This window comes from Rana temporaria, chromosome 4 (assembly GCF_905171775.1).
Source record: "Rana temporaria chromosome 4, aRanTem1.1, whole genome shotgun sequence".
Classification (NCBI taxonomy): Eukaryota; Metazoa; Chordata; class Amphibia; order Anura; family Ranidae; genus Rana; species Rana temporaria.
In genome coordinates this window covers 25,405,980-25,478,068 of record NC_053492.1, presented here as the reverse complement: position 1 = coordinate 25,478,068, position 72,089 = coordinate 25,405,980, and the positions used below count along the sequence as shown (strand labels likewise).

The window sequence follows — 72,089 nt, the reverse complement described above, 5'->3', positions numbered from 1 at the left end:
TCTTGTCACTACGTTTTTTTCCCTGACGAGATTCTGGGCTGTGTGTACAGGGCTTGAGTCTTGGGTGAAAACTGTGTAAGACTTGGGTGAAAATTGCGTAAGTCTTGGGTGAAAATTTTGTAAATCTTGAGTGAAAATTGTGTAAAACATCGAACATCTGACGGAATTCCATTGGAGAAAAATAGAACATGTTCTATATCTAAACTCCGATGGAATTTATTTGAATTTCCAATGAAAAAATGGGGCTACACACGATCGAAAAATCAGATGGAAAAAGTCCATCTGACTTTTTCCATCGTAAAATCCGATCGTATGTACGGGGCATAAGTCTTGGGTGAAAAATGTGTAAGGCCTTGTACTCACGGCAGGACATGTCCGATGAAAACGGTCTGCAGACCGTTTCCATCGGACATGTCTGGCCGGGGACTGCCCGGGGACTTCTGTTCGATGGCTATACACACCATCGAACAGAAGCCCGCGCGTAAACATTACGCGGGGCGTGTCCGCGGTGTCGCCGCGTCGATGACGCGGTGTCGCCGCGACAATGACGCGGCGACGTGGGCGGGCCGCCTTAAATATGCTTCCACGCATGCGTCGAAGTCATTCGACGCATGCGAGGGATGCGGGCGGCAGGACATGTACGGTAGGTCTGTACAGACGACCGTACATGTCCGGGCGGACAGGTTTCCAGCGGACTGTTTTAAAACAAGTCCGGGAAACAGTTGTCCGCTGGAAACCTGTCCGATCCGTCCCAAAATGGTCCGCTCGGGCCAACACACGGCCAAACATGTCTGCTGAAACTGGTCTGCGGACCAGTTTCAGCAGACATGTTTGGTCGTGAGTACGGGGCCTCAGTCTTGGGTGAAAACTGTGTAAGTCTTGAGTGAAAAATGCGTAAGTCTTGGGTGAAAATTGTGTAAATCCTGAGTGAAAATTGTGTAAGTCTTGGGTGAAAATTGTGTAAGTCTTGGGTGAAAATTGTGTAAATCTTGAGTGAAAATTGTGTAATGCCTCGTACACACGATCGGGCTTTTGCCCGGCCATATCACATCGGAATTCCGACGGAATTCCATTGGAGAAAAATAGAACATGTTCTATATCTAAACTCCGATGGAATTTATTTGAATTTCCAATGAAAAAACTCAGATGGGGCTACATACGATCGAAAAATCCAATGGAAAAAGTCCATCTGACTTTTTCCATCAGAAAATCCGATGGTGTGTACGGGGCATAAGGCTTGGGTGAAAACTGTGAAAGTCTTGGGTGAAAACTGTGTAAGTCTTGAGTGAAAATTGCGTAAGTCTTGGGTGAAAATTGTGTAAATCTTGAGTGAAAATTGTGTAATGCCTCGTACACACGATCGGGCTTTTGCCCGGCCATATCACATCGGAATTCCGACGGAATTCCATTGGAAAAAAATAGAACATGTTCTATATCTAAACTCTGATGGAATTCATCGGAATTTCCGATAAAATAACTGAAAATCCGATCGTGTGTATGGGACATAAGGTCTTGGGTGAAAACTGTGTAAGTCATGGGGTGAAAATTGCGTAAATCTTGGGTGAAAATTCTCGAATTCTCTCATTTAAAATAGACCCCCACAGTATTTTAGCAAATTAAGTCTCATTACTTCCGGGTGTACATGTACTTTAAGACACTAGTAGCCAGATTCAAGTAGGTCGCCGCATCTTTAAGGCGGCGTAGCGTATCGTATTTACGCTACGCCGTCTTAAGTCAGAGAGGCAAGTACTGTATTCACAAAGTACTTGCCTCCTAACTTACAGAGGCGTAGCGTAAATGTGGCCGGCGTAAGCGTGCCTAATTCCAATGAGGATGGGGGGGGCGTGTTTTATGTTAATGTTTGGTGACCCGACGTGATTGACGTTTTTTACAAACGCTGCATGCGCCGTCCGTGTACATATCCCAGTGTGCATTGCTTCAAAGTACGCCACAAGGACGTATTGGTTTCGACGTGAACGTAAATTACGTCCAGCCCCATTCACGGACGACTTACGCAAACAACGTAAAATTTTCAAATTTCGACGTGGGAACGACCGCGATACTTAACACTGGCTATGCCATCAAGGGGGCAGCTTTATCTTTACGCGGCGTATCTCTTACGGAAACGGCGTATCTTTACTGCGACGGGCGCACGTACGTTCGTGAATCGGCGTATCTAGTCATTTACATATTCTACGCCGAACTCAACGGAAGTGCCACCTAGTCAGATTCAAGTAGGTCGCCGCATCTTTAAGGCGGCGTAGCGTATCGTATTTACGCTACGCCGTCTTAAGTCAGAGAGGCAAGTACTGTATTCACAAAGTACTTGCCTCCTAACTTACAGAGGCGTAGCGTAAATGCGGCCGGCGTAAGCGCGCCTAATTCAAATGAGGATGGGGCCAGCCTAAATATTGCACCCTAAGATACGACGGCGTAGGAGACTTGCGCCGCTCGTATCTTAGCCTAATTTAAGCGTATCTGGTTTCCAGAATACGCTTAAATTTAGGATGGCGCAGATTCAGAGTCACGTCGGCGTATCTACTGATACGTCGACGTATCTCTCTCTGAATCCAGCTATAGGAGGCCATCATCTCACCTGAATCCAACATATGAGTTTTGGGTGGAGTCGGCTTATTTTCAGAATTAATCGGAAGCGCTCCGGTCTTTATTGCGTCCTCGGATAATTATAGGCCGATGTGAGAAGCCGTCTCATATCTGGGCACCGAGCCCTGGCTGTATTTTGGGGAAATATGACATCACCTGCGATGAGCGAATGCAGAAAGCGATGTGTTAATAATATGCAGAGCTGAGCTCATGTTCTCCCCTCTCCGTGACCACCATGACTAATTATAGGCGGGGGTCCCTTTGTAAAGGGAGGGGGAGGGGGAGCAGCTGCAGGAGACAGCCATGATGTCATATACGTCTGATATATCCAGCACTGTCATATCACTACCTCTAAGCAGCACATCCTTAGAATGATGTCATGATCTGCTGCAGCAAAGTCAGGAGTGACAGTGGGCGTGCTCAAAGGAGGCTGCGTCCTGCAGCACGCATCCTGATTGGTCCTTCCTGGAAGCGATGATGTCACCGCAAGCCAATAGAGAAATTCTGTTTCATAGCAAGCCCGTGGTCTGCAGGTTAACTCTTCCTGTGCTTGGCGGAGGCTTGTTGTTTACAGTAAGCCCATTAGAGGAGCTGCCTTGGTGAACTCATTCTGAAAATGCTATTTTCTTGGGCAGTTTTTTGGCTTTTCGCTGAAAGGGGCGCTTGGGCAGAAAAAATAAAACGCTAAACGCATCAAAAGCATTCATTCCAATGCCCAGAAAAAATGATTATTCTGGCCAATGGAATGAATGAACAACAGAACGCTTGACTAGGGTGACCACGTGTCCCCGGATTGCCATTTTTCAGATCTGTCCCGGGCACATTTATTCCGGGACAATACAGTGTCCCCGAATGAAACTGACACAGCCACCCCCCCCCCCCCGGGCCAATCTGATGCCCCCAAAAAAGGCCGCCACATCACCACTTTACTCACTGACAGTACTTGTCTACTTGTCCTGGCTGGGAATGCCCGGAGCAGCACAATCCCCGCCCCCTGCTTGTGATTGGAGAAATCATAAATCCCGCCTCTTGTGTCCAATCACTGTGCTGTGATTCGTTACAGCACAAGCTGATTTTTGGGAAGGGAGGGTGTCCCTGAATGGCAGTTTGGAAATGTGGTCACCCTACGCTTGACGCGTCTAAATGCTGTTTAACCACTTCAATACCGGTCACTTACACCCCCCTTCCTGCCCAAGCCATTTTTTAGCTTTTTTCAGCGCTGTCGCACCTTGAATGGCAATTGAGCGGTCATGCTACACTGCACCCAAACAACTTTTTTATCATTTTGTTCCCAGAAATAGAGCTTTCTTTTGGTGGTATTTGGTCACTGCTGGGGGTTTTTATTTATTTTTTGCGCAACAAACAAAAAAATAAGACCGAAAATTTAGAACGAAAAAAAGTTTTTCTTTGTTTCTGTTTATAAAATTTTACAAACAAGTAAGTTTTCTTCTTCAATGATGGGCAATGATATAGCTGCACTAACGGGCACTGATGAAGTGGCACCAATGAGGTGGCACTGATAATGGTCACTGATAGGCAGCACTGATGGACACTGATAGGTGGCACTGGTATGCGGCATTAATGGGCACTCATAGAAGGCACTGATGGGCACTCATAGACGGCACTGATGGGCACTCATAGGCAGCACTGAGGGGCATTGAAAGGCTGCACTGATGGGTACTTATGGGTGGCACTGATGGGCACTCATAGACAGTACTGATGGGCACTCATAGGCGAGACTGAAAGGCTGCACTGATAGTCTGACACACCGCTACACTGATCTTGGTAAAGGCTCTTTACCACGTGATCAGCCGTGTCCAATCATGGCTGATCACAATGTAAACAGGAAAAGCCGCTGATCCGCAGAGTAGAGGAGAGACGATCGGCTGCTCTCCTGACAGGGGGGGTTTGTGCTGATAGTTTATCAGCGCAGCCCCCCCTCGGATCACTACACAGGACCACCAGCATGCCGCCCAGGACCACCAGGGATGGGCATCCACACTGGACCACCAGGTATGCCCCCTAGACCACTAAGGGAATGCCAATCTGTGCCAAGGCAGCTGCCAATCAATGCCCAGACAGCTGCCAACCAGTGCCCATTCAAAATCCCTGCCAGTGCCACCAGGGATACCCATCAGTTCTGTATATCAGTCCCGCATGTCAGTGCCCATCAGTGCCATGTATCGATGTCCATCAGTGCCCAACAAAGCCGCCTATCAGTGCCCAGCAGTGCCCAGAAGTGCTGCCTATAAATTCCACCCTTAAGTACCCACATTTTCCAGCCTTTCAGTGCCCATCAGTGTCGCCTATCAGTGCCCACCAGTGCCACCCATGAGTGCCCATCAGTGCTGCCTATCAATGCCCGTCAGTGCTGCATATCAGTGCCACCCAACAGTGCCGCCTACCAGTGCCCATCAGTGCCGCATAACAGTGCCCGTCAGTGCCACCTCATTGGCACCGCCTCTTCAGTGCTGCCTTATCAGTGCTCATCAGTGCCGCCTTATCAGTGCCCATCAGTGAAGGAGAAAACTTACTTATTTACAACATTTTATAACAGAAAAAAAATAAAAACTTGAATTTTTTTCAAAATATTGGGTCTTTTTTTATTTGTATAGCAAAAAATAAAAACCCCAGAGGCGATCAAATACCACCAAAAGAAATCTCTATTTGAGGGAACAAAATGATAAAAATTCTGTTTGGGTACAGTGTAGCATGACCGCGCAATTGTTATTTAAACAACGACAGCACAGAAAGTTGGAAATTGGCTTGGGCATAAAGGGGCGTAAGTGCCTGGTATTGAAGTGGTTAATGGCATCCCAGTCTTAGTCCGTAGGGTTCAATATTGAGTTGGCCCACACTTTGCAGCTATAACAGCTTCATCTCTTCTGGGAAGGCCGTCCACAAGGTTTAGGAGTGTGTCTATGGGAATGTTTGACCATTCTTCCAGAAGCGCGCTTGTGAGATCAGGCACTGATGTGGATGAGAAGGTCTGGCTCGCAGTCTCCTCTCTAATTCACCCCAAAGGTCTTCTATGGGGTTCATTTCGTAGTTACATAGTAGGTAAGGTTTAATAAAGACAATGGGGTAGATTCAGGTAGGGGCGCGCAATGATACGGCGGCGCAGCGTATCGTATTTACGCTACGCCGCCGTAACTTACAGGAGCAAGTGCTGTATTCACAAAGCACTTGCTCCGTAAGTCGCGGCGGCGTAGCGTAAATGGGGCCGGCGTAAGCGCGCATAATTCAAATGTGGAATGGGGGGCATGTTTTATGTAAATGTATGTTGACCTGACATGATTGACGTTTGCGCCGTCCGTGTACATATCCCAGTGTGCATTGCTTCCAAGTACGGCGCAACAACGTATTGGTTTCAACGTGAACGTAAATTACGTCCAGCCCTATTCGCGAACGACTTACGCAAACGACGTAAAAAATTCAAATTTCGAAGCGGGAACGACGTCCATACTTAACATTGGCTGCGCCTCCTAATAGCAGGAGCAACGTTACGCCGAAAAAGCCTTAACGCAAACGACGTAAAAAGCGAAACGCCGGGCGCACGTACGTTTGTGAATCGGTGTATCTATGAAATTAGCATATTCTACGCCGACAACAACGGAAGCGCCCCCATCGGCCAGCGTCAGAATGCACCCTAAGATACGACGGCGTAAGAGACTTATGCCAGTCGTATCTTAGGCTAAAGTCCGCGTATCTTGCTTTCTGAATACAGAAAGTAGATACGCCGGCGCAGATTTGAATTTACGCGGCGTATCTATGGATACGCCGGCGTAAATTCTCTGTGAATCTACCCCAATAGTCCATCCTGTGTAGGTGTATGTGTGTCAATGTCTATAATTATTTCCCATATCCCTGTTGTCTAGCCGACCGCTCGCCATCGTTATACGTCGGCTGTTTGAAGGGGAATACCATTGTTATGGTAACAGCTAGCTGCCATAACCCCGGTATCCTCTTCTTCGGCAGGCAGTTGGCTTTCAGATAACAGTGGTGTCAGTGACGGATTCGCCGCAAGATTATTATTATTAAAGTACTAACAAAACGCTGTCAATTTACGCAGCGCTTTTACATATACAATGGGGTAGATTCAGGTAACTGCGCTTGATGTTACGGCGGCGCAGCGTATCGTATTTACGCTACACCGCCGCAACTTACAGGAGCAAGTGCAGTATTCACAAAGCACTTGCTCCGTAAGTTGCGGCGGCGTAGCGTAAATGTGGCCGGCGTAAGCCCACGTAATTCAAATGTGGAAGGGGGGCGTGTTTTATGTTAATGTGTGATGACCTGACGTGATTGACGTTTTTTACGAACGGCGTCCGTGTACATATCCCAGTGTGCATTGCTCCCGAGTACGCCGCAACGACGTATTGGTTTCGACGTGAACGTAAATTACGTCCAGCCCTATTCGCGAACGACTTACGCAAACGACGTAAAAAATTAAAAAATCAAAGCGGGACGACGTCCATACTTAACAATGAGTGCGCCTCATAGAAGCAGGAGCAACGTTACGCCGAAAAAACCTTACGCAAACGACGTAAAAAACTACCGCCGGGCGCACGTACGTTTGTGAATCGGCGTAACAAAGTAGTTACGCCGAAAACGACGGAAACGCCACCTAGCGGCCAGCGTGAGAATGCACCCTAAGATATGACGGTGTAAGAGACTTACGCCAGTCGGATCTTAGGCTAATGTCGGCGTATCTTGCTTTCTGAATACAGAAAGAAGATATGCCGGCGCAGCTTTGAATTTACGCGGCGTACCTATGGATACGCCGGCGTAAATCATTGCTGAATCTAGCCCCATGTACATTCACATCAGTCCCTACCCTCAGGGAGCTTACAATCTAAGGTCCCTAACGCACACTCATATACTGGGGCCAATTTAGACAGAAGCCAATTAACCTACCAGCATGTTTTTGGAGTCTGGGAGGAAACCGGAGTACCCGGAGGAAACCCACACTGGCACAGTGAGAGAACATGCAAACTCCAGGCAGGTATTGTCATGGTTGGGGTTCAAACCAGTGGCCCTTTTTACTGCTAGGTGAGAGTGCTAACCACTACACCACTGTGCCACCCATTGGGGAGAGAGAGGGGCCACCCCCCTCACGCCGCGCTCCGGTGGTCTCCGTTGCTTACCGGACCCGCCGGTAGTAGCAGAGACGACCGGGTCCTCTTCCCTGACAGACATGGAGCCGAGTGAGGGAAAGATGGCCGCTGCTCGGCTCCACACCATTGGATGGCGGAAGCGACGTCAAACTTCACTCCCCCCCCTCCCCCATTGGTCTTAAAGGGGAATTATTATTATTTATTTTTTTATTAACCACTTCAGGACCTGAGCAGAACTATATACAGCTGCTGCCACAACCGAGATATCCATCTCTTCAGGCGCCGGTCCTGTAAAATGATAATGGTGGTCTGTGCGGTGGATTCGCCGCGAGATCACCGTTATCAGCGGCGGGAGAGGGGCCCCCCTCCCTCCACTCTCTTGCGCCCTCCGCCGCTTACCGGAGCCGTCGGCAGCGGCGGAGGCGATCGGGTCCTTCTTCCTGCTTGACATGGATACGAGTGAGGGCAAGATGGCCCCCACTCGTCTCCATAGTATAGCAGGGTGGACGCGGCGCCAAAACGTCACTTCCGCCCATACGTCTTAAAGGGCCCATTTGTTTTTGTCATTTTTTTTCAAATGACAATTTGTTTTTTGATTTATTTATTGCATTTTAGTGTAAATATGAAATGTGAGTGAGGTCTTTTTCACCCCGGATCTCATATTTAAGAGGAACTGTCATGCTTTTTTCTATTACAAGGGATGTTTATATTCCACCTGTGTGAAGTTGGCACCCCATGTTTGTAAAATCTGAATAAAAATATACCATTAGTTTGTGCCGCGTTTGTGCTGGTTTGTGCCGCAAAAAAAAACATTTGTGCTGCTTTGGTTCCGGAGATATTGAGCGTTATATTTTCTGTAACCCCGCCCACTTTGCACCCCATGTTGCTGAATTAAAAAAAAAAACGTGCCAAGTGATCCATTTTTTTTTTAAAAAAACTGTGTAAAAATAAATAAAATCAAGTAAAATAAATAAGAAACAATTTTTTTTTTAAAGCGCCCCTGTCCTGGCGAGCTTGCGCGCAGAAGCAAATGCATACGTGAGTAGCGCCCACATATGTAAACGGTGTTCAAACCGCACATGTGAGGTATCGCCGCCATCGTTAGAACGAGAGCAATAATTCTAGCCCTAGACCTCCTCTGTAACTTTAAACATGTAACCTGTAGATTTTTTTAAACGTCGCCTAGGGAGATTTTTAAGGGTAAAAGTGTGACTCCATCCCACGAGCGGACGCAATTTTGAAGCGTGACATGTTGGGTATCATTTTACTCGGCGTAACATTATCTTTCACAATATAAAAAAAATAATTGGGCTGACTTTACTGTTGTCTTAATTCACAAAAGTGTATTTTTTCCCCAAAAATGTAAGCCGCTAGCAAGGAGGGCTGTGACGTAGTATGTAGTACGTGAATAGGGCTGGGCGTAGGTTACGTTCACGCCGTAGGCAGTGATCCGTCGTATCTTAGGGAATAGACCCGACGTGATTCTGAGCATGCGCACTGGGATACGTCCACGGGACGGCGCATGCGCCGTTCATTATACGTATCTGTCTGAGCCTCAGCCCATCATTTGCATGGGGTCACGCCTCATTTGCATGGTTCACGCCCACTTCCACCTACGCCGGCTTACGCCTAGGAAACCAGCGCAGATTTGGCAGCACTGGCTTTGTGAATCCCATGCTTGCCTCCCTGCGCTGCGTCGGCGTAGCGTATATTAGATACGCGACGCCGGCATAAATATGCACCAATGTATGTGAATCCTGGCCTATAACTTTTGCACAAACCAATCAATAAATGCTTATTGCGATTTTTATTACCAAAAATATGTAGAAGAATACGTATCGGCCTAAACTTTTTTATAAATTGGGGATATTTATTATAGCAAAAAGTACAAAATATTGTGGGGTTTTTTTTTTTAATTTACGCTTTTTTTTTTTTTAAAGCGCAAAAAATAAAAACTGCAGAGGTGATCAAATAGCACCAAAAGAAATCTCTATTTGTGAGGAAAAAAGGACGTCAATTTTGTTTGAGAGCCACGTCGCACGACCGCACAATTGTCAGTTAATGCGGCGCTGTGCCGAATCTCAAAAAATGGCCTGGTCATTCAGCAGCCAATTCTTCCGGGACTAAAGTGGTTAAATACATAGAAGAAAACCGAGGTCACGGGATCACAAGACTTAACATAATCACAATTCCTTTTGAGAGGTTAAATCATTTCAACATATGTACTTATGTGTGTTTATTTTGTCTGTTAACCCGGAGTTCAGATTTACGATGCGAAAAAAAAAAAAAAGAGCCTTTCCCTTTAATTCAGACACTTTGATAAATGAAGACTGGAATTATCTCAGTAAAGAAGGATGTATTTTCAAGAAAAAGGCTCTCTACTGCCATCAGTGGAGATATGAGGCATAGCAGCTGCAGTGTTTAACAATTCATTGTCCGGCGGGTTTTGCAGTTGCTGGTGCTAAATTCTGAAATCTGGCCCGGTAATATACACAATGGGCCGGATTCAGGTAGATTTGCCCCTTATTTGCGGAGGCGCAGGGCAGCGTTTTTGCCCTGCGCCCTCGCAAATTTACTGCGCTACCCGCGATTCAACGGAGCAGTAGCTCCGTAAATTGCGTGTGCGCTGTGTAAACTTGCCCTGCGTAAGGGCGCCTAATGTAAATGATCCCGTAGGGGGAGGGAATCATTTAAATTAGGCGCGCTCCCGCGCCGAGCGTAGAGCGCATGCTCCGTCAGGAAACTTTCCCGACGTGCACTGCGGCAAATGACGTCGCAAGGACGTCATTTGCTTCAAAGTGAACGTCAATGGCGTCCAGCGCCATTCACGAATCACTTACGCAAATTACGTAAAATTCGAACGTCGCGACGCGGGAACGACGGGTATACTTTAGCATTGGCTGCCCCTGCTATTAGAAGAGGCAGCCTTACGCTAAACACGCCGTACGGAAACGACGTAAATTGCGTACGCAGGGCTCGCGCAACATGTAAATCGGTGTTAGTATGCAATTTGCATACTATACACTGAGCACAATGGGAGCGCCCCCTAGCGGTCATCGCAAGAATGCAGCCTAAGATATGCGTGGCATAAGAGCCTTATGCCGCGCATATCTTAGGCTGCAGTCGGCGTAACGAGGTTCCTGAATCAGGAGCATTCGTTACGCCGGGGCAAGTAAGCAATTGCGCTGTGTAACCTATGGTTACACAGGCGCAATTGCTTCTTGAATCCGGGCCAATATGACATGCTGGTCCTGAAAACACAGCGATAGCACCGGGTGATGTGCTGGGACTGTCCATGGTGCTGAATACTCACTTGCCCTCCGAAAGATTTACCCCCCCCCCTTTCATGACCAGGCCATTTTTTGCCATACGGCACAGCGTTACTTTAACTGACAATTGCGCCGCCATGCGACCCTGTACCCAAATTAAATTGATGTATTTTTTTCCCCCACAAATAGAGCTTTCTTTTGGTGGCATTTGATCACCACTGTGTTTTTTATTTTTTACGCTATAAACAAAAAAAGACAAATTAGAAAAAAATAATTCTGCTATAAAACATCCAATAATAATAAAAAAAATAATAATAATTCCTTCATCAATTTAGGCCAATATGTATTCTGTTACATGTTTTTGGTAAAAAAAAAACAAAAAAAACAATAAGGCCAATACGTGTATATTGATTGGTTTGCGCAAACGTTATCGCGTCTACAAACTATGGGATATATACTCGATTTTTTTATCTATATACACACACACAGTGGAACCTCGGATTGCGAGTAACGCGGTTAACAAGCGTTTTCGCAATACGAGCACTGTATTTTATAAAAATCCTAACTCGGTTTGCGAGTGTTGTCTCACAACACGAGCTGGATTCAGGCCAAAGCTGTGAGCAGTACCGAGTTTGGCCTGAGGTGGGTGCCGAACGGCGGAAATGGTCGGAAAGACACAGAAATACTCCGTCCCCGAGCCTTTCTGAGGTTTGCCGAGGTCAGCCGAGCTGTCTTTGGTCCTTTCCGGCTGTTTCTGAGGCTCTCCGGCGCCCCCCACTTCTGGCCGTGTGCGGTATTGCATGCCATTGAAGTTAAATGCGGAACAAATTATTTTTGTTTCCGTTGACTTCTATGGGGAAACTCGCTTTGATATGCGAGTGCTTTGGAGTACGATCATTCTCCTGGAACGGATTATGCTCGTGATCCGAGGTTCCACTGTACTTGTAATGGCGGTGATCAGCGACTTATAGCAAGACTGCGATATTTCGGCAGGCACTAACACTAACTGACGCTTTGTGGGAACCAGTGACACTAATACAGTGATCAGTGCTAAAAGTATGCACTGTCACTGTACTAATGACTCTGGCTGGGGGAGGTGGTTAAAATCCATGGTGATCAAAAGGTTAAATGTGTGCCTAGCCAGTGTTTGTGTTTACTACTGTATGTGTTCTGCTTTTACTAAGGGAAGTGATGAATTTTATTCCCTGCTTAGCAGGGACACACAATCCATCCATTCCCTTCTGTCAGAACAAAGCCCTGCCTTGTTTACATAGACTCAGCTCATCAGGTGCCGGTGGACATCTATTTGGCCAGCTCCAGCTGATTGGCTTGGGCTGTATCAAATCAGGGCACAGCTGCGAGCCGCCTCCCTACCCGGAAGTGCCGGATCATGTACTAGGTATGAGATCCAGAACAGAGCAGCCGCAGTATATGTACGGTGGGCGGTCCGCAAGCGGATACTTAGAACACATCTGTATTATCTAATACACAGGGACTGTCCATGGTGCTGAATACTTAGAACACATTTGTATTATCTAATACAGTGGAACCTCGGATTAGGAGCATATAGCCAGATTCACAAATAGTTACGCCGGCGAATCAGTAGATACGCCGACGTAACTCGGAATCTGCGCCGTCGTAAGTTTAAGTGTATTCTCAAACTGAGATACACTTAAACCTAGCTAAGATACGACAGCCTGCGCTGTCGTAACTTAGGGTGCAATTTTTCCGCTGGCCGCTAGGTGGCGCTTCCGTTGAGTTCGGCATAGAATATGTAAATGACTAGATTCACGAACGTACGTGCGCCCGTCGCAGTAAAGATACGCCGTTTACGTAAGGCGTTTTCCGGCGTAAAGTTATTCCAACAAATAGCTGGACTAGTAATGTTAAGTATGGCCGTCGTTCCCGTGTCGAAATTTGAAAATTTTACGTTGTTTGCGTAAGTCGTCCGTGAATGGGGCTGGACGTAATTTACGTTCACGTCGAAACCAATACGTCCTTGCGGCGTACTTTGGAGCAATGCACACTGGAATATGTACACGGACGGCGCATGCACCGTTCGTAAAAAACGTCAATCACGTCGGGTCACCTCCCATTAACATAAAACACGCCCCCTCATCCTCATTTGAATTAGGCGCGCTTACGCCGGCCCCATTTACGCTACGCCGCCGTAAGTTAGGAGGCAAGTACTTTGTGAATACAGTACTTGCCTCTCTGACTTAAGGCGGCGTAGCGTAAATACGCTACGCCGCCTTAAAGATGCTGCGCCCTACCTGAATCTGGCTAATAATCCGTTCCAGGAGAATGCTCGTAATCCAAAGCACTCGCATTTCAAAGCGAGTTTCCCCATTGAAGTCAATGGAAACTAAAATAATTTGTTCCGCATTAACTTCAATGACATGCAATACCGCATGCGGCCAGAGGTGGAGGGGGGGCACCGTAGAGCCTCGGAAATGGCCGAAAAAGGCCCGAGGACACCCTGTCTGACCTCAGCAAACCTCGGAAAGACTCCGTTCCCGAGATTTGCAGAGGTCAGACGTGCTGTCCTCGAGCCTTTCCCGTGCATTTCCGAAAGGCTCTGCTCGGCTCCAGCGCCCCCCACCTCAGGCCAAACGCGGTACTGCACACTGCTTTGGCCTGAATCATGTTAGTTTTGCGAGACAACACTCGCAAACCGGTGACAATTTTTAAAAATACAGTCCTTGTATTGCGAAACGCTCGTTAACCACATTACTCCGAGGTTCCACTGTACACAGGAACTGTCCATGGTGCTGAATGCTTAGAACACATCTGTATTATCTAATACACAGGGACTGTCCATGCTGCCTCCCCTCTCCCAATTCTCCAGCCAGCTGTAAATGCCCTAACCTCCCACCTCTCAGGACCCATAGCAGCCTCTAACCTCCCGTAATGACCCTTGAGAGCCCCAGCCTCCCCAATGGCCCCCATCTGCTGCAGAGCCTCCAGCCCTCTAAAGTGCCCCCAACCTCTAACAATGTCCCACAGTGCCCCCTTTTTTTTTAAATGTGGGGCCCTGGTCTCACGAAGGCTGAGGTCCAATGCTCTAGGCCAGGGGTCTCTAAACTTTTCAAACAAAGGGTCACTTTATTATCCTGCAGACTTTAGGAGGGCCGGATTGTGGCCAGCGGGGGCAGAAAATGTCCCGGGCTCAGCACCAGTGAGATTAAATGAGGCCTCAGGGTTGGTGGTCAGTAGGAGAAGGAGGAGTAGGGCCCCAATCAGTAGAAGGAATAGTATCCCATCATTGATATCAGTAGAAGAAATAGTGCCCCCTTGTTGGTGTCAGTGGAAGGAATAGTGCCTCATATCAGTTGGAGGAAAAGTGCCCCAAGGGCCGCATAAAGGCTGCAAAGGGCCGCATCTGGCCCTGGGGCCGCAGTTTGGAGACCCCTGCTCTAGGCAGAGGTCTTCAAATTTTCTACAGAAAGGGACAGTTTTCTGTCCTTCAGACTATAGGGGGGCCGAACTGTGCCCAATGGGGGTAAACAATGTATGATTTTTGGTACTCGGGGGAGAAATAGTTGGTGTCGATGGAAGGCATAGTGCCCCATTTTTATTGTCAGTGGAAGGAATTATGCCCCATCGTTAGTGTTGGTGGAAGGAATAGTGCCACATTGTCAGTGTCAGTACAAGGAATTATGCAACATTTTAGTGTCAGTGGCAGGAATAAAGCCTCTAGAGCCAGATAAAGGCAAGCAAAGGGCCCCAGTTTGGAGACCCCTGCTCTAGAGATGTGGCCCTTTGCTAGCCTTCACCTGGCCCTTGGGGCAGTATTGCTCCCAATGACATGAGGCACTTATCCCCCCAATGGCACCAACAATGTGGCACTATTTCTTAGACTAATAGCAATGATGGAGCACTATTCCTCCTCCTACTGCCCACCAACACTGGGGCCATGTTTATTCTCACTGATGCTCGGCCCTGGGGCATTTTCTACCCAACTGGTCAAAATCCGGCCCCCCTGAAGTCTGAAAGACCGTAAACTGGCCCTTTGCTTTAACCACTTAACCCCCGGACCATATTGCTGGTCAAAGACCAGAGTACTTTTTGCGATTCGGCACTGCGTCGCTTTAACTGACAATTGCGCGGTCGTGCGACGTGGCTCCCAAACAAAATTGGCGTCCTTCTTTCCCCACAAATAGAGCTTTCTTTTGGTGGTATTTGATCACCTCTGCGGTTTTTATTTTTTGCGCTGTAAACAAAAATAGAGCGACAATTTTGAAAAAAATGAATATTTTTTACTTTTTGCTGTAATAAATATCCCCCAAAAATATATAAAAAAACATTTTTTTTCCTCAGTTTAGGCTGATACGTATTCTTCTACATATTTTTCGTGAAAAAAATCACAATAAGCGTTTATTGATTGGTTTGCGCAAAAGTTATAGCGTTTACAAAATAGGGGGTATTTTTATGGCATTTTTATTAATATTTTTTTTTACTAGTACTAGCGGCGATCAGCGTTTTTTTTCGGTACTGCGACATTATGGCGGACACTTCGGACACTTTTGACACATTTTTGGGACCATTGGCATTTTTATAGCGATCAGTGCTATAAAAATGCATTGGATTACTATAAAAATGCCACTGGCAGTGAAGGGGTTAACACTAGGGGGCGGGAAGGGGTTAAGTATGTCCCTGGGTGTGTTCTTACTGTGGGGGGGGCGGCCTCACTAGGGGAAATCACTGATCTTCTGTTCATACATTGTATGAACAGAGGATTAGCATTTCCCCCCCTGACAGGACCAGGAGCTGCGCGCGCCCCTAGTTGCCTGCGAGAGAGCCGACGTAGGGCTACGGGCTCTCGCGCAGGAGAGCCAACCTGCCGCCGTAGAATGACGACGGCAGGTCGGCAAGTAGTTAAAAGTATGGAGACCTCTGCTCTAGAGCATTTATACTGTATTTCTTGGAATAAAGTCTACTTTTTACTCCCTGATTCCCCTTGAGAAAGTCACTGTGGACGAAACGCGTAGGGGGAGTAAAGCCTAATGCTGCAAACAACTCTGGATTGTGTCCATCTGACAGTTTTTTTGTGGTGTGAATGGTGAAAGTTTGAGCGGCTGGTTACCGGCGATGCACTCCAGGGAGGACTTGTAGGAGGAGAAAGCTGTGTTTAAAGGTAAAGCTCATCTTTATTGGGAACACCTTAGCTGTGTTTGCCTAATCTTTCATAAGATGAATGAATGGGGTGACTTATATAGTGCTACACATGCGAACTGAATCGCCTCTAGGTGCTTTTTGCAGCCAGTGGGGTGGATTCAGGTAGGGGCGCGCAATGAAACGGCGGCGCAGCGTATTGCATTTACGATACGCCGCCGTAACATGCAGGAGAAAGTGCTGTATTCACATAGCACTTGCTCCGTAAGTTGCGGCGGCGTAGCGTAAATGGGGCCGGCGTAAGCGCGCGTTATTCAAATGTGGAAGGGGGGCGTGTTTTATGTAAATGTATGATGACCTGACGTGATTGACGTTTTTTACGGATGGCGCATGTGCCGTCCGTGTACATATCCCAGTGTGCATTGCTTCCAAGTACGGCATAACGACGTATGGTTTCGACGTGAACGTAAATTACGTCCAGCCCTATTTGCGAACGACTTACGCAAACGACGTAAATAATTCAAATTTTGAAGCGGGAACGACGTCCATACTTAACATTGGCTGCGCCTCCTAATAGCAGGAGCAGCCTTACGCCGAAAAATCCTTAACGCAAACGACGTAAAAAACGAATGCCGGGCGCACATACGTTTGTGAATTGGCGTATCTAGGAAATTAGCATATTCTACGCCAACAACAACGGAAGCGCCCCTAACGGCCAATGTAATATTGCACACAATTATACGCCGCCGCATTCAAGTTACGTCGGCGGAAGAAGCCTATTTTTTAGACGCACCTGCCTTGGAGAATCGGCGTAACGATACGCCGACGCAGATTTGAAATTACGGCGGCGTATCTGGAGATACGCCGCCGTAACAGGTACCTGAATCTACCCCAGTGTCTTTCTGGCTGGTGCAGTCACTTACCCCATAGGATCTTGACATGCTTGGGACACACAGTCGTACACACATATATACAGGGCCAATTTGGATAGGATCCAATTAACCAACCAGCATGTCTTTGGAGTGTGGGAGGAAACCAGGAGGAAACCCATTCAGAAACATGGAGAACATGCAAACTCCAGGCAGATGGTGTCGTGGTCAGGATTCAAACCGGTGACCGTTTTGCTGCTAGGTGAAAGTGCTAACCACTACACCACTGTGCTGCCCCAGCAGCTGGGTGAAGATTCACCTATATTGGAAGATTCACATGGTGGCGGAAACTTTAAGGCTGGGTTCACACTATTGCCAATTGGATGTGGATTTCCCTGCATCCAATTCGCATTAGAGATGTGCTGAATGAAAACAAAAATTGTTTTGATCAGTTATTTCCATAAATTTGTTTAGTTAAATTTGTTTCATTGGTTTAATTCAGTTTCGGATTTGTTTTGTTTATTCGTTTTCGAATCGATTTAGAAAAGTTTTCGAATCGTTTTCGGGATTGAAAAGTTTTCGAATTCGAATAGTTTTCCCATTTCCAAAAAGAATAAAATAGAATAGAAAATAAAGGAATAGAATAGAAAAAAAAGTTATTTTTTCTATTCTATTCCCTTATTTTTTATTCTATTTTATTCTTTTTGGAAATGGGAAAACTATTCGAATTTGAAAACTATTTAAATTTCATTATTTCGGATTCGTTAAAATTCGGTACTACAGTGGAACCTCGGATTACGAGCATAATCCGTTCCAGGAGAATGCTTGACATCCAAAGTACTCGCCTATCAAAGTGAGTTTCCCCATTGAAGTCAATGGAAACAAAAATAATTCATTCTGCATTGACTTCAATGGCATGCAATACCGCATACGGCCAGAGGTGGGGGGCGCCGGAGAGCCTCGGAAATGGCCGAAAAGGCCCAGGGACTCCTGAGCAAACCTCGGATAGACTTTGGGGTAGATTCAGGTAGGGGCGCGCACTGATACGGCAGCGCAGCGTACCGTTTTTACGCTACGCCTCCGTAAATTACTGGAGCTACGCTTCATTCACGAAGCATTAGCTCTGTAATTTGCGGCGGCGTTTTGTAAAAGGGGCCGGCGTAAGCGCGCATAATATAAATGATCCCGTAGGGGGCGTGGATCATTTAAATTAGGCGCGTTCCCGCGCCGAACGTACTGCGCATGCTCCGTCGGGAAAAATTTCCCGACGTGCATTGCGGTAAATAACGTCGCAAGGACGTCATTGGCTTTGACGTGAACGTAAATGGCGTCCAGCGCCATTCACGAACGAGTTACGCAAATTACGCAAATTTTGAAAATCGCGACGCGGGAACGACGTCCATACTTAACATTGGCTGCGCCTCCTAATAGCAGGAGCAGCCTTACGGCGAAAACGTCGTACGCAAACAACGTAAAAAACGAGCGCCGGCCATGCGTACGTTTGTGAATCGGCGTTAGTATGCAATTTGCATACTCTACGCTGACAACTACGGGTGCGCCACCTAGCGGCCAGCGTCAGAATGCACCCTAAGATACGACGGCATAAGAGACTTATGCCAGTGGTATCTTAGGCTACATTCGGCGTATCTAGCTTTCTGAATACAGAAAGTAGATACGCCGGCGCTACTTAGCAATTATGCTGCGTATCTATGGATACGCAGGCGTAATTGCTTGCTGAATCTACCCCAGTGTTCCCGAGATTTGCCGAGGTCAGCCAAGCTGTCCTCGGGCCTTTCCGTGAATTTCCGAACGGCGACGTCCGCCTCAGGCCAAACGTGGTGCTGCAGAACGCTTTAGCCTGAATCCTGCTCGTTTTGCAATTTTTCTAAATACAGTGTTCGTATTGCAAAACGCTTGTTAACCGCGTTACTCGCAATCCGAGGTTCCACTGTATTCTAATTCGGAAATTCAGACCGAAACTAACTGCACTTGTCTAATTCGCATGTCAGGAGATTGTGACCGGCTCTCTATGGAGCCGATTCACACATATTCGGAGCGGGGGCCCGTGCGAATTGCACAGGAGTCCTGTGCGTCTTCTGGTACATTTCGGGCCTGAAATTCAGCCCAAAAATTCGGTCTGAAATCGGATTTTTTGGGGAAAATGTATTTTTAATAACCACTTGCAGCCACCCACCGTCAAATGATGGCTGGGTGGTGCGGCTCTCGTTCTGGGTGGAGGTCAGAAGGACTATTCTCACACGCCCCCTGGGGTGCGCAGCGCAGCGATCGTGGTCGTGCCGTGTTGCTAGGACATGGCGCGACCCCAATCTAGCAAGAAAACGTGTTTTTAACTTGTAAACAACACATCTGAAAAAGAGTGAACACACTGTGATATTGCAAATATTTTGGCCCATATTCCCGTAGAATCGCCTGTCTTTAGGCGGGTGTAGCGCATCTGAGATACACTACGCTGTCGTAACTTAGAGCGGCATGTCCCGTATTCTCAAAGAACTTGCGCTTTAAGTTACGCCGGCGTAGTGTAACTGGGCCGGCGTAAACCCGCCTAATTCAAATGTGGAAGTGGTGGGTGTGTTTTATGGAAATTAATCGTGACCCCACGTAAGTGACGCTTTTTTCGAACGGCGCATGCGCGCGCATGCTCAGTATCATGTCGAATTTTCTAATTAAATTGCGCCCGCTCAATGCCTAGTCGACGTGAATGTAACTTACGTCCAGCCCCATTCACGGACGACTTAAGCAAATGACTTAAAACGTGAAAAATTTGACGCTGTTCCGACGTCCATACCTAACATTGGTACGCCTCATCTACGCCTCATAGAGCAAGGGTAACTTTACGCCCAAAAAAGCCTAACGTAAACAACGTAAAAAAAGCGCCGGCCGCACGTACGTTTTGAGAATCGGCGTATCTAGCTCATTACCATATTTGACGCGTAAATCGACGGAAGCGCCGCCTAGCGGCCAGCGTAAATATGCAACTTAGATACGACGGCGTAAGAGACTTACGCCGGTCGGATCTAAGACAAATCTATGCGTAACTGATTCTAAGAATCAGGCGCATAGATACGACGCCTCACACTCAGAGTTACGACGGCATATCTGGAGATACCCCGGCGTAACTCCTACGAGAATCTGGGCCTTTGGGTTTATCAGCGCTGTAACGTGGTTAACTGTAAAGGGGAGATGTATATTTAGCAGCTGATTCACACATCTCAATGTCACGCGTTTTATATTTAGCGCGATTGATTTTATTTATAGCACAGAAGACATTTTGTATTTTTATTTATTTTCTTTCTTTCTTTTTATTCTACTTTTTATAGGATGCCCATGCATCTCCAGCAATGAAGATGATCTTACATCACAGATCGCGTTTATTTTTCTGTTGATACGTTAACCTTCCAACCATGTGATTGTCTCCCAACCCCCCCCCCCCCCCCCAGCGGGGAGACACTACATCCTGAGGATCCCTATTTTTGGAGGGACTTTTCTTGGTATTATGCATGATGCCGCGAACACACGACCGCTTTTCATGTCATGGAAAAAAACGAAGGGCTAGATTCAGGTAGGGGCGCGCAATCTAACGGCGGCACAGCGTATCGTATTTACGCTACGCCGCCGCAACTTACAGGAGCAAGTGCAGTATTCACAAAGCACTTGCTCCGTAAGTTGCGGCGGCGTATCGTAAATGGGGCCGGCGTAAGCGCGCGTAATTCAAATGTGTATGGGGGGCGTGTTTTATGTTAATGTGTGTATTTTTTTATTTTTTACGTTGTTTGTGTAAGTCGTTCGCGAATAGGGCTGGACGTAATTTACGTTCAAGTCGAAACCAATGACGTCCTTGCGACGTCATTTGGAGTCATCGATTCGTTTTCGAATTGATTGACGTTTTGTATGAACGGCGCATGCGCCGTCCGTGTACATATCCCAGTGTGCATTGCTCCAAATGACGTCGCAAGGACGTCATTGGTTTTGACTTGAACGTAAAGTACGTCCAGCCCTATTCGCGAACGACTTACGCAAACGACGTAAAAAATTCAAAAATCAAAGCGGGAACTACGTCCATACTTAACATTGCGTGCGCCTCATAGAAGCAGGCACAACGTTACGCCGAAAAAGCCTTACGCAAACGACGTAAAAAACTAACGCCTGGCGCACGTACGTTTGTGAATCGACGTAACTACGTAATTTGCATATTCTACGCCGAAAACAACAGAAGCGCAACCTAGCGGCCAGTGTGAGAATGCACCCTAAGATACGACGGCGTAATAGAATTACGCCAGTCGGATCTTAAGCTAATGTCGGCGTATCTAGCTTTCTGAATACAGAAAGTAGATACGCCGGCGCAGCTTTGAAGTTACGCGGCGTATCTATGGATACGCCGGCGTAATTCTTTGCTGAATCTAGCCCGAAGTTTTTCTCAACGTGATTCCTCTAAAGCCTGCCTTGCATACACACGTTCGCGATAAAAAACGCTCGAGCAAAGCGCGGCGACGTACAACACGTACGGCGGCACTATAAAGGGGAAGTTCCGTTCGAATGCCTCCACCCTTTGGGCTGATTATGCTAATTTTCCGTCTCATAACTTGCTTCCGAGCATGTGCATTTTTTTCCCCCGTCGTTAAAAGCGTACACACTGCCGTTTTTCACGACGAGAAAAACGACGAGAAAAAATAGAGCATGTTTTACATTTTCAATGCCCATTTTTCTCGACAAGAAAAATGCTTTGGAGCTTACACACGACCGTTTTTAACGACCGATTAAAAAAATGACATTTTTTTTTTTGTACGCAATTTACGGTCGTGTGTACGTGGCATTACTGTTTGATTTATTCATCATACTAACACTGGGCCAGATTCAAGAAGCAATTGCGCCTGTGTAACCATAGGTTACACAGCGCAATTGCTTACTTGCCCCGGCGTAACGAGTGCTCCTGATTCAGGAACCTCGTTACGCCGTCTGCAGCCTAAGATCTGCGCGGCATAAGGCTCTTATGCCCGCATATCTTAGGCTGCATTCTTGCGATGGCCGCTAGGTGGCGTTCCCGTTGTGCTCAGCGTATAGTATGCAAATTGCATACTAACACCGATTCACAACGTTGCGTGAGCCCTGCGTACGCAATTTACGTAGTTTCCGTACGGCGGTTTTTGCATAAGGCTGCCCCTGCTATTAGCAGGGGCAGCCAATGTTACGTATACCCGTCGTTCACGCGTCGCGAAATTTTAATTTTACGCAGTTTGCGTAAGTGATTCGTGAATGGCGCTGGATGCCATTCACGTTCACTTTGAAGCAAATGACGTCCTTGCGACGTCATTTGCCGCAATGCACGTCGGGAAAGTTTCCCGACGGAGCATGCGCTCTACGATCGGCGCGGGAACGCGCCTAGTTTAAATGATACCCGCCCCCTACGGGATCATTTAAATTGGGCGCGCTTGCGCCGGGCATTTTGCCGGCGCGCCCGCGCAATTTACGGAGCTTCTGCTCCGTGAATCGAGGGCAGCGCAAAAAAATTGCGGGGGCGCAGGGCAAAATCGTTGCCCTGCGCCTCCGTAATAAATGCGCAAATCTACTTGAATCCGGCCCAATGAGTTTGACCTCTGATATGAGATCATCTTCATTGCTTGAGCTGAAGGGGCATCCTTGGAAGAGTAGACTTTTTCCCAGGAAACACGTTGGATGCAAATCTGCATATGTAAGTGTTTTTGTGACATACAGTATGGAGCAGTGATACTGTAAGGCAGGGGTCTGCAAGATTTCATCCGGTCCTCTGAGGTAAGCAAGGACTTTGATAGGGACTCTAAAGTACAGGGAGACTCTGATGTCAGTGGTGCTCTGATTTAAGGGGAACTCTAATGTAAGGTGGACTTTGACGGGGACTTTGATGTAAAGGGAGACTCTATTGTAAAGGGGGGACCTTATTGTAAGGTGAACTCCGATAGCAACTCTGATGTAAAGGGAGACTCTGGTGGTCATCTCTTGTGTGAGCGGTAACTCTGATTAAAAGAGAACTCTGATGTAAGGGGGCTGAGGTGTAAGGGGGGCTTTAATGGGGACTCTGATGTAAGGGGAGACTCTGTGAGGACGTTCATGTAAGGGGACTCCAATGTAAGGTGGACTTTGATGTAAAGGGAGACTCTAATGGGGACTCTCATGTAAGAGGGGACTGTAATGTAAGGTGGACTTTGATAGGGACTCTGATGTAGGGGGAGACTCTGGTGGGCTCTCACATGTAAAGGGGATCTCTGGTATAAAGACAACTCGGATGTAAGGGGGTTCTAAGATGTAAGGTGGACTGTGACAGTGACTCTAGTGGGGACTCTCATGTAAGGGGAGAGGGACTGAGATGTAAGAGGGGACTTTGATGAAGACTCTGATGTCAGTGGTGCTCTGATTTAAGGGGAACTCTAATGTAAGGTGGACTTTTATGGGGACTTTGATGTAAAGGGAGACTCTATTGTAAAGGGGGGACCTTATTGTAAGATGAACTTCGATAGCGACTCTGATGTAAGGGGAGACTCTGGTGGTCATCTCTTGTATGAGCGGTAACTCTGATTAAAAGAGAACTCTGATATAAGGGGGATGAGGTGTAAGGGGGCTTTGATGGGGACTCTGATGTAAGGGGGCTCTGATGAGGACTCTGATGTAAGGGTAGACTCTGTGAGGACTTTCATGTAAGGGGACTCCAATGTAAGGTGGACTTTGATGGGGACTTTTATGTAAAGGGAGACTCTAGTGGGGACTCGCATGTAAGAGGGAACTGTAATGTAAGGTGGACTTTGATAGGGACTCTGATGTAGGGGGAGACTCTGGTGGGCTCTCTCATGTAAAGGAGATCTCGGGTATAAAGACAACTCTGATGTAAGGGGGTTCTAAGATGTAAGGTGGACTGTGATAGGGACACTAGTGGGGACTCTCATGTAAGGGGGGACTCTGATGTAATGGGAGCTCTGATGTAAGTGTGATTCCAATGTAAGAAGTACTTGGATGGGGACTTTAATGTAAGGGGAGACTCTGGTGGGCTGTCTCATGTAAAAACTGTGATATAAAGAGAACTCTAATGTAAGAGGGACTGAGATGAAGACTCTGATGTAAGGGGGCTCTGATGATGACTCTGATGTAGGGGAAGACTCTGGTGGGGGCACTCATGTAAGCGGACACTCTGATGTAAGGGGACTCCAATGTAAGGTGGGCTTTTACGGGGACTGTGATGTAAAGAGAGACTCTAGTGGGGACTCTCATGTAAGGGGGGGCTGTACTGTAAGAAGGACTTTGATAGGGACTCTAATGTAGGGGGAGACTCTGGTGGGTTGTCTCATTTAAGGGGGAACATTGATATAAGGAGAACTCTGATGGAGGGGATTGAGGTGTAAGGTGATCTTTTGTGGGGGGGGGGCTCTGATGTAAGGGAGCTCTGCCTCTGATGAGGACTCTGATGTAAAGGGAGACTCTGGTGGGGGCTCTCATGTAAGGGAAAACTCTGATGTAAGGCGACTCCAATGTAAGGTGGACTTTGATGGGGACTTTGATGTAAAGGGGTACTCTAGTGGGGACTCTCATGTAAGGGGGAGACTCTGATATAATGAGAGCTCTGATGTACAGTAAGTGTGATTCCAATGTAAGAAGGACTTGTATGGGGGCTTTAATGTAAGGGGAGACTCTGGTGGGCTGTCTCATGTAAAGGGGAACTCTGACATAAAGAGAACTCTAATGTAAGAGGGACTGAGATGTAAGAGGGGACTTTGATGAAGACTCTGATGTAAGGGGACTCTGATGAGGACTCTGATGTAGGGGAAGACTCTGGTGGGGGCACTCATGTAAGGGGACACTCTGATGTAAGGGGACTCCAATGTAAGGTGGGCTTTTACGGGGACTGTGATGTAAAGAGAGGCTCTAGTGGGGACTCTCATGTAAGGGGGGGCTGTACTGTAAGATGGACTTTGATAGGGACTCTGATGTAAGGGGAGACTCTGGTGGGTTGTCTCATTTAAGGGGGAACACTAATATAAAGAGAACTCTGATGGAGGGGATTGAGGTATAAGGTGGGCTTTTTTTGATGGGGACTCCAATGTAAGGTGGGCTTTTACGAGGGCTGTGATGTAAAGGGATACTCTAGTGGGGACCCTCATGTAAGGGGGGGCTGTAATATAAGGTGGATTTTGATAGTGACTCAGATGTAAGGGGAGACTCTGCTGTCTCATGTGGGGGGAACTCTGATATAAAGAGAACTCTGATGTAAAGGGGGATTAAGCTGTAAGGTGGGCTTTGACGTAAGGGGAGGTTCTGGTGGGGATTCTCATGTAAGGGGGGACTCTAATGTAAGGGGAGCTCTGAATTAAGGTGGGCTTTGATGGGGGACTTTGATGTAAAGGGAGACTCTAGTCAGGACTCTCATGCAAGGGGGGACTGAAATGTAAGGTGGCCTTTGACAGGGATTCTGATGTAAGGGGAGACGCTGATGGGCTCTCTTCTGTAAGGGTTAACTCTGATGTAAGAGGGACTCTGATGTAAGGGTGAACTCTGATATAAGAGGGACTGTAATGTAAGGGGGACATTGATGAAGACTCTGATGTAAGGGGAGACTCTGGTGGGCTCTCTCATGTAAGGGAGGACTCTGATGCAAGAGGGACGGGGATGTAAGAGGGACAGGGATGTAAGGGGAATGTTGATGAGGAATCTGATGTAAGGGGGGACTCTGATAGGCTCTCTCATGTAAGGGAGGACTCTGTTGTAAGAGGGACGGGGATGTAAGAGGGACAGGGATGTAAGGGGAACGTTGATGAGGACTCTGATGTAAGGGGGGACTCTGGTGGGCTCTTTGATGTAAGGGGGGACTCTGATGTAAGAGGGATTGGGATGTAAGAGGGACAGGGATGTAAGGGGAACGTTGATGAGGACTCTGATGTAAGGGGAGACTCTGGTGGGCTCTCTGATGTAAGGGGGGACTCTGATGTAAGAGGTACTGGGATGTAAGTGGAATGTTGTGAGGGGAGACTCCGATAGGCTCAAGTTATTTTGGAATTTCTTTGATTTATTGTATATACAGTACGATGTGCCCCTTGTACTAAAAAGTTTGGAGACCCCCTTTGCTCTAAAGAGTCTTTTATGATCTTTGATGGAAGGAAATATTTAATTACCACAATGATTGGCTTTATGTAAAAAATAAAAAAAAATATGAAATTTTCACGATTCAATTTTACAAATTCAATGTCAGAAATATCTCTGCCGTTCCGGGTATGTTGTGGGGCACCTGCCCCCTGTTGCTTGTGCTGCCCATGTGCGGCCCATGTGACTGCTAGCAGCTCCTGTAGATCCTTATAGATGTAGCAGACTGGAGGACTCTGTTACAGAGGAAGTCAGACATCTCTGAGCCCCAGAGCCTGAATCATGCAATGATCTCATCCCTGAATGTATAATAAGGGAACATTAACCAGACACTAATACACTTTGGTAAAGGATGTACATTTGGCACCTCTGACCCTGTTCTTGCTGCGCGGCTGCGCCATCTATCAGTGCCAGACATCTGTCAGTGCCACTTATCAATAACATCAATCAGCAACACCTATGAGTGCCAGCCACCTGTCAGGGCCATCTATCAGTGCCAGACACCTGTCAGTGCCATCTATCAGTGCCATCTATCAGTGCCAGACACCTATGAGTGCCAGCCACCTGTCAGGGCCATCTATCAGTGCCAGACACCTGTCAGTGCCATCTATCAGTGCCATCTATCAGTGCCAGACACCTATCAGTGCCAGCCACCTGCCAGTGCCACCTATCAGTGCCAGACACCTATCAGTGTTATCTATCAGTGCCAGACACCTATCAGTGTTATCTATCAGTGCCAGACACCTGTCAGTGCCACTTATTAATAACATCAATCAGCACCACCTATCAGTGCCAGCCACCTGTCAGGGCCATCTATCAGTGCCCGACACCTGTCAGTGACATCTATCAGTCTCATCTATCAGTGCCAGACACCTATCAGGGCCATCTATCAGTGCCAACCACCTGTCAGTGCCACCTATCAGTGCCATCTATAAGTGCCAGACACCTATCAGTGCCAGCCACCTGCCAGTGCCACCTATCAGTGCCAGACACCTATCAGTGTTATCTATCAGTGCCAGACACCTATCAGTGTTATCTATCAGTGCCAGACACCTATCAGTGTTATCTATCAGTGCCAGACACCTGTCAGTGGCACTTATCAATAACATCAATCAGCACCACCTATCAGTGCCAGACACCTGTCAGTACCACCTATCAGTGCCATCTATCAGTGCCAGACACCTATCAGTGCCATCTATCAGTGCCAGACACCTGTCGGGGCCATATATCAGTGCCAGACACCTGTCAGGACCATCTATCAGTGCCAGACACCTGCCAGTGTCACCTATCAGTGCCAGCCAACTGTCAGTGCCACCTATCAGTGCCATCTATTAGTGCCAGACACCTGTCAGGGCCACCTATCAGTGCCAGACACCTATCAGTGCCACCTATCAGTGCCAGACACCTATTAGTGCCAACTATCAGTGCCAGACACCTGCCAGTGCCACCTATCAGTGCCATCTATCAGTGCCAGACACCTGCCAGTGCCACCTATCAGTGCCATCTATCAGTGCCAGACACCTGTCAGTGCCATCTATCAGTACCAGATACCTGCCAGCTCCACCTATCAGTGTCATCTATCAGTGCCAGTGCCACCTGTCAATATCATCTATCAGTGCCATCTATCAGTGCCAGCCACCTGTCAGTGCCATCTTTCAGTGCCAGCCATCAGTCAGTGCTCATCAGTGCTAGAATTGTTTCTCTCTCTGTTTAGATACATACAGTGCTGACTCTGCTCTGCGCTGCACGTTTGAATGGGAGGGGGAGGGGGTGATGGGCGTGCTTTACAACATTGTTTTAATTCCTTGTATTATTTTATATATACATTTTAATTTTTATTAATTAAATTCATTTATTTGTATTAATTAATTCATTTATTACTATGGCAAGGGGGGGGGGGGGCTAACAAGTCTCCAATGTGATTGCATTGGGCAGGTAACAGGTCCTCTTAATAGACACATGGGGGGAGGGGGGGGGGGGCTGCAGCCCTCCTAAACAAATGATCTCAACCAAAGTTTATTATATGTGCATAATAAACAAAAATAATCGCCCTTGATTAAAAACTAGACATGTGCACAGAAATTTTTTTCTTTTTTTTTTGTTCTGTTTCGTATCGTTCCGTAGGTTCGTTTCCGTTCGTTTTTCGTAAGACACCCGTTTTCCTGTTAGTTCCCGTTCGTTTTTCGCACGACGAGATTTTTTCGTATTCCGATCGTTTCGTATTTTCGTTACCGTTTTATTTTCGTACATGCGGGATGGTTCGTTATTCTGTTTAAGTCATGTTCGTTACTTGTTAGACAATAATTTTCGTGAATTTTCGTCAATGATTTGCATTCTGGTGTTTTGGATTTCTTTTTCTGTTCGTGTTTTCGGTCGTGTGTTCGTGTGACATCTATGACAATTTGTTGTGGATGTCACGTGGGCATGCGACTGAAGATACGAACAGAAAAAGGATTTTCGTCATTTTGTACTTTCGTAAATATATCGCGGGATTCGCGGCACTTTCAACACGCGGCTCATCCATATTAACGATTGTTAAGCCCCATACACTTGGTCAGACTTTTTTAACAACAAAAAAAGTTTGTTCTCAGAAAATTTGTTTGTTTTTAAACTCCATCAGAAAACCATTTTTGGGTTCAAAACTCTGGCCAACTGATCTCCCTTCAGATGAAAATCCACAGAAAAGTTTATTTGGCTTTACTGTACTACTCAGCACAAAAGAGAAGCTGCTTTACTAACTACACTCACTGCCCATTCAAAAAAACGAAAATTACATCTATAATAAAAGATTTCCATTCTGCATTTTGGGTCCTTTTTCATTTGGTGTTTTCGGTCGTGTGTTCGTGTGACATCTGTGGCAAAAGATTTGCATTCTGTTGAATCCAAAATACGAACAGAAAAAAGGAATTCAAAATACAGGGTGCTGGTCTTTTGTTGTGGATGTCATGTGAGCATACGACTGAGGGTGCGAACAGAGAAGGGATTCAAACAGGATACAGAATGCAAATCTTTTGTTGTGGATGTCGTGTGAACATACGGCTGAGGATACGAACAGAGAGGGGATTCAAACAGGATACAGAATGCAAATCTTTTGTTGTGGATGTCGTGTGAACATACGGCTGAGGATACGAACAGAGAGGGGATTCAAACAGGATACAGAATGCAAATCTTTTGTTATAGATGTCATTTTTGTTCTTTTGCCGTTTTCATTTTGTCGTATTTTCGTCAGATCGTTCGTTCGTATTTGCGGTTGTTCGTTATGCGGCTCATTCGTAATCCTGTCGTTTTCGTATTTTGGTGCTTTATTTTTTTCGTATGTACACATTATTCTGCGGGTACGAAAATGAACATTTTCGTACGAAAATAACATTCGTACGAACGGGAATGCACATATCTATTAAAAACCAACAACTGGTCCAGAATTTCCCACATGTGCATTAGTAAACAGTGACTTGCATCATCAATGTGATATCATTAGTAAAGTGTGAAAATGTGTGCCAACCAAAATCCATTTCTGCCAGTATATAACATTAATCAAAAAGCTTCAATAAATAAAATGATGCTCTAGATAGGCAATGATGGGCAGCACTGATAGACGCCACTGATAGCCAGCAGTGACTGGCATCACTAATAAGCACTAATTGGTAGCACTTGTGGGTCCTGATTGTTGGCACTGGTGGGCAGTGATTGCTGGCACTGGTGGGCAGTGATTGCGGGCACTGGTAGGCACTGGTGGGCAGTGATTGCTGACACTGGTGGGCAGTGATTTCTGGCACTGGTGGGCAGTGATTGCTGGCACTGGTGGGCAGTGATTGCGGGCACTGGTAGGCACTGGTGGGCAGTGATTGCTGGCACTGGTGGGCAGTGATTGCGGGCACTGGTAGGCACTGGTGGGCAGTGATTGCTGACACTGGTGGGCAGTGATTTCTGGCACTGGTGGGCAGTGATTGCTGGCACTGGTGGTGCTTTATTGTAATCAGGGCACTGATGATCAGTGCCCTGATTACAGGTCTTGATGTCCCCTGTGAGGAGATGCCGCTGATCGCCTCTCCTCGCCACACACTGTCAGTGTGAGGCAAGGAGAGCCAATTACCGGCATTTCCTTGTTTACATGTGACCCGCTGTGAGTGGACACAGCCCATCACATGGTTATAGAGCCGCGGCTGCAGCTCTTTACAGAGATCGGAATCGCGCCGTGTCCTAGCAAAAGCTGGCACCACCACGCCACAACTGTGTGTTTCAGGGTGATTGTGGCGCAGCCCCATTTACTTTTATTCGTCATGCTCCGCAGCAAAAATACAGCCCACCAAGCACAGGGTTAGGGGTTAATATTAGGGTTAGGGGTTCATGTTAGGGTTAGGGGTTAATATTAGGGTTTGGGTTTAGGAATAGGTTTAGGGGTTAACATTAGTGTTAGGGGTTAATATTAGGGTTAGGGGGTTCAACTAGGGTTAGGGGTTAATATTAGGGTTCGGGTTTAGGAATAGGATTAGGGGTTAATTATAAGGTTATGGTTTAGGATTAGGGTTGGGGTTAATATTAAGGTTAGGGTTTAGGAATAGGGTTAGGGGTTAACATTAGTGTCAGGGGTTAATATTATTGTTACGGTTTAGGATTAGGGATAGGGATTCAATTTAAGGTTAGGGTTTAGGAATAGGGTTAAGGGGTTAATATTAAGATTAGGGTTTAGGGTTAATGGTTAATATTAGGGTTCGGGTTTAAGAATAGGGTTAAGGGATAACATTAGTGTTAGGGGTTAATTATAAGGCTATGGTTTAGGAATAGGGTTAGGGGTTACCATTAGTGTTAGGGGTTAATATTAACGTTTGGGTTTAGGACTAGGGTTAGGGGTTAATGTTAGTGTTTAATATTAGAGTTAGGGCTTAGCAATAGGCTTAGGGGTTAATATTAAGGTTAGGGTTTAGGAATAGGGTTAGGGGTTAATTATAGTGTTAAGGGTTAATATCATGGTTAGGGTTTAGGATTAGGGATAGGGATTCATTTTAAGGTTAGGGTTTAGGAATAGGGTTAAGGGGTTAATATTAAGATTAGGGTTTAGGGCAGGCATGTCCAAAGTCTGGCCCGGGGGCCAAATGCGGCCCCCCTGTTGATTGAATATGGCCCCCCTTGGGATTTGGATATATATATATTGTTTGTGGCCCCCAGGGCCACAAAAGATATATACTGTATTTATTGGCGTTGCCTTGGAGGGGACAGGGAGGGGGCAGGACGAGTGCCATCAGATTACATGAAGAGAATCTCCTGTTTACTCAGCAGCGTCTCTATTGGAAGTCCCGTCTCCTGGGATGCCATTGGACGACTGTTCTGTCTATCATAGGAGGCGGGACTTTGTATTAAAGAGGCCACAGGGTAAACAAGAGATTCTCCTGTTTGTAATCTGTCGGCACTTGTCCCGCCTTCCTCCCTCTGCCCTCCGAGGCTGCAGATGGGCATCATTCAGGCTGCACTGATGGAAATGGTAAGGCTTCATTCATGGCACATGTGAGGCTGCATTGGTTGCAATGGTGAGGCTGCATTGGTTGCAATGGTGAGGCTGCATTGGTTGCAATGGTGAGGCTGCATTGGTTGCAATGGTGAGGCTGCATTGGTTGCAATGGTGAGGCTGATGGTGAGGCTGCATTGGTTGCAATGGTGAGGCTGCATTTATGGCACATGTGAGGCTGCATTTATGGCACATGTGAGGCTGCATTGGTGAGGCTGCATTCAGGGCAATGGTAAGCCCATGCGTGTCATACGCCGGTAAATACAGTATATCCAAATAACACGCCAAAGCTCATCCTTAGTCCTGAGCAGCGCTCGGGATTCGTTGGGGCCACAAAATAAATATATACAGTATATCAAAATAACACGCCCGAGCTCATCTCTTCACCACACACAGCCACAAAGGCAAGAGAATTCTTGTTGGGCAGTGTATTGGTGCTCAGACGAACACACTTAGACCGAATTTTAATGGTTCAAAGAATGTCAGGCAAAATAGTCGGCCCTCACGCATGTTCACTTGGCCCTCTTTGAAAAAAGTTTGGACACCCCTGGTTTAGGGTTCATGGATAATATTAGGGTTAGGGTTTAGGAATAGGGTTAGGGGGTTAACATTAGTGTTAAGGGTTAATATTAAGGTTTAGGTTTAGGACTAGGGTTAGGGGTCAATGTTAGGGGTTAATATTAGGTTTTGGGTTCAGGAATAGGGTTAGGGGTTAAAATTTGTGTTAGGGGTAATATTAGGATTTAGGACTAGGGTTAGGGGTTAATGTTAGGAATAGGGTTAGGGGTTAACATTAGTGTTAGAGGTTAATATTAAGGTTTGTGTTTAGGAATAGGGTTAGGGGTTAACATTAGTGTTAGGGGTTAATATTAATGTTTAGGTTTAATATTAATGTTTAGGTTTAGGACTAGGGTTAGGGGTCAATGTTAGTGTTAGGGGTTAATATTAGGGTTAGGGTTTAGGACTAGGGTTAGGGGTTAACATTGGTGTTAGGGGTTAATATTAAGGTTTAGGTTTAGGACTAGGGTTAGGGGTCAATGTTAGTGTTAGGGGTTAATATTAGGATTCAGGTTTAGGAATAGGGTTAACATTAGTGTTAAGGGTTTTGACTAGGGTTAGGGGTTAATATTAGGGTCAGGGTTTAGGAATATGGTTAGGGGTTGATATTAGAGTTGGGGTTAATATTAAGGTTAGTGTTTAGTATTATGGCTAGGAGTTAATATTAAGGTTGAGGGTTAGAGGTTAATACTAAAGTTTAATGTTTAGGATTGGGGTTAAGGGTTAATATTAGGGTTGGGGTTAGGGTTATGGGTTAATATTAAGGTTAGGGGTTAATGCTAAGATTAGGGTTTAGGATTAGGGTTAGGGGTTAATATTAGGGTTGGAGTTAGGGTTAGGGGTAAATTATAGTGTTAGGGGTTAATATAAAGGTTGGGGGTTGTTTTTTTATTTTTATTTTAATTTATTATTATTTCTTTGCATTTAATCTTTGCATTTGAGCAGAGAAATGCTAAAAACACGTCACAATTTTTTTCCATGCATTTCTATGGAACAAAAAAAAAAACACTTAAAAAAACTCCCCCCCCCCCCCCCCCCTCGAAAGCAACAGGCTGTAAAAGTTTCGCTGTATGGCGTAGGCAGGCTGTATGTTGGTGTTCAGGGAGTCATTTGTATTTTTTAATCCATACAAAAGTAAGCCAACACAGCACGTGGTTTAGCATGCAAAGTGACGCCAATATGTCAAAAACGCATACAAAATGCATCAATAATGCATCTCAACATGATAGGTGCAAGAGGGCTCTTTTACACCGGCGTTGAATCCTACAGCAGCCTTATAGTGCTAACATGCGTTTTGGTTGCGTCGCACAGGCGTTCGTGTTGCGTCAGGCTGTGAGATGCGTTTTTTTTATTTTTTATTTGTACAAGTCTAACATGAGATGCACAGATACTGATACCGTCGATGCCAATAATGAGTATTTTCAGATACCAAAACCGGTACTTTGCGGTGCCATTTGCAACCATGCAAAAGGATTGGAGCGCAAATCACACGGCAAAGAATCGCATGCAATTTGAACAGGAATGCGGTGCGATTCCTGTCCAAATACTTTCCAGTGCGATTTGAATCCATGCCAAATGAATGGGCGCAAAGAGCACTGCAAAGAATCGCATGCCGTTTGAACAAAAAACTTGCCAAAAATAAATAAATATTTGCAAATAATAAATGAATATATCCAAATAATAAATGAAGATTTACAAAGAATAAATTAATATTTACAAATAATAAACAAACATTTACAAATAATAAATGAATTATAAACAACTTATAAATTAATATTTACAAATAATAAATTAACATTTACAAAGAATAAACAAATATTTACAAATAATAAATGAATAATTATTTGAATATTTACAAAGAATAAATTAGTATTTACAAAAAAATATATATATACAAATTATAAGTGAATATTTACAAATAATAAATATTTACAAATTATAATTTAATATTTTCAAATAATAAATGAATACATACAAATGATAAATGAATATTTACAAATGATAAATAAATAAATATATAAATACAAATAATAAATGAATATTTACAAATAATAAATGAATATATACAAAACATAAATGAATATATACAAATAATAAATGAATATATACAAATAATAAATGAAGATTTACAAAGAATAAATTAATATTTACAAAGAATAAATGAATAATTATTTGAATATTTACTAAGAATAAATGAGTATTTACAAATAATAAACAACATTTACAAATAATAAATGAATTATAAACAAATTATAAATGAATTATAAACAAATTATAAATGAATATTTACAAATTATAAATTAACATTTACAAAGAATAAATGAATATTTACAAATAATAAATGAATAATTATTTGAATATTTACAAAGAATAAATGAGTATTTACAAAAAATAAATATATACAAATTATAAGTGAATATTTACAAATAATAAATATTTACAAATTATAATTTAATATTTTCAAATAATAAATGAATACATACAAATTATAATTTAATATTTTCAAATAATAAATGAATACATACAAATTATAAATGAATATTTACAAATGATAAATAAATATATAAATACCAATAATAAATGAATATTTGCAAATAATTAATGAATATATACACATTATAAATGAATATTTACAAATAATAAATTAATATATACAAAACATAAATGAATATATACAAATTATAAAATAATATTTACAAATAATAAATTATTAAATATTTGAATATTTACAAAGAATAGATGGGTAATTACAAATAATAAACAAATATTTACAAATAATAAATGAATTAATACAAATTATAAATGAATATTTACAAATAATAAATTAATAATTATTTGAATATTTACAAAGAATAAATGAGTATTTACAAATAATAAATACATATATACAAATCATAAGTGAATATTTACAAATAATGAATATTTACAAATTATAATTTAATATTTTCAAATAATAAACTAATACATACAAAATATAAATTAATATTTACCAATAATAAATTACTTATTTACAAATAATAAATGAATATATACACATTATAGATGAATATATATACACAAATTAAAAATGTATATTTACAAATAATAAATTAAGATTTTCAAATTATAGCTTAATATTTACAAATAATAAATTAATATATACAAATAATAAATGAATATATACAAATTAAAATTTAATATTTACAAATGATAAATGAATATTTACGAATGATAAATGAAGATATACACATTATAAATGAATATTTATAAATAATAAGTGAATATATACAAATAATAAATGAATATTTACAAATAATAAATGAATATATACAAATAATAAGTGAATATATACAAATATTAAGTGAATATATACAAATAATAAATGAATATATACACATTATAAATGAATATATACAAATAATAGGTGAATATATACAAATAATAAATGAATATATACACATTATAAATGAATATATACAAATATTAAGTGAATATATACAAATAATAAATATATATATATACACACAAATTATAAATGAATAATAAATGAATATTTACAAATAATAAATGAATATATACAAATAATAAATGAATATATACAAATAATAAGTGAATATATACAAATAATAAATGAATATATACACATTATAAATGAATATATACAAATAATAGCTGAATATATACAAATAATAGATGAATATATACAAATAATAGGTGAATATATACAAATAATAGATGAATATATACAAATAATAGGTGAATATATACAAATAATAGGTGAATATATACAAATAATAAGTGAATATATACAAATAATAAATGAATATATACACATTATAAATGAATATATACAAATAATAGGTGAATATATACAAATAATAAATGAATATATACACATTATAAATGAATATATACACATTATAAATGAATATATACAAATAATAGGTGAATATATACAAATAATAAGTGAATATATACAAATAATAAATGAATATATACACATTATAAATGAATATATACAAATAATAAGTGAATATATACAAATAATAGATGAATATATACAAATAATAAATAATGGCAGTGTATTCCCAATGCTAGAGATCAGGTGTATTATTTCCTATGGACGTTCTCCTTTTATTTATTTATCTCCTGATCCCGGCTGATGGAGAGAGAAGGCTTCTCAGTGACATCATCCCCTTCCAATATGCAGCGTGTTACTCGGCAAGACTGAGTTTCCCCGGAAGATGCTGGCCAATGAGCGAGCGGGGAGACGCAGCCAATGGGAGAGCTTAGAAATGATGTCATGGGGAGAGCCTGGGTAGTGGTGCTGATGCTGAGCGCTGGTTGTAATATTCAGGGAGTACAGCTGGTACAAGCACAGTCTCCTAGCAGACAAAGGTGAGTGCATCGCGGTGAGCGTTGGAAGACGCGTGTATGGGGCGCAGACATTGGACTTTATATTACGCGTTTAACTTTATTTAGCACATTTTTTGCATTTATTTAGCATTTCCCCCGACGTCTCCGAGGCGCGCTTGTGATGGAATGTTTGCGGTCGGTGAACGCTCGGCATGGTTGTTGATCCATATGGTGCCCTGTACACATTGCAGTCTGACCATGTATGACCCACCTTAGATCTACTAAAACTACGCAACGTGGGGAGCCACCCAAACTATCCAATCAGACCGGCCCCTGAACCCACATACTTGTTGCTAGATCTAAAGGAGATTGAAATGTGTGTGGTGAGCTTTGGCAGCATGGAATGAGGTCACTGTGGGCATGGTGTGTGATCATGCCGGTATATGTGGGCACTGCTAGGTAGGGTTGGGTGTATCTTTGTGTGTATTGTAATGACCCCTCCCCTCTGTGAATGGCATGGGATCATGCCAGTACATGTGGGCACTGCTAGGTAGGGTTGAGTGTATCTTTGTGTGTATAGTAATTACCCCCTCCCCCACCTGTGAATGGCATAGGATCATACCGGCATGTGTGGGCACTGCTAGGTAGGGTTGGGTGTATATTTGTGTGTATTGTAATGACCCCTCCCCTATGTGAATGGCATGGGATCATGCCAGTACATGTGGGCACTGCTAGGTAGGGTTGGGTGTATCTTTGTGTGTATTATAATGAACCCCCTACGTGAATGGCATGGGATCATGCCAGTACATGTGGGCACTGCTAGGTAGGGTCGGGTGTATCTTTGTGTGTATTATAATGACCCCCCCTCTGTGAATGGTATGGGGTCATGTCAGTACATGTGGGCACTACTTGGTAGGATTGAGTGCATCTTTGTGTGCATTATAATGACCCCCCCTCTGTGAATGGTATGGGGTCATGCCAGTACATGTGGGCACTACTAGGTAGGGTTGAGTGTGTTTTTGTGTGTATTATAATGACCCACCCCCTATGTGAATGGCATGGGATCATGCCAGTACATGTGGGCACTGCTAGGTAGGGTCGGGTGTATCTTTGTGTATTATAATGACCCCCCCTCTGTAAATGGTATGGGGTCATGTCAGTACATGTGGGCACTACTTGGTAGGATTGAGTGTATCTTTGTGTGTATTATAATGACCCCCCCTCTGTGAATGGCATTGGATCATGCCAGTACATGTGGGCACTGCTAGGTAGGGTTGGGTGTATCTTTGTGTGTATTATAATGAACCCCCTACGTGAATGGCATGGGATCATGCCAGTACATGTGGGCACTGCTAGGTAGGGTCGGGTGTATCTTTGTGTGTATTATAATGACCCCCCCTCTGTGAATGGTATGGGGTCATGCCAGTACACGTGGGCACTACTAGGTAGAGTTGAGTGTATTTTTGTGTGTATTATAATGACCCACCCTTCTGTGAATGGCATGGGATCATGCCAGTAACTGTGGGCTCTGCTAGGTAGGGTTGAGTGTATCTTTGTGTATACCGTAATGACCGCCCCCTCTGTGAATGGCTTGGGATCATGCCGGCATGTGTGGGCACTGCCTACGTAGGGTTGGGTGTATCTTTGTGTGTATTGTAATGACCCCGCACCCCTCTGTGAATGGTATGCGATTATACTGCTATGTGTGGGCACTGCCTAGGTAGGGTCACATGTGTTGAATTATCCCCCCCCCCCCCCCCCGTGAATAGCATGGGATCATGCCGGCATGTGTGGGCACTGCTAGGTAGGGTTGGGTGTATCTTCATGTGTATTGTAATGATCCCCCCCCCCACAATCTCACCCCCTATAAATGGCATAGAATCATGCCAGTATGTGTGGGCACTGCTAGGTGTATCTTTGTGTGTATTAGTCTGCTGGTCACAAAACCTGGCTTTATGCAATACTTAGTGGCCTCCTGGACTAAAACCGGCCACCCAACTGAAAGAGTTACCTTCCTTCGGCTTTGTGAACCTACACCTAGGTAGGGTTAGGTGTGTCTTTCTTTGTCTTGGTCTGCTGGGCACCAAATGTGGCTTCGTCCAAGCAGATCTGGCCTAAAACCAGCCACCCAACTGAAAGGGTTAACTTCATACAGTTCTATATCTTTGCCACCAAGGTATGGGTTGGCATATCTTCATGCATATTGGCCTACTGGTCACCAAACGTGGCTTTGTCCAAACAGATAGTGGCCTCCTGGACGAAAACCAGCCACCCAACTGAAAGGGTTAATGTCATACAGTTCTATATCTTTGCCACCAAGGTAGGACTAGGTGTATCTTTGTATGTATTGGTCTGCTGGTCACCAAACGTGGCTTTGGTGGTATCCTGGACTTGTAAAGTCCAACGCTTGTAGAACTTTATTATTCCAGGAGGGGGATGCCCGAAGGCCCGCCTGGGAAACCCTGCCGCTGACGCGTTTCACCGACCAATGAGCTTCATCACAGATTGTCTATAAGAATGATGAAATGCGTCGGTGAGGATGTCCCAGCTCTTCGTGCGGATTGTCCTTGAATAGTAAAGTTTTACAAAGCGATGGGCTGTTTTCCTTTGGGTCTGCTCAAACCGTGCTTCACCCTGTAAGACCGAAATGTACGCCGTGCATTGCACCAATCTTTAGGCGTTTAATATAATATAAATTATATTATATAATAAAACATTGCATAATATTTAATCGCAACATGGTAAGCAAGCAGTTGTCTGAAAGGCAATCTATCCGAAAGCATAGGCCTGTGTGAGAAGCCTAGGATGGGCCTCCTAAAAAGCATAGGCCTGTGTGAGAAGACTAGGGTGGTCCTCCTACAAAGCATAGGCCTGTGTGAGAAGACTAGGGTGGTTCTCCTAAAAAGCAAAGGCCTGTGTGAGAAGACTAGGATGGTTCTCCTACAAAGCATAGGCCTGTGTGAGAAGACTAGGGTGGTCCTCCTACAAAGGATAGCCCTGTGTGAGAAGACTAGGGTGGTTCTCCTACAAAGCAAAGGCCTGTGTGAGAAGACTAGGGTGGTCCTCCTACAAAGCATAGGCCTGTGTGAGAAGACTAGGGTGGTTCTCCTACAAAGGATAGGCCTGTGTGAGAAGCCTAGGGTGGTTCTCCTAAAAAGCATAAGCCTGTGTGAGAAGACTAGGGTGGTCCTCCTACAAAGCATAAGCCTGTGTGAGAAGACTAGGGTGGTTCTCCTAAAAAAGCATAGGCCTGTGTGAGAAGACTAGGGTGGTCCTCCTACAAAGCATAAGCCTGTGTGAGAAGACTAGGGTGGCTCTCCTAAAAAGCATAGGCCTGTGTGAGAAGACTAGGATGGTCCTCCTACAAAGGATAGGCCTGTGTGAGAAGCCTAGGGTGGTCCTCCTACAAAGGATAGGCCTGTGTGAGAAGCCTAGGGTGGGCCTCCTACAAATCATAAGCCTGTGTGAGAAGACTAGGGTGGTCCTCGTACAAAGGATAGGCCTGTGTGAGAGGACTAGGGTGGTTCTCCTAAAAAGCATAGGCCTGTGTGAGAAGACTAGGGTGGTCCTCCTACAAAGCATAGGCCTGTGTAAAAAAGCCTAGGGTGGTCCTCCTAAAAAGCATAGGCCTGTGTGAGAAGACTAGGATGGTCCTCCTACAAAGGATAGGCCTGTGTGAGAAGCCTAGGGTGGTCCTCCTACAAAGGATAGGCCTGTGTGAGAAGCCTAGTGTGGTCCTCCTACAAAAGATAGGCCTGTGTGAGGAGCCTAGGGTGGTTCTCCTACAAAGCATAGGCCTGTGTGAGAAGCCTAGGGTGGTCCTCCTACAAAGGATAGGCCTGTGTGAGAAGCCTACGGTGGTCCTCCTAAAAAGCATAGGCCTGTGTGAGAAGACTAGGATGGTTCTCCTACAAAGCATAGGCCTGTGTGAGAAGCCTAGGGTGGTCCTCCTACAAAGGATAGGCCTGTGTGAGAAGCCTAGGGTGGTCCTCCTACAAAGCAAAGGCCTGTGTGAGAAGCCTAGGGTGGTCCTCCTACAAAGGATAGGCCTGTGTGAGAAGCCTACGGTGGTCCTCCTACAAAGCATAAGCCTGTGTGAGAAGACTAGGATGGTTCTCCTAAAAAGCATAGGCCTGTGTGAGAAGCCTAGGGTGGTCCTCCTACAAAGGATAGGCCTGTGTGAGAAGCCTAGAGTGGTCCTCCTACAAAGTATAGGCCTGTGTGAGAAGCCTAAGGTGGTCCTCCTACAAAAGATAGGCCTGTGTGAGAAGCCTAGGGTGGTCCTCCTACAAAGGATAGGCCTGTGTGAGAAGCCTAGGGTGGTCCTCCTACAAAGGATAGGCCTGTGTGAGAAGCCTAGGGTGGTCCTCCTACAAAGCATAGGCCTGTGTGAGAAGCCTAGGGTGGTCCTCTTAAAAAGCATAGGCCTGTGTGAGAAGACTAGGGTGGTCCTCCTATAAAGGATAGGCCTGTGTGAGAAGACTAGGGTGGTCCTCCTATAAAGGATAGGCCTGTGTGAGAAGACTAGGGTGGTTCTCCTAAAAAGCATATGCCTGTGTGAGAAGCCTAGGGTGGTCCTCTTAAAAAGCACAGGCCTGTGTGAGAAGACTAGGGTGGTCCTCCTATAAAGGATAGGCCTGTGTGAGAAGCCTACGGTGGTTCTCCTAAAAAGCATAGACCTGTGTGAGAAGCCTAGGGTGGTCCTCCTACAAAGGATAGGCCTGTGTGAGAAGACTAGGGTGGTCCTCCTACAAAGGATAGACCTATGTTAGAAGCCTAGGATGGTCCTCCTGCAAAGCATAGACCTGTGTGAGAAGCCTAGAGTGGTCCTCCTACAAAGCATAGGCCTGGGTGAGAAGCCTAGGGTGGTCCTCCTACAAAGGATAGGCCTGTGTGAGAAGCCTAGGGTGGTCCTCTTAAAAAGCATAGGCCTGTGTGAGAAGCCTAGGGTGGTCCTCCTACAAAGCATAGGCCTGTGTGAGAAGCCTAGGGTGGTCCTCCTAAAAAGCATAGGCCTGTGTGAGAAGACTAGGGTGGTCCTCCTACAAAACAAAGGCCTGTGTGAGAAGCCTAGGGTGGTCCTCCTACAAAGCAAAGGCCTGTGTGAGAAGCCTAGGGTGGTCCTCCTACAAAGGATAGGCCTGTGTGAGAAGCCTAGGGTGGTTCTCCTACAAAGGATAGGCCTGTATGAGGAGCCTAGGGTGGTCCTCCTAAAAAGCATAGTCCTGTGTAAGAAGCCTAGTGTGGTCCTCCTACAAAAGATAGGCCTGTGTAAGAAGCCTAGGGTGGTCCTCCTACAAAGCATAGGCCTGTGTGACAAGCCTAGGGTGGTCCTCCTACATTCCCAGGAGAGCTTTTTATTGGTTGGTTTTTATGTAAATCCAGATTTTATATATTTACCCCTCTTTTGGCCCTTTAAGGACTTCTCAAAACTGGAGTCGAAGGTGGCTACGGTGACTTGCTGGTACAGCGGTCATGTGATCAGAAGCCCCTCCCACCAGCTTCCCGATAGCCAGTGAGTACCCTTTCAGAATACAAGTGGTGCACCGAGGGCACATACGTGTGGCACATGGGCTTTAAGGACATGGCGTGGCGCCGCATGAAATCGCACACAAAAACGTAAATTAAAGGCAACCCCATGCATCTGATAAACGAACCTACATCTGCCTACAGTACCATGCTGTGCAGTGCAACGCGTTTCACATGTGTAGGGCAACCCTTCGAAAAATGAATGGTCTGACGAAACGCGTCGCACAGGAACACTTTTTTTTTTAAAGTGTGCACTCAGGGGCACCTGATGATGTAAATGAGTTATGAGGCTGTTCCCCCCTCTGCTGCTGCACATATGCATGCGCCCCCGTAATGCGGCGAAAAAGGCGGGGCCTTAACACCCACGCACCTCGCAAAGGCAACCATGGGCGGCTGAGGTTGAGATTGTGCTCTCCCAGCACAGTGACTGGTGGGACCGGCTTCTGAACATGTGACCGTGGTGACGACCAATGAAGTTACGCGCACATAGCGTGACGCAGAAACAAGCGTTCTCGCTTACGATATTCGTTGCACGATTTTCACATGACTCCACACGTTACGCATAAGGAAACCTATTCACGTCAAAGGGCTGCCCTAAGCGTGTTTGTCGCCCAGAAGAAGCACTAGTTCCTTTTTAGTGTGTTTTAGTGTGTAATGATGGGACACTATTCCTCCTACTGATACCAATGATGGGACACTATTCCTCCTACTGATACCAATGATGGGGCACTATTCCTCCTACTGATACCAATGATGGGACACTATTCCTCCCACTGATACCAATGATGGGACACTATTCCTCCCACTGATACCAATGATGGGACACTATTCCTCCCACTGATACCAAAGATGGGACACTATTCCTCCCACTGATACCAATGATGGGACACTATTCCTCCCACTGATACCAATGATGGGACACTATTCCACCCACTGATACCAATGATGGGACACTATTCCTCCCACTGATACCAATGATGGGGCACTATTCCTCCCACTGATACCAATGATGGGGCACTATTCCTCCTACTGATACCAATGATGGGACACTATTCCTCCCACTGATGCCAATGATGGGGCACTATTCCTCCCACTGATACCAATGATGGGACACTATTCCTCCCACTGATACCAATGATGGGACACTATTCCTCCCACTGATACCAATGATGGGACACTATTCCTCCTACTGATACCAATGACGGGACACTATTTCTCCCACTGATACCAAGAATGGGACACTATTCCTCCCACTGATACCAATGATGGGACACTATTCCTCCCACTGATACCAATGATGGGACACTATTCCTCCCACTGACACCAATGATGGTACACTATTCCTCCCACTGATACCAATGATGGGACACGATTCCTCCCACTGATACCAATGATGGGACACTATTCCTCCCACTGATACCAATGATGGGGACACTATTCCTCCCACTGATACCAAGAATGGGACACTATTCCTCCCACTGATATCAATGATGGAACACTATTCCTCCTACTGATACCAATGATGGGACACTATTCCTCCCACTGATACCAATGATGGGACACTATTCCTCCCACTGATACCAATGATGGGGCACTATTCCTCCCACTGACACCAATGATGGGACACTATTCCTCCTACTGATACCAATGATGGGGCACTATTCCTCCCACTGATACCAATGATGGGACACTATTCCTCCCACTGATACCAATGATGGGACACTATTCCTCCCACTGATACCAATGATGGGGCACTATTCCTTAGCAGGTCACAGCTCATTTCTATGCCCTTGGAGGACTGGAGCGACGTCATGAAGACACTTCCGGTTCTTGGGCCGTGTAAATATGTTTTTTTTTTTCTTAAAGCAAAAGGTCACTTTTTTTAGCTTTTGCTTTTAAGGTTAGAGGAGAGATTTGGTGTCTTTTAGATGATCTCTCCATAAAGAGGACCTGTCATGCTGTATTATTATCATCACAAGACATTAGTTGTGATAGCAATAAAAGTGATCAAATTTTTTTTTTAAAGGGACAGTGTAAAAATAATAAAAATATTAATAAAATAAAAAAAAATATATTTTTTTAAAGCATCCCTGTCCCTGCATGATCGAGCGCTGTGGTAGGTCACGCCCACATATGTAAACGGCGATCGCACCACACATGTGAGGTGTCGCCGCGAATGTCTGAGCGAGAGCAATAATTCTAGCGCTTTACCTCCTGTGTAACCCTAAACTGATATAGCTGGATTCAGGATGGCGGGCGCTTAGTTGCGGCGGCGTAGCGTATGGCATTTACACTACGCCGCCGTAAGTTGGCAAGGCAAGTACTGTATTCACAAAGTACTTGCCTGCTAAGTTACGGCGGCGTAGCGTAAATCGGGCGGGCGTAATGGCGCCTAATTCAAATTTAGCTGAGGGGGCGTGTTTTATGGTAATGGGGGGTGACCTTACGTGATTGACGTATTTTACGAGCGCCGTCCGCCTACATATCCCAGTGTGCATTGCGGCAAAGTACGCCGCACGGTCCTATCGGTTTTGACGTGGACGTAAATGACGTAAATCCCTATTCACGGACGACTTACGCAAATGACGTAAAATTTTCGAATTTCGACGCGGGAACGACGGCCGTACTTTAACATTACTATTCCAGCTATTTGATGGAATAACTTTAGGCCTGATAATGCATTACGTAAACGGTGTATCTGTACTGCGTCGGCCGGGCGTACGTTTGTGAATAGGTGTATCTAGTGATTTACATATTCTACGCCGACCGCAATGGAAGCGCCACCTAGCGGTCAGCCTAAAAATTACACTTTAGGATACGACGGTGTAAGACACTTACGCCGCTCGTATCTGAGCCTAATTTAAGCGTATCTGGTTACCAGAATACGCTTAAATTAGCACCGGCGCACATTCAGACTTAGGCTGGCGCATCTACTGATACGCCAGCCTAAGTCTTTCTGAATCCACCTAATAACCTGTAGAAAATTTTAAAAGCCTCGCCTATGGAGATTTTTAAATACCTTTGTTTGGCGCCATTCCGTGACCGTGACATGTTAAGGCATATATTGGGATATGTATTAAGGGGCAGATCCACAAAAGAATTACGCCGGCGTATCTCTTGATACGCCGCGTAATTTCAAATTTTGCGCGTCGTATCGTTGTTTTGTATCTACAAAACAAGATACGACGGCATCTCGGATGGATCCGACAGGCTTACGTCTTAGGCCGGGTACACACGAACATACATGTACGGTGAAAGCGGTCCGTCGGACCGTTTTCACCATACATGTCTGCCAGAGGGCTTCTGTACGATGGTTGTACGGACAGAAGTCCGCGCGTAAACAATACGCGGGGCGTGTCCGCGGTGTCGCCGCGTCGATGACGCGGTGTTGCCGCGACAATGACGCAGCGACGTGGGCGGCCCGCCTTTAAAATGCTTCCACGCATGCGTCAAAGTCATTCGACGCATGCGAGGGACGGCGGGCGCCTGGACATGTACGGTAGGTCTGTACTGACGACCGTACATGTCCGAGCGGGCAGGATTCCAGCGGACGGTTTTAAAACACGTCCAGGAATATTTGCCCGCTGGGAAAAGGCCCGGCGGGCAAATGTTTGCTGGAATTCGGCCCGCTCGCGCCCACACACGACCGAACATGTATGCTGAAACTGGCCCGCGGACCAGTTTCAGCATACATGTTTGGTCGTGTGTACGGGGCCTAAGTACGCCGTCGGATCTAAGATGCAATTTTTCGGCGGCCGATAGGTGGCGTTTCCGTCGAATTTCGCGTGGAGTATGCAAATTAGCTATTTACGGCGATCCACGAACGTACGTCCGGCCGGCGCATTTTTTTACGGCTTTTTCCGGTGTATAGTTACCCCTGCTATTATGAGGCGTACTCAATGTTAAGTATGGCCGTCGTTCCCGCGTAGAACTTTGAAATTTTTACATTGTTTGCGTAAATCCTTCGAGAATAGGGATTTGCGTAGAATGACGTCACCGTCGTGAGCATTGGCTTGTTCCGTGTTAATTTCGAGCATGCGCACTGGGATACCCCCACGGACGGCGCATGCGCAGTTAAGAAAAAAACGTTGTTTACGTCGGGTCACGACGTATTTACAAAAAAAAAAACGCCCCCATCACAGAGATTTGAATGGCGCGCCAAATTCTTTGAGGATTCAAAGTAAAAAAAGGTTACGGCGGCGTAGTGTATCTTAGGTACGATGTAGTGTATCTTAGGTACAAAATGTATTTGAACAAAATTCATTAAAAAAAAAAATAAAAAAAAACGCTGCGCAAAAACCCTGTGACGTAAAAAAAATTGCAACGACCGCCATTTTATTCTCTGGGGTCCCTGTTAAAATAGCTATAGATATAGATACAGTAGATATATTTCTATATATATATATATATATATATATAATGTTTTTTTTTATTTTATTAAAATGTATTTGAACAAAATTCATTAAAAAAAAAAAAAAAAAAAAAACGCTGCGCAAAAACCCTGTGACGTAAAAAAAATTGCAACGACCCGCCATTTTATTCTCTGGGGTCTCTGTTAAAATAGATATGTGTACCTTTATCTATATAAAGATATAGAAATCTATATATAGCTATAGATACAGTAGATATCTCTCTCTCTCTCTCTCTTTAAATATATATATATTTTTTTTATTAAAGTGTATTTAAAAAAAAATGTGTTTAAAAAAAAAAACGCTGCGCAAAAAACATGTGAAATAAAAAAAAATTGCAACGACCGCCATTTTATTCTCTGGGAACCTGTTAAAATAGCTATAGATATAGATATAGATAGATATAGATACAGTAGATATATTTCTATATATATATATATATATATATATATATATATATATATATATATATTATGTTTTTATTTTATTTTATTAAAATGTATTTGAACAAAATTCATTTAAAAAAAAAAAACGCTGCGCAAAAACACTGTGACGTAAAAAAAAAAATTTGCAACGACCGCCATTTTATTCTCTGGGGTCTCTGTTAGAAAATATATATGTATCTTTATCTATATAAAGATATAGAAATCTATATATAGATATAGATACAGTAGATATATCTCTCTCTCTCTCTTTAAATATATATATTATGTTTTTTTTTTATTAAAGTGTATTTAAAAAAACAATGCGTTAAAAAAAAAAACGCTGCGCAAAAACCCTGTGACGTAAAAAAAATTGCAACGACCGCCATTTTATTCTCTGGAAACCTGTTAAAATAGATATAGATATAGATATAGATACAGTAGATATATTTCTATATATATATATATATATATACCATAGGTTACACAGCGCAATTGCTTACTTGCTCCGGTGTAACGAGTGCTCCTGATTCAGGAACCTCGTTACGCCGACTGCAGCCTAAGATCTGCGCGGCATAAGGCTCTTATGCCCGCATATCTTAGGCTGCATTCTTGCGATGGCCGCTAGGTGGCGTTCCCGTTGTGCTCAGTGTACAGTATGCAAATTGCATACTAACACCGATTCACAACGTTGCGCGAGCCCTGCGTACGCAATTTACGTCGTTTCCGTACGTCGGTTTTCGCGCAAAGGCTGCCCCTGCTAGGGGCAGCCCATGTTACGTATACCCGCCGTTCCCGCGTCGCGAAATTTGAATTTTACGTAGTTTGCGTAAGTGAATCGTGAATGGCGCCGGACGCCATTCACGTTCACTTTGAAGGCAAATGACGTCCTTGCGACGTCATTTGCCGCAAATGCACGTCGGGAAAGTTTCCAGACGGAGCATGCGCTCTACGATCGCCTAATTTAAATGATTCCCGCCCCCTACGGGATCATTTAAATTGCGCGCTCTTGCGCCGGGCATTTTGCCGGCGCGCCCGCGCAATTTACGGAGCTTCCGCTCCGTGAATCGAGGGCAGCGCAAAAAAATTGCAGGGGGGCGCAGGGCAAAATCGTTGCCCTGCGCCTCCGTAATAAAAGCGCAAATCTACTTGAATCCGGCCCAGTATGTATATATATATATATATATATATATATATATATATATATATATATATATATATATATATATATAAAATAATGTATTTTTATTCATGAAAGTGTTTTTTCATTTTTCCCAAATAATTGCATTTAAAAAACCGCCGCGCAAAAACTTCCGTTTTTATTCTCTAGGACAGTGATGGTAAACCTCGGCACCACAGATGTTTTGGAACTACATTTCCCATGATGCTCAGCTACACTGCAGACTGCCTGAGCATCATGGGAAATGTAGTTCCAAAACATCTGGAGTGCCAAGGTTCACCATCACTGACCTAGGGTCTCTGCTTAAGAATATATATATATAATGTTTGGGGGTTCTCAGTAATTTTCTATCAGCCAATGAGATTGCGGGTGTGGAGTTTTGGGGGGGAGACTGTGATTGGTCGGTTGAGTTTCTGATGGTAGAATGCCTGCAGTGTGATGAATAATGGATTTCTCTCGCAGACACAATGCGTCTGTCACGGATGGCGGCGGAGCGCGTAGTGCGATAGATAATCCCTCGCCGCCTCCTTTGTTGTTTTTTTTATTTTTTTGCACAAACAACAGATGCCAACGCCTGGCACAGCCTGGCACTCCCGTCACCGATTCCTGCCCCCCAAGGGAAAGACAAGAGCGCCCCCCCCCTTCCATGAACACATCGCAGCGTCCAATATTAAATAAAGACGATTGCGCGTTGGAGGAAACGAGACGCCCTTTTTTTTCCCCATTTTTAAACCTCCACGTTGTGGCGGCTCCTCTGGATTTGCTGCACACTGTGAGCGTCTCGCGATGTGCATTAGAAGCAGCAGAAAGCCACATAGAGCCCACGCCTCGTTTTCCTGGTTGGAGGACGCCCAGCGTCATCTAGTCCTTTCCTCCACAGTTGGCCCCTCCCACACCATGGTCTGCCTCCATTGCCCGGAGAAGCACAGAGACCCAGTATATGATGATGTCACCGGGGCTAAAATAAAATATGGAATGGAAATGGAAAACGTTTTGTTCAGAAATAATATTAGTGTGATGATGAGGGGGAGGTGAGCCAGAGAAATATGGTAACTCTATGGGCTTGGGGTGGAGGGATAGGGATCAGGAAGGTGGAATAGGGATCAGGATTGCAGGATAGGGATCAGGGTGGCGGGATAGGGCTTATGATGGTGTGACATGGATCAGGGTGGCAGGATAGGGATCAGGATAGTGGGATAGGAAACAGGGGGGTGGGATAGGGATCAGAGTGGAGGGATAGGGATCAGAGTGGGAGGATAGGGATCAGGGTGGGAGGATAGGGATCAGGGTGGTGGGATAGGGATCAGGGTGGCAGGATAGTGATCAGGGTGGGAGGATAGGGATCGGGGTGGCAGGATTGGGATCAGGGTGGTGAGACATGGATCAGGAAGGCAGAATAGGGATCAGGATAGTGGGATAGGGATCAGGAAGGCAGGATAGGGATCAGGATAGTGGGATAGGGATCAGGGTGGCGGGATAGGAAACAGGGGGGTGGGATAGGGATCAGGGTGGCAGGATTGGGATCAGGGTGGTGGGATAGGGATTAGGGTGGTGGGATAGGAATCAGGAAGGCAGGATAGGGATCGGGGTGGGAGGATAGGGATCAGGGTGGTGGGATAGGGATCAGGGGGGTGGGATAGGGATCAGAGTGGAGGGATAGGGATCAGGGTGGGGGGATTGGGATCAGGGTGGCAGGATAGGGATCAGGGTGGGAGGATAGGGATCAGGGTGGTGGGATAGGGATCAGGGTGGGAGGATAGGGATCAGGGTGATGGGATAGGGTTTAGGGTGGCGGAATAGGGATCGGGGTGGTGGAATAGGGATCGGTAAGGCAGGATAAGGATCAGAGTGGGAGGATAGGGATCAGGGTGGCAGGATAGGGATCAGGGTGGCAGGATAGGGATCAGGTTGGGAGGATAGGGATCAGGGTGGTGGGATAGGGATCAGGGTGGGAGGATAGGGATCAGGGTGATGGGATAGGGTTTAGGGTGGCGGAATAGGGATCGGGGGGGTGGAATAGGGATCGGGAAGGCAGGATAAGGATCAGAGTGGGAGGATAGGGATCAGGGTGGCAGGATAGGGATCAGGGTGGTGGGATAGGGATCAGGGTGGGAGGATAGGGATCAGGGTGATGGGATAGGGTTTAGGGTGGCGGAATAGGGATCGGGGTGGTGGAATAGGGATCGGGAAGGCAGGATAAGGATCAGAGTGGGAGGATAGGGATCAGGGTGGCAGGATAGGGATCAGGGTGGTGGGATAGGGATCAGGGTGGGAGGATAGGGATCAGGGTGATGGGATAGGGTTTAGGGTGGCGGAATAGGGATCGGGGTGGTGGAATAGGGATCGGTAAGGCAGGATAAGGATCAGAGTGGGAGGATAGGGATCAGGGTGGCAGGATAGGGATCAGGGTGGCAGGATAGGGATCAGGGTGGCAGGATAGGGATCAGGGTGGCAGGATAGGGATCAGGGTGGCAGGATAGGGATCAGGGTGGCAGGATTGGGATTAGGGTGGCAGGATTGGGATCAGGGTGGCAGGATAGGGATCAGGGTGGCAGGATAGGGATCAGGGTGGCAGGATAGGGATCAGGGTGGCAGGATAGGGATCAGGGTGGCAGGATTGGGATTAGGGTGGCAGGATTGGGATCAGGGTGGCAGGATAGGGATCAGTCATAGCAGACAATACACCCAGTGTGTATATAACGGGCCATGTAGGTCACCCCTGGGGGGGAGGGGCTTGTACCCGTATGTATATCACACCATCCACCCAGCTAGCCTGTCATCAGTCAGAGAGGAAGAATGATGAGCGGAGGAGATCGGAGGAGATCGGAGGAGATCGGTCACCGTCTGTTATCCTCACTGAGAAATCTGCAGCTTCTTCATATTCAGCTGAACTCCCAGCAAATCTAACATGGGGTGTGATGAGTACAGGTGTCCTCACTTATGTACCTGTTATCCCTCACAACCATCACAGTGCTCCCCCTGACAATGCATTCATCTGCTTTTCTCTCCAAAAGGACGGTGCCATCTTTGTTTGGGCATCATCCAGGTTTATTATGAACTCACACGGTCATGTCAATTCTGATGCCTGTGCTGTTCTTAGCTGTGTTCACAAATGTCAGACACAGATCAGCCTCTGCTGCAATCTCCCACCTTATGACTTGCATACAATGTTGCCGTCTAATCACTGGGGGGGGGGGGGGGGGGGGGGGGAGAAAATGCTTCCTCCTGCCTCCTACACATCAGATAGGTTTACATTATGTCTACAGGTGACAGGTTCACTATAAAGATGGATCTACATCTACTTTATATTGCCAGATGTTGTTTATATAGATAAAATATTGTTAAATATTATTATTATTATTATTATTATTATTATTATTATTATTATTATTATTATTATTATTATTATTCATATATTAGTAAATATTATTATTATTATTATTATTATTATTATTATTATTATTATACATATATTATTAAATATTATTATTATTATTGTTTGTAGGTATTAGTAGTAGTATTCTTCACCTTATTATTATTATTATTGTATTAATTATAATTATTATTTTTATTGGTAGGAGTGTAAGTAGTAGCAGTCTTCTTTTTCTATATCTTCTTCTTATAATTATTATTATTTTTAATTATAATTCTTCTTCTTCTTATAATTATTATTAGTAGTAGTAGTAGTAGTCTTCTCCATCTTCTTCTTTTTCTTTATCTTCATCTTCTTATTTATTTGTATTAATATTAAAAAATAATAATGATAGTTATTGTTAGTAGTAGTAGTAGTAGTAGTAGTATTTTTTATTAATATTAGTGTAGTAATAGTAGATTGATTCTTCTTCTAATTAATATTACTATTATTATTAGTAGTAGTAGTAGTAGTAGTAGTAGTAGTAGTATTCTTCTTTTTTTTTTCTTCTTCATAATAATAATAATAATAATAATAATAATAATTAGTAGCAGTAGTAGTATTCTTTTTATTGTTAATATTAGTAGTAGTAGTAGAATTCTTCTTCTTATAATTATTATTATTAGTAGTAGTAGTCTTCTCCATCTTCATCTTCTTCTTTATCTTCTTCTTATTATTTATTTTTATTAATATTAATAAATAATAATGATAATTATTGTTAGTAGTAGTAGTAGTAATAGTAGTATTCTTTTTTTATTAATATTTGTGTAGTAGTAGTAGTAGATTTCTTCTTCTTCTAATTAATATGACTATTATTATTAGTAGTAGTAGTAGTAGTAGTAGTAGTATTCTTCTTTTTTTTTTCTTCATAATAATAATAATAATAATTAGTAGCAGTAGTAGTATTCTTTTTATTGTTAATATTAGTAGTAGTAGTAGTAGAACTCTTCTTCTTCTTATAATTATTATTAGTAGTAGTGGTAGTAGCAGTAGTAGTCTTCTCCATCATCTTCTTCTTCATCTTCTTCTTCTTTATCTTCTTCTTATTATTTATTTGTATTAATATTAATAAATAATAATGATAGTTATTGTTAGTAGTAGTAGTAGTAATAGTAGTATTCTTTTTTTTATTAATATTAGTGTAGTAGTAGTAGATTTGTTCTTCTTCTAATTAATATGACTATTATTATTATTAGTAGTAGTATTATTATTATTAGTAGTAGTAGTAGTAGTAGTAGTAGAATTCTCATCCTTCTTCTGATTATTATTATTATTATTATTATTATTATTATTATTAATAATAATAAATAATTTATCATGATTATTATTATTTTAAATGTTATTATAGTATTAGCTAATTATTATACATTTGATATAAATAGTAATGTGCACTCACAGGGAAAGTACAGCAGTTCTTTCTTCTTCTTCCCATGTGCCTGTAGTGAATTAAGATCTGATTGATTGATTGATTGATTGATTGGGATTATCATATGTTATCGTCGCACTTTGTCGTAGATCTAGTTGGTGTGAGGTAGCGCGGGGCCAATACAAAGAGTATTGAAATGTTTGTAAGCCCATTAGGTTACTTATCATTTGAGGGGAATAATCTAGACAGTGATTAGTGACCTTCCTGCGGTCTTAGGCTTCTGCGTCTCCGATGGCGGTGAATTGATCGCTCAACCGATGATTTGTTTTTGATTACAAAGTACATTTTTTGGTGTAAATATAAGAGCACATAGTACACATGGTGAAAAAAGCTTGATACTGATATGAAATGTTTACTGAATACAATATAACCAACACGTTTCGACACAAGGGTCGGCTTCATCAGGGCTTAGACTTGTGGTATCAGTCTATCCACATGGTGGGAATGGGAATATGCAGATACTATGGCTTTTTGATATATTTTTTTCCATTTTAATGGATCTTGTCCAGATTTAGTCACAATCTTATTGATTGAAGCCTGAAGAAGTGGGAGGCCCCTTTCCCGAAACGGGTTGGATATTTTCTAAGAGCTGTGTTCAGATTAAAGGAAAAATACAAATGCAGTCATTAACCAGAGTGTACCGTCTCTCTCTCTCTCCCCAGGTGACATACCTCATTCTGTAGACCTCGCAGAGAACCAATCAACAACCTCAGCAATATGACACTAGCAGGTATGTCCCCCCCCCCCCCAGTGTGATAAATGATTGAGGACTTTGGGTAAGGGGTCTTTAATGACCCAGCGCATAAATGCGCCTGTGTCCGTGACTTGGCATTAAAATGGTCTTCCAGTAGGAGGCGCTATTAGGGGAGGCAATAGTGAATTTGGCTCCGCCTACACACTTCACGCAGCATTGATTTCTGAACTCAGGAGCAGGCCCGTCGCTACAGGACAGGCAAAACAAACAATTGCTTGGGGCCCCTGAGCTGGTCTGGGGCCCCCAACTTCCCCTTCCCAGGATGTAGCGTGGCCAAGCTCCTCTTCCTTCCACCTGGAGTCCTGTCAGTTCGGCCGGGTACCGTGTGTGGTACAGGAGATTCAGTTTCCTGTTCCTGGCCGGACTGACAGGAAGTGCACACTGAGTGCTCACTTCCTTTCAGTCCGGCCGGGAAGACAGGAAACTGAATATCCTGTACCGCCCGGTACCCGGCCCGGCCCGGGCACTATCTGATAGGGGACTGGGGAAGAGGCAGGGGGAAGAGGAGCTCGGCCACACTACAGCGGCAGCCTACAGAAAAGAAGGGGAGGTAAGAATAGAAAAAAAATATTGTGTAGTGTTAACGTAGGCTTTGCATGCGGAGGGGGGTGCTTGGGGGCCCCCATTTTGCTTGGGGCCCCCAAATTCCTTCAAACGGCCCTGCTCAGGAGTCAGTTGTTGCTGCAATAGATACAAATGAGAAGGGCCGTGATTGGAGGTGAACTTGATCATGATTCCTATGTGACTGTACAGTACCAGCTTGGAGAAAGAAATACCCTAACGTTTCTGATTTCTCCCACAGCCTACAAAGAGAAGATGAAGGAGCTCCCCCTCGTGTCCCTCTTCTGCTCCTGTTTTTTATCTGATCCTTCAAAGAAACAGACTTACAAATATGATGGTAAGAACATCGTCTCTCCTTAATTCTGTGCCGATTTCTAAACATTTCTGTTAAACTTCCTGCCCCTTACTTCCTGTCCCTCATTTCATTTCCCTCACTTGAGAAGACCTGTCACACAACTGATGTTTTAATTCAACCCAAAGGTCTTCAGTAGGGTTGAGGTTGGGTACTAATATTAGATGAGAAGACCTGGCTCACAGTTGGTGTTCCAATTCATCTCAAAGGTCTTCAGTAGGGTTGAGGTTGGGTACCAATATTGGATTAGAAGACTTGGCTTACAATTGGTGTTCCAATTCATCCCAAAGGTCTTCGGTAGAGTTGAGGTTGGGTACCAATATTAGATGAGAAGACCTGGCTCACAATTGGTGTTCCAGTTCATCCCAAAGGTCTTCGGTAGAGTTGAGGTTGGGTACCAATATTAGATGAGAAGACCTGGCTCACAATTGGTGTTCCAGTTCATCCCAAAGGTCTTCGGTAGGGTTGAGGTTGGGTACCAATATTAGATGAGAAGACCTGGCTCACAATTGGTGTTCCAGTTCATCCCAAAGGTCTTCGGTAGGGTTGAGGTTGGGTACCAATATTAGATGAGAAGACCTGGCTCACAATTGGTGTTCCAGTTCATCCCAAAGGTCTTCGGTAAGGTTGAGGTTGGGTACCAATATTAGATGAGAAGACCTGGCTCACAATTGGTGTTCCAGTTCATCCCAAAGGTCTTCGGTAGGGTTGAGGTTGGGTACCAATATTAAATGGGAAGACCTGTCTCACAATTGGTGTTCCAGTTCATCCCAAAGGTCTTCGGTAGGGTTGAGGTTGGGTACCAATATTAGATGAGAAGACCTGGCTCACAATTGGTGTTCCAATTTATCCCAAAGGTCTTCAGTAGGGTTGAGGTTGGGTACCAATATTAAATGGGAAGACCTGTCTTACAATTGGTGTTCCAGTTCATCCCAAAGGTCTTCGGTAGGGTTGAGGTTGGGTACCAATATTAGATGAGAAGACCTGGCTCACAATTGGTGTTCCAATTCATCCCAAAGGTCTTCAGTAGGGTTGAGGTTGGGTACCAATATTAGATGAGAAGACCTGGCTCACAATTGGTGTTCCAGTTCATCCCAAAGGTCTTCAGTAGGGTTGAGGTTGGGTACCAATATTAGATGAGAAGACCTGGCTCACAATTGGTGTTCCAGTTCATCCCAAAGGTCTTCAGTAGGGTTGAGGTTGGGTACCAATATTAAATGGGAAGACCTGGCTCACAATTGGTGTTCCAGTTCATCCCAAACTTCTTCAGTGGGGTTGAGGTTGGGTACCAATATTGGATTAGAAGACTTGGCTTACAATTGGTGTTCCAATTCATCCCAAAGGTCTTCAGTAGGGTTGAGGTTGGGTACCAATATTAAATGGGAAGACCTGGCTCACAATTGGTGTTCCAGTTCATCCCAAAGGTCTTCGGTAGGGTTGAGGTTGGGTACCAATATTAGATGAGAAGACCTGGCTCACAATTGGTGTTCCAGTTCATCCCAAAGGTCTTCGGTAGGGTTGAGGTTGGGTACCAATATTAGATGAGAAGACCTGGCTCACAAATGGTGTTCCAGTTCATCCCAGAGGTCTTCAGTAGGGTTGAGGTTGGGTACCAATATTAAATGGGAAGACTTGACTCACAATTGGTGTTCCAGTTCATCCCAAAGGTCTTCGGTAGGGTTGAGGTTGGGTACCAATATTAGATGAGAAGACCTGGCTCACAATTGGTGTTCCAGTTCATCCCAAAGGTCTTCGGTAGGGTTGAGGTTGGGTACCAATATTAGATGAGAAGACCTGGCTCACAATTGGTGTTCCAGTTCATCCCAAAGGTCTTCAGTAGGGTTAAGGTTGGGTACCAATATTAAATGGGAAGACCTGGCTCACAATTGGTGTTCCAGTTCATCCCAAAGGTCTTCAGTGGGGTTGAGGTTGGGTACTAATATTGGATTAGAAGACTTGGCTTACAATTGGTGTTCCAGTTCATCCCAAAGGTCTTCAGTAGGGTTGAGGTTGGGTACCAATATTAGATGAGAAGACCTGGCTCACAATTGGTGTTCCAGTTCATCCCAAAGGTCTTCAGTAGGGTTAAGGTTGGGTACCAATATTAAATCGGAATACCTGGCTCACAATTGGTGTTCCAGTTCATCTCAAAGGTCTTCAGAAGGGTTGAGGTTGGGTACCAATATTGGATTAGAAGTCTTGGCTTACAATTGGTGTTCCAATTCATCCCAAAGGTCTTTAGTAGGGTTGAGGTTGGATACCAATATTAAATGGGAAGACTTGACTCACAATTGGTGTTCCAGTTCATCCCAAAGGTCTTCAGTAGGGTTGAGGTTGGGTACTAATATTAGATGAGAAGACCTGGCTCACAGTCGGTGTTCCAGTTCATCTCAAAGGTCTTCAGTAGGGTTGAGGTTGGGTACCAATATTAGATGAGAAGACCTGGCTCACAATTGGTGTTCCAGTTCATCCCAAAGGTCTTCGGTAGGGTTGAGGTTGGGTACCAATATTAGATGAGAAGACCTGGCTCACAATTGGTGTTCCAGTTCATCCCAAAGGTCTTCAGTAGGGTTAAGGCAGGGGAGGGCTGGCAGCCTTAGGCCTGGGGGGCAAGTCCAGTCAAGCGGCCCATAGAGCGTGGAAAAGTGATGGATTGAGGAAAACAGTCTAAGGTTTTTCATGATCACAAGAGTCAGCACAGAGGCCCCCTTACATCAGAGTCAGCACAGAGGCCCCCTTACATCAGAGTCAGCACAGAGGCCCCCTTACATCAGAGTCAGCACAGAGACCCCCCTTACATCAGAGTCAGCACAGAGGCCCCCCTTACATCAGAGTCCGCACAGTGGCCCCCCTTACATCAGAGTCCGCACAGTGGCCCCCCACTTACATCAGAGTCTGCACAGAGGCCCCCCTTACATCAGAGTCTGCACAGAGGCCCCCCTTACATCAGAGTCTACACAGAGGCCCCCCTTACATCAGAGTCCGAACAGTGGCCCCCCTTACATCAGAGTCTGCACAGAGGCCCCCCTTACATCAGAGTCCGCACAGAGGCCCCCCCCTTACATCAGAGTCCGCACAGAGGCCCCCCCTTACATCAGAGTCCGCACAGAGGCCCCCCTTACATCAGAGTCCGCGCAGAGGCCCCCCTTACATCAGAGTCTGCCAGTGGGAGGTGAGCAGCGGCCGTGAACGGTGTTAACAGAGCTCCAGCAGGCATATTCCTGCTCTGCAAAAACAGCATTTAGTAGTGGCGGCCGGTGGCTGTGCATAGTGTCACCAGCCCGGGGGGAGATTTCCACCCTGCCCCCCCTGCCAGCCCTCCCCTGGGTTAAGGTTGGGTACCAATATTAAATGGGAAGACCTGGCTCACAATTGGTGTTCCAGTTCATCCCAAAGGTCTTCAGTGGGGTTGAGGTTGGGTACTAATATTGGATTAGAAGACTTGGCTTACAATTGGTGTTCCAGTTCATCCCAAAGGTCTTCAGTAGGGTTGAGGTTGGGTACCAATATTAGATGAGAAGACCTGGCTCACAATTGGTGTTCCAGTTCATCCCAAAGGTCTTCAGTAGGGTTAAGGTTGGGTACCAATATTAAATGGGAAGACCTGGCTCACAATTGGTGTTCCAGTTCATCTCAAAGGTCTTCAGAAGGGTTGAGGTTGGGTACCAATATTGGATTAGAAGTCTTGGCTTACAATTGGTGTTCCAATTCATCCCAAAGGTCTTTAGTAGGGTTGAGGTTGGATACCAATATTAAATGGGAAGACTTGGCACACAATTGGTGTTCCAGTTCATCCCAAAGGTCTTCAGTAGGGTTGAGGTTGGGTACCAATATTAGATGAGAAGACCTGGCTCACGATCGGTGTTCCAATTTATCGAAAAATGGTTCAGTAGGGTTGAGGTCAGGGATCTGTGCATGAGTTCCTCTACACCAAACTGGTCTTTTATGGAGCTGGCTTTGCACACAGGGGCACATGCTGAAAAAGGTGTTCTCCAATTGCTACACGAGGTGGGCAATAGGTGGTAGCAGTACCCTTTACTGGAAATTTCTGAAATCATTTGGAGGGGGTTCACATACTTTGCCATACAGGAAGGTTTGATGGTCAGGTGTCAACAACATTTTGGCCAGTATCCCAAACTGTTATCCTTGTCAAATGAATTATTCGTTGTAAAAGTGATTCTGTTTTTTGAATGGCTATCACAAATAAACCATTCAAATTGAACTATCCCGTTGATTCATACCATTGAAGTTTCCTATTCTCCATCTCCAGCAGATACAATTGACCTCACGTGGTGTGTCATCTCAGACATGGAAGTCATAGAATTAAACAAACGAACTTCCGGTCAAGCCTTTGAGGTCATCCTAAAGCCACCTTCCTTTGATGCTGTCCCAGAGCTCAATGCCTCGCTCCCCCAACGCCGGGACCCGTCACTGGAAGAGATCCAGAAAAAACTTGAAGCTGCCGAAGAAAGACGTAAGGTAAGCGAGAAACGGGTTAACATGGTCAAAAGGTCCAACAATTGCATCTACTAAGTTGGGTACTGTAAAATAAACATGACCCATGGATATTTGGGCTCCAAGGACAGAAAGTGTCTAGCGGTCTTTTTTCAATTTTATATAGTTACATAGGGCCAGATTCACAGAGCAAGTACGCCGGCGTATCTACTGATACGCCGGCGTACTTTCAAATTTCCCGCGTCGTATCTTTAGTTTGAATCCTCAAACCAAGATACGACGTCATTTGGGTAAGATCCGACAGGCGTACAGCTTCGTACGCCTTCGGATCTTAGATGCAATACTTCGGCGCCCGCTGGGTGGAGTTCGCGTCGTTTTCCGCGTCGGGTATGCAAATTAGCGATTTACGACGATCCACGAACGTACGCGCGGCCGTCGCATTTTCTAACGTCGTCTGTAGTCGGCTTTTTCCGGTGTATAGTTAAAGCTGGTATTTTGCGGCGTATAGATAGACTTGCCATGTTAAGTATGGCCGCCATTCCCGCGTCAAATTTTTTTTTTTTTTTTTTTTTTGCGTAAGTCGTCCGTGAATAGGGATGGACGTAACTCACGTCTAAGTTAAAAAAATGACGTTGTTGCGACGTCATTTCGCGCAAAGCACGGCGGGGAATTTCTGGACGACGCATGCGCAGTTCATTTGGCGCGGGGACGCGCTTCATTTAAATGAAACTCGCCCCCTGATCGCCGATTTGAATTCCGCCGCCAGAAATACACTACCCCAACGTTACTTACAGCGCAAAATCGTTGAGGATTCGAAATTCCGCCAGGTAAGGTACGGCGGCGTAGCGTATCTCTGATACGCTGCGCGGATCCAATTCTCTCTGGATCTGGCCCATAGTTAGTAAGATCGAAAAAAGACATTGGGCCAGATTCTGGTAGATTGTGCGTTGTCGTAGCGTAAGCCATTTACACTACGCCACCGCAACTTACTGGAGCAAGTGCCGTATTCCTCAAGCACTTGCTCCGTAATTTGCGGCGGCGTAGTGTAAATGGCCCGGCAAATCCCTGCGTAATTCAAAGGGGGCGGCTTGTATTTAAATTAAGCGCGCCCCCGCGTCGATTGAACTGCGCATGCGCCGGGCTGAAAAAAGCCCAGTGCGCATGCTCCAGCTCACGACGGAAAACGTCAATGACGCCGACGTGTGCGTCATTGACGTAAAGTCGTATTCAAGAACGACTTAGGAAAACGACGTACCCAACGGGAAAAGACGACGCGGACCCGACGCCATACTTAACATGGCATACGGCGGACTGGCGTAAGGTTACCCCTCATATAGCAGGGGTAACCTTACGCCTACGGAAACGACGTAAGCGACGACTACATGACGCAAATTCGATCGGGAATCGGCGTATCAGGCTCATTTGCATAGTCAAATGAGACCTGAACGTAAACGCCACCTAGCGGCCAGCGGCGAATTACATTTAAGATCCGACAGTGTAAGTCACTTACACCTGCCGGATCTTGGCCGTATCTATGCGAAAATGATTCTTGGAATCACTCGCATAGATACGCGGGTCAAAAAACAGAGATACGACGGTGTTTCCTGAGATACACCGTCGTAACTCTTCTGAGAATCTGGCCCATCTAGTTCAACCAACAAAAACTGAACAAGGATTTTCAAAGACCCCGTTTACCGGAACTGGGGTAGAGGATTGCTGTTATGGTGGCAGTGAAGATTTGTCTTACTTTAGAGACATCTCCTGTTTGTTCCTGTTGTATTTGGAGACAAGTGAAGGAAAACCTACGTAATGGGTCACAGAAAAAAAAATTGGCCATTCCTTACTGTATCCAAAAATAAAAAATGCTTTGTGTTTAGATAAACTTTAAAGTACAACACTCAATTTTGTGAAACTTTTTGGCAAGCTTTCCATGGTCTACACCCTTCTCATTCCGAGAAAGAATATTGCCTGGACCGAGAAGAAGGGGATAGGCCACGAAAGCTTGTCCTGAAAGAGCAAATTAGAAAGGTATCACTGATAGTACTCAGCCAGGGCCCTCTATAAGGCAGGGCCAAAGGGGCAGCGGTCCTGGGCCCTGTCATTATTGTGGGGCTCAATGCAGCTGCCTCATACTTGCCAACTATCCCAGTCTAAATTCCCCTATCCCTTGAAGTTTTAGTCCTGTGCTGAGCCCTGATATCTCAGTGTGAAATGCTGCTACGAATGCTGCTTAGCTCTGCCCTATTGTTGTGTACAGATGACTCACCTGCAGACCCTGGGCTGGATTCAGATACAATGGTGTATCTACCTGCCCGGCGTAACGTATCTCAGATACGTTACGCCGCCGTAATTTAGGGCGCAAGTTCTGTATTCAGAAACAACTTGCGTCCTTAGTTACGGCGGCCTAACGTATATGTGTCGGCGTAAGCCTGCCTAATTCAAATGCGGATGATGTGGGTGTGTTTTATGTATATTAACTGTGACCCTGCGTATTTGACGTTTTTTTCGTGAAAAAATCCCAGTGCGCATGCTCGAAATTCCGCCGCAAATCGTCATTGCTTTTGACGTGAACGTAAATTACGTCCAGCCCTATTCGCGAACGACTTACACAAACGACGTAAAATTTTCAAAACTCGACGCGGGAACGACGTCCATACTTAACATAGGATACGCCTCATATAGCAGGGGTAACTATACGCCGAAAAAAGCCTAACGTAAACGACGTAAAAAAATGCGCCGGCCGGACGTACATTTCTGAATCGGCGTATCTAGCTCATTTGCATATTCCTCACGGAAATATACGGAAGCGCCACCTAGCGGCCAGCGTAAATATGCAGCCTAAGATACGACGGTGTAAGACACTTACGCCGGTCGGATCTTAGGGAAATCTATGCGTAACTGATTCTATGAATCAGGCGCATAGATACGACCCCGCGTATCTATGCGCCGTCGTATCTGGAGATACGACGGCGTATCTGGAGATACGCCGTCATATCTCCAGATACGACGGCGTATCTGGAGATACGTCATCGTATCTTCTCTGTGAATCTACCCCCCTGTGTTTACATGTAAATAACCATCATTCATATGTAAATAGTGGTGATATTCATATGTAAATAACGGGATCATTCATATGTAAATAACGGGATCATTCATATGTAAATAGCTGAGGCCGGCAGTATTCATATGTAAATAAAGGCGGCATTCATATGTATATCATGCCCCCCTGCAGTTAAGAGATGATGTGCTGTAACCTCTAGCAACCAATCAGTGAGCGTATTACTGTACAGTAATCTCTAGCAACCAATCAACAAGAAGAAATCATGAGCTGTAACCTCTAGCAACTAACCAGTGAGCCGTAATGTGTGCTGTAACCTCTAGCAACCAGTCAGTGAGTGTTAATGATATTCTGTAACCTTTGGCAACCAATCGCAATCACTGCCTAATCTGATACAGTAAACTGATTTTAAGTCTTGCTGATATTTATTGTATGTCTCGGAGCAGATGGAGAGCAAAATTGCATGGGGGGCCCCCAAGAAAAATTTTGTCCAGGGTCCAATCAACATTAAAGACGGCCCTGTACTCAGCTATGTTGTTTCGAATGCACTAATACGGCTACAATAAAACATAAGGATTATAGATTCTAATCCCTTCTCCTTTCTCTTTAGTGCCAGGAAGCCGAGCTCCTCAAACACCTGGCAGAGAAGAGGGAACACGAGCGCGAGGTCATTCAGAAAGCCATCGAGGAGAACAACAACTTCAGCAAAATGGCCAAAGAGAAGCTGACCCAGAAAATGGAGGTGAACAAGGAGAACAGGGAGGCCCATCTAGCTGCTATGATCGAACGTCTGCAGGAGAAGGTTAGTTAAAGGTCAGTTAAAGTTGTGTCTCAAATTCTAAACTTTTATTCAAATTGTTTAATTTCTTCACGCCCGCTGTCCTCTCACCTTTGAGAACATGAAAGTGAGGCTGTTGTTGCCAGAAAAGATTTTGGTAGCAGGTCCCTGGAAATGTAGAGGTGTTTTACTTACTGTGACAGGGGTCACTTTGGGTGGGGGGTTTGTGCAACTCAGCTTACCTTGGAGCGCTCTGGAGACTCCATGTCCAGCTTCCCCAGGCCCTCCTATGTGTACATCACCCGTGTCTCTAATAGGGGCACAGGGTGAATGAGAACCCCACTATGATCTGCGCTAGTCAGACTCAATGTTGTACATACAGTACAGACCAAAAGTTTGGACACACCTTCTAATTCAAAGCGTTTTCTTTTTTTTCATGACTATGAAAATTGTAGATTCACGCTGAAGGCATCAAAACTATGAATTAACACATGTGGAATTATACATAACAAAAAAGTGTGAAACAACTGAAAATATATTTCATATTCTAGGTTCCAAGTGCTAGGTGGACCGTATTCTTCTTCAGGGGAGTTGCAGAGGCAAGGTCCACCCAAGTGCTAGGTGGGCCCTGTTCTTCTTTAGGGGACCTGCAGAGGCAAGGTCCACCCAAGTGCTAGGTGGAACTTACTCTTCAGGGCACTTGCAGAGGCAAGGTTCACACATGCACTAGGTGGGGATCCCCTATAGAGAGAACCAATAAGAGGGGAACTTTCCCATAAGGCCAAGAAGCAAGCAGACAAAATGTGAAGCCCAAAAATAAAGTGCACAGGATGTACACTTTATCCTCTCCTGAAGAGAAAGGACCCTTGCCCTGGTACCCCAGGGCGCAAGACTCCCAACGGGGGACTGGGTTACTCGTGGTCCACTCAACCAAAACCAGGTAGACTCTATTCTTCAGGGGACCTGCCAAAGCAAACTCCACCCAAGTACTAGGTGGACCATATTCTTCAGGGGACCTGCAGAGGCAAGGTCCACCCAAGTATTAGGTGGACCCTATTCTTCTTCAGGGAACATGCAGAGGTAAGGTCCACCCAAGTGTTAGGTGGACCGTATTCTTTTTCAGGGGAGTTGCAGAGGCAAGGTCCACCCAAGTGCTAGGTGGGCCCTGTTCTTCTTTAGGGGACCTGCAGAAGTAAGGTCCACCCAAGTGCTAGGTGGAACTTATTCTTCAGGGTACTTGCAGAGGCAAGGTTCACACATTAACTAGGTGGGGGTCGCCCATAGAGAGACCCCATAAGAGGGGAACTTTCCCATAAGGCCAAGAAGCAAGCAGACAAAATGTGAAGCCCAAAAATAAAGTGCACAGGATGTACACTTTATCCTCTCCTGAAGAGAAAGGACCCTTGCCCTGGTACCCCAGGGTGCAAGACTCCCGGCGGGGGACTGGGTTACTCGTGGTCCACTCAACCAAAACCAGGTAGACTCTATTCTTCAGGGGTCCTGCCAAAGCAAAGTCCACCCAAGTACTTGGATGGACTCTATTCTTCAGGGGACCTGCAGAGGCAAGATCCACCAAGTACTAGGTGGACCATATTCTTCAGGGGAACCGCAGAGGCAAGGTCCACCCAAGTACTAGGTGGACCCCATTCTTCAGGGGACCTTCAGAGGCAAGGACCACCTAAGTACTAGGTGGACCCTATTCTTCTTTAGGGTACCTGCAGGACTTTTCAGGGCATGGGCACGCTCCAAACTAACACCAGCAGCAATAAAGAAGTGATCACACAAAATGTGAAGCACACAAACAAAATACATGGGATGTACACTTGCTACTCCTGCAAAGAGAAATGACACTGGCCCTGTTCTCCTAGGGTGCAAGACTCTTGACGGGGACTGAGCTACTTGTGGTCTACCCAGCCAAAACCAGGTGGACCCTATTCTTCCAGTGTCCTGCCAAAGTAAGGGCCACTCAAGTACAAGGTGGGGCTCCCCCAAAGGAAGACCCTGACAATAAGGCCATGTGCTCTTCCCTTCAAGACTTTCAGGACAAGCCCGATGACCTACGCACTACTAATGATGCTGGGGTGAATACATGTATGGAGAAAGTGGCTGGGAGAGGTTACAGGAAGTCAGCAGCACTGAGATGCAGCTTTTTATGCTTATGGTTATGATACCCAGGATGCCATCCAACTGGAGGCTACATGCACTTTAAGCAGGGTAATTGCATTCTCTAATGTACAGATGGCCAATAGAGGGAGCAGTTACAAAACTGACTATAAAGTACAGTATAATAATAAAATATGAAATAGGAAGCATGTAAAAGTATAAAAGAATCAGGAATATATTCTAGTAATGCAAAATGTGATACTTTGATCTAATTGTCGGCGACTTGTTTCCTCTGCAGGATAAGCACGCGGAAGAAGTTAGGAAAAACAAAGAGCTGAAGGAAGAAGCTTCCAGGTAGAAGGTGGTGGCTTTATACAATTTGGACTGAGGACTCCACGGGGTGCCTGAACTGCCCAGCACAATAACAAGCAACCGAGACTCTTTTATTGCTTTTCTTTTTTTTTTCTTTCTTTGTTTGTGAATGTTAAAGAGATGACGGCAAAAAAAAAAAAAAGTCGCCTTTTTTTCGGAGAAGCTTAGGTATGGGAATTTTGGGAGGAGGTAACGGGAGGGGTCGACCATCTCATCCGCAAAGACCTAAAGAATCGTACCCTAGGAACCCAGGCTCCGATGTCTTGCCACCGTGTCACTACGCATACCATACTAAACAAACAAATTCAAATAAGCCAGCTTGCCGCGACGGGAGCTGCGAACGGCTGCCGCAGAGCACACAAGCTAACCGTTCTCTACACCTGCTCTAGGAAAGGCTGTTTAATGGCACTGATTTTATATGTCTACCATTGTATTGTCAATACATACTGATTTTCCCATTTATCTATCTGCCTCTGCGTCTCATTATTTACTTGCCTGTTGTTGTTTTTTTTTTTAAGCCTAAAGGAGCATTCTGTAAAATCAGTTAAAAATGGATTTTATTCTTTTTATATCTTGCCTTCCCTGGTTTCTCTTGTTCCCCTGCCGTCTGGAGGAGTGGGCATTCCATTAGCATGCAGACCACCCAGGTAACACCCACAAACAGTGTCGGGACAAGATCATCCAGTGCCCAGGTCAAAGATGCCAAATAACACCCCTACTTCCCTTTTTTCATTATGTACAAGCTTAGGAGGAGAAGAAGGGGGAGAGAGAGCACAGCTCACACCTCTTCCCAGTTCTCTCCTCCTTTCCTAGCCTCTTGGAGAGCTGGGCTGACATACGTAATGGCGGGACAAGAACGTCCAGTGCCCAGGGCAAAGATGCCAAATAACACCCCCTTTCCCTTTTTTTCATTATGTACAAGCTTAGGAGGAGAAGAAGGGGGGAGAGAGCACAGCTCACACCTCTTCCCAGTTCTCTCCTTCTTTCCTAGCCTTTTGCAGCGCTGGGCTGACATACGTAGTGCCGGGACAAGATCGTCCAGTGCCCAGGGAAAATGTGCCAAATAACACCCCCCTCCTTCCCTTTTTTCATTATGAACAAGCATAGAAGGAAGAGGAGGGGGAGAGAGAGCACAGCTCACACCTCTTCCGGCTCTCTCCTCCTTTCCTAGCCTCTTGGAGAGCTTGGCTGACATACGTAGTGCGGGGACAAGAACGTCCAGTGCCCAGGGCAAAGATGCCAAATAACACCCCCCCTTCCCTTTTTTTCATTATGTACAAGCTTAGGAGGAGAAGAAGGGGGGAGAGAGCACAGCTCACACCTCTTCCCAGTTCTCTCCTCCTTTCCTAGCCTTTTGCAGCGCTGGGCTGGCATACGTAGTGCCGGGACAAGATCGTCCAGTGCCCAGGGAAAATTTGCCAAATAACACCCCCCTCCTTCCCTTTTTTCATTATGAACAGGCATAGAAGGAAGAGGAGGGAGAGAGAGAGCACAGCTCACACCTCTTTCCATGTCTCTCTCCTCCTTTCCTAGCCTCTTGCAGCACTGGGCTGACAGAAGTATTGATCTGTTGTCTCTTCTCCTGTCAGCCTTATAGCAGAAAGAACTTGCTGCGCCCAGGGCAGACATCCCTTTTGCCCCCCCCCCCCTGCCCACAAGTGATGTTGAGCCTCCAAAAAAATGAAATTCAATGAATGAAAGGGACGGGTTAGAGGCGTTTGCAACAATACTTCACATGGGTGGCACAATTGATGTTTATATACAGTGCCTTGCAAAAGTATTCACCCCCCTTGGCTTTTTATCTATTTTGTTACATTACAGCCTTTAGTTCAATGTTTTTTTAATCTGAATTATATGTGATGGATCAGAACACAATAGTCTAAGTTGGTGAAGTATAATTAGAAAAATAAATACATAAAACTATTTTTCAGAAATAAAAAACTGGTAATTGGCATGTGCGTATGTATTCACCCCCTTTGTTATGAAGCCCATAAAAAGCTCTGGTGCCACCAATTACCTTCAGAAGTCACATAATTAGTGAAATGACGTCCACCTGTGTGCAATCTAAGTGTCACATGATCTGTCATTACATAGACACACCTTTCTGAAAGGCCCCAGAGGCTGCAACACCTAAGCAAGAGGCACCACTAACCACACACTGCCATGAAGACCAAGGAACTCCCCAAACAAGTAAGGGACAATGTTGTTGGGAAGTACAAGTCACGGTTGGGTTATAAGAAAATATCCAAATCTTTGATGATCCCTAGGAGCCCCATCAAATCTATCATAACCAAATGGAAAGAACATGGCACAACAGCAAACCAGCCAAGAGACGGCCGCACACCAAAACTCACGGACCGGGCAAGGAGGGCATTAATCAGAGAGGCAGCACAGAGACAAGTATTTGATCCCCTGCTGATTTTGTACGTTTGCCCACTGACAAAGAAATGATTCGTCTATAATTTTAATGGTCGGTTTATTTTAACAGTGAGAGACGGAACAACAAAAATATCCAGAAAAACGCATTTCAAAAAAGTTTTAAATTGATTTGCATTTTAAAGAGTAAAATAAGTATTTGACCCCTCCGCAAAACATGACTTAGTACTTGGTGGCAAAACCCTTGTTGGCAATCAGAGGTCAGACGTTTCTTGTAGTTGGCCTCCAGGTTTGCCCACATCTCAGGAGGGATTTTGTCCTCTTTGCAGATTCTCTCCAAGTCATATAGGTTTCGATGCCGACGTTTGGTAACTCGAACCTTCACCTCCCTCCACATATTTTCAATGGGATTAAGGTCTGGAGACTGGCTAGGCCACTCCAGGACCATCATTTGCTTCTTCTTGAGCCACTCCTTTGTTGCCTTGGCCGTGTGTTTTGGGTTATTGTCATGCTGGAATACCCATCCGCAACCCATGTTCAATGCCCTGGCTGAGGGAAGGAGGTTGTCACCCAAGATTTGACAGTATATGGCGTAGGCGGCGCACAAGTTACGGGGTTTCTGAAAGAAGCCGAACGTGCAGAGCGCAGGCGCCGTATAGAGCCGACTCACATCTCTGCATGATCGGCTTTTTTCGGAAACCCCACGACTCGTGCGCACCTACGCAATACGGGGGGCGGTGCCTTTTCCGGGGGGAACACACGTCAGTCATCTGGGCGACCTCCCAGATGACACTCCCCCTAGGCATAGAAACGCCTACTCCCGCGGGGAGAAGTAGATTGAAAAGATGGATTACAAGGTACGTAAAGCATAAAAAAATAAAATAAAATTGCGGATTATACTTGTTACGAATAGGGTTGTCCCGATACCACTTTTTTAGGACTGAGTACAAGTACCGATACTTTTTTTCAAGTACTCACCGATACCGAATACCGATACTTTTTTTTAAATGTGTCCCCAAATGCAGCCATGTCCCCCCACATATGCAGCCATGTCCCCCACATATGCAGCCATGCCCCCCCCCCAGATGCAGCCATGTCCCCCCACATATGCAGCCATGTCCCCCCACATATGCAGCCATGTCCCCCCTATATGCAGCCATGTCCCCCCTATATCCAGCCATGTCCCCCCTATATGCAGCCATGTCCCCCTATATGCAGCCATGTCCCCCCTATATGCAGCCATGTCCCCCCTATATGCAGCCATGTCCCCCATAAATCCAGCCATGTCCCCCCTATATGCAGCCATGTCCCCCCTATATGCAGCCATGTCCCCCATAAATCCAGCCATGTCCCCCCTATATGCAGCCATGTCCCCCCTATATGCAGCCATGTCCCCCCTATATCCAGCCATGTCCCCCCCATACCTAGATGCCGCCACAGCCGCCGCCGCATGGGTTAAACAGCGTGCGGGGAACATCACAGCTTTCATTCGAATAGCTGTAGTATTCCCCGCTGCGCCGCGTATAGACACTCCCCCTTGCTCGTGATTGGACAGATCCCGAGCAAGGGGGAGTGTCTATATGCGGCGTGGCGGGAAATACTACAGCTATTCAAAGAAAGCTGTGATATTCCCCGCACGCTGTTTAACCCATGCGGCGGCGTTGTTGCGGTATGCGTCGGGGTCGGCGGCGGCATTCGTTGCGGCGGCGGGGGGGTGGGTGGATGGGGCAAGTATTCTATTTAGGTATCGGGGGTATTTGCGGGAGTACAAGTACTCCCACAAATACTCGGTATCGGTCCCGATACCGATACTGGTATCGGTATCGGGACAACCCTAGTTACGAATATAAGGAAGTTGGTCAGATATACATGTTATTAGGGTGAACCTCCGCTTTAATGGGTTTTCTTGGTGACGATGGTCCCAGCTGAGATCATTGACAAGATTCCCCCGTGTAGTTCTGGGCTGATTCCTCACCGTTCTCATCATCATTGACACTCCACAAGGTGAGATCTTGTATGGAGCCCCAGACCGAGGGAGATTTTGTTATTTTGTGTTTCTTCCATTTGTGAATAATCTCACCAACTATTGTCTCCCTCTCACCAAGCTGCTTGGCGATGGTCTTGTAGCCCATTCCAGCCTTGTGTAGGTCTACAATCTTCTCCCCGACATCCTTGGACAGCTCTTTGGTCTCATCCATGATGGAGAGATTGGAATCTGATTGCTTCTGTGGACAGGTGTCTTTTATACAGACAACAAGCTGAGATTAGGAGCACTCCCTTTTAAGAGAGTGCTCCTAATCTCAGCTTGTTACCTGTATAGAAGACACCTGGGAGCCAGAAATCTTGCTGACTGATAGGGGATCAAATGCTCATTTCACTCATTAAAATGCAACTCAATTGAAATGCATTTTTCTGGATATTCTTGTTGTTATTCTGTCTCCCACTGGTAAAATAAACCGACCATTAAAATTATAGACGGGTCATTTCTTTGTCAGTGGGCAAACGTACAAAATCAGCAGGGGATCAAATACTTTTTTGCCCTCGCTGTAGGTCCCAGGCATTGTTTGAATCCACTTTACGTTGACTGACTCATTACCTCTGCTGGAAGTCTATTCCAAGCATCAACTACTCTTTTGGTAAATACATAATACTTTATTAATCCCAAAGGGAAATTGGGTAAAATGGTAAAATAATACTTTTGTCCTTCTAGGTTGAGGTCATGTCCCCCTTTTCTTGATGTTGACTTTATATCGAAAATCCTGCCTCCCTATACCTTAAGCCCCCCCCCCCCCCCCCAATGCATATAAAAGATTCACTCTATTCTAGACTGTACATATGAAGTTCCTGCAATCTCTCCTGATATGTTTTATCCCCCAGATTGTTCACAGTTTTGGCTGGACAAGGTCATCTAGAGCCCAGGGCAAACATGCCAAACTGCCCCCCCCCCCCCCAAGATGTATGAGTATTGTGTGTCAGCAAAATACCCCCCACTAAAACACTGAGCACTAATCTGCATGCTTACCCCCTAAGTATAAATCCCCCCTCTTCTCAGTACAAACCCCCCCCCCTCAACTCAAATCCTTGCCCGCCCCCCATTCTCCAAATTCCCCCAACTCAAATGCCCCCCGCCCCAATAAAAAATGACCCCTTCTAGCACAAATTCTCTTCCCCTAAACTTTTCCCTCCTAGTACACATCCCCCCCCCCTTTCAAATCCCCTCCTCCCAGCACAATTATTCTTTCTTCCTCATTCCCCCTCCCCAAATCTCTATAGATCACCACTCCTAGCACCCCCACAATTTCCCCTCCTTAACCACTTAAGCCCCGGACCTTTAGGCAGCTAAATGCCCAGGCCAGATTTTGCGATTCGGCACTGCGTCGCTTTAACAGACAATTGCGCGGTCGTGCGACGTGGCTCCCAAAACAAAATTGACGTCCTTTTTTTCCCCACAAATAGAGCTTTCTTTTGGTGGTATTTGATCACCTCTGCGATTTTTATTTTTTGCCCTATAAACAAAAATAGAGCGACAATTTTGAAAGAAATGCAATATTTTTTACTTTTTGCTGTAATAAATATCCCCAAAAACATTTTCCTCAGTTTAGGCCGATACGTATTCTTCTACCTATTTTTGGTAAAAAAAAATCGCAATAAGCGTTTATCGATTGGTTTGCGCAAAATTTATAGCGTTTACAAAATAGGGGATAGTTTTATTGCATTTTTTTTTTTTTACTACTAATGGCGGCGATCAGCGATTTTTTTCATGACTGCGACATTGTGGCGGACACAATTTTGACACATTTTTGGGACCATTGTCATTTTCACAGCACAAAATGCATTTAAATTGCATTGGGGTAGATTCAATAAGCAATTGTGTCTGCGTAACCATAGTTACGCAGCGCAATTGCTTACTTGCGCCGGCGTATCGAATGCTCCTGATTCGGGAACCCCGATACGCCGACTGCAGCCTAAGATATGCCTGGCATAAGGCTCTTATGCCATCATATCGTAGGCTGCATTCTTACGCAGGCCGCTAGGCGGCGTTCCCGTAGTGGTCAGCGTAGAGTATGCAAATTGCATACTAACGCCGATTCACAACCGTACGCGCGCCTTGCGTACGCAGTTTACGTCGTTTGCGTACGTAGTTTTTTGCGTAAGGCTGCCCCTGCTAATAGCTATGTATACCCGTCGTTCCCGCGTCGTGTTTTTGAAAAATTACGTCGTTTGTGTAAGTGAACCGTGAATGGCGCTGGATTCACGTTCACTTTGAAGCAAATGACGTCCTTGCGACGTCATTTACCGCAATGCACCTCGGGAAAGTTTCCCGACGGAGCATGCGCACTACGCTCAGCACGGGAACGCGCCAAATTTAAATGATCCACGCCCCCTACGGGATCATTTAAATTGCGCGCACTCAG

The 72,089-nt window shown here is 45.1% G+C and overlaps 1 protein-coding gene across 3 annotated transcripts; it reads left to right on the top strand.

The window, feature by feature from the left end:
* The first annotated feature begins 36,431 nt into the window (after positions 1–36,431).
* On the top strand, positions 36,432–65,760 carry STMN4 (stathmin 4). Of its 3 annotated transcripts, none has more exons than XM_040348136.1 (6): positions 36,432–36,529; positions 53,528–53,595; positions 54,422–54,517; positions 58,803–59,011; positions 62,656–62,847; positions 65,225–65,760. In XM_040348136.1, exons 2-6 carry the CDS (start codon positions 53,583–53,585, stop codon positions 65,282–65,284), a joined length of 570 nt encoding a protein of 189 aa, XP_040204070.1. In that variant the 5' UTR covers positions 36,432–36,529; positions 53,528–53,582; the 3' UTR covers positions 65,285–65,760. The 3 variants fall into 3 exon arrangements, with proteins under 3 accessions (XP_040204070.1, XP_040204072.1, XP_040204071.1); XM_040348138.1 differs by having other exon boundaries at positions 62,656–62,858; XM_040348137.1 differs by lacking the exon at positions 36,432–36,529 and adding an exon at positions 50,934–50,955.
* Positions 65,761–72,089: the final 6,329 nt, after the last annotated feature.

Excerpts from the sequence above, each read along its gene's own strand:
- STMN4 (XM_040348136.1), top strand. Across the intron at positions 59,012-62,655 it reads CTGCCGAAGAAAGACGTAAG|TGCCAGGAAGCCGAGCTCCT; the intron begins GTAAGCGAGAAA and ends CTTTCTCTTTAG. Across the intron at positions 62,848-65,224 it reads TCGAACGTCTGCAGGAGAAG|GATAAGCACGCGGAAGAAGT; the intron begins GTTAGTTAAAGG and ends TTTCCTCTGCAG.